The following is a 56,489-nucleotide window of genomic DNA, read 5'->3' as shown; positions in this document are numbered from 1 at the left end:
AGTCGAGGTCAAATAACAAGCGAGGCTGTATACAGGGGGTACCGGTACATAGCCTTAACTCTTAATTAACTCAATGTGTGAGGGCACCGGTTAGTCGAGGTCAAATAACAAGCGAGGCTGTATACAGGGTGTACCGGTACATAGCCTTAACTCTTAATTAACTCAATGTGCGAGGGCACCGGTTAGTCGAGGTCAAATAACAAGCGAGGCTGTATACAGGGGGTACCGGTACATAGCCTTAACTCTTAATTAACTCAATGTGTGAGGGCACCGGTTAGTCGAGGTAATTGAGGTAATATGTACATGTAGGTAGAGTTAAAGTGACCATGCATAGATTATAAAAAGAGAGTGGCAGCAGCGTAAACGAAGGGGTCTGGGTAGCCATTTGATTAGCTGTTCAGTCTTATGGCTTGGGGTAGAAGCTGTTAAGACACTTTTTGGACCTAGATTTGGCGCTCCGGTACCGCTTGCCGTGCGGTAGCAGAGAGAACAGTCTATGACTATGGTGGCTGGAGTCTTTGACAATGTCTAGGGCCTTCCTCTGACACCGCCTGGTGTAGAGGTCCTGGATGGCAGGAAGCTTGGCCCCAGTGATGCACTGGGCCGTACGCACTACACTCTGTAGTGCCTTGCGGTTGGATGCAGAGCAGTTGCCATACCAGATGCTCTCGATGGTGCAGCTGTAGAATCTTTTGAGGATCTCAGGACCCATGCCAAATCTTTTCAGTCTCCTGGGGGGGATAGGCTCTGTCATGCCCTCATCATGACTGTCTTAGTGTGTGTGAACCATGATAGTTTGTTGGTGATGTGGACACCAAGGAACTTGAAGCTCTCAACCTGTTAAACTACAACCCCATCGATGAGAATGAGGGCGTGCTCGGGCATCCTTTTCCTGTAGTCCACAATCATCTCCTTTGTCTTGATCACGTTGAGGGAGAGGTTGTTGTCCTGGCACCACATGGCCAGGTCTCTGACCTCCCCCTATAGGCTGTCTCATCGTTGTCGGTGATCAGGCCTACCACCGTTGTGTCATCAGCTGATTTGATGATGGTGCTGGAGTCGTGCCTGGCCACGCGGTCATGAGTGAACAGGGAGTACAGGAGGGGACTGAGCACGCACCCCTGAGGGGCCCCCATGTTGAGGATCAGCGTGGCGAATGTGTTGTTCCCTACCCTTACCACCTGGGGGTGGCCTGTCAGGAAGTCCAGGATCCAGTTATAGAGGTGTTTAGTGGTGAAACATAAGATATTACAGTTTTTAATGCCCCGTTGGTAGGATATATGTGCTCGTAGTTCGTCTATTTTTTATTATTGATTGATTGTATATTGGCTAAAAGGACTGATGGTAAAGGTAGATTGCCCTCTCGGCGACAGATCCTTACAAGGCACCCGGATCGGCGTCCACGATAACTCTGTCTTTTCCTCCTGCGAATGACGGGGATGAGGGCCTTGACGGGTGTCTGGTGTAAATCCTTCTCGTCCGACTCATTGAAGAGGGGTGTGCTTTTGATGGAGTTTGATGCGCCATGAGTTTGTGCTCATGGCGCATCAGAACATAAAAAGATTGTGGTTATTTATACATATAGAACATAATTAATGAGAGACTGGGTTAGCGAATCGTACTTGCAACCACAAATCTCAATGTAAGACCATGAAATTCTAAGTACAATCTCAGGTAGTTCTGTCATCATTATAATCCCAATTAAAGTTGTGCTGTTGCAACTGCTTGTACACACACAGTCCAGTTCAAAGTGAATGATAGCAGGCCCTTGTGGCAAATACAGTACAGAGTGTGTTCTTAGTGCCAGCATCATTTTGTGTTGGTAAATGGAAAGCTACGAGAAATATAGATAAACTCTCTTGGTAAATAGTACTGTCTACAGCCCTCAAACTCAACTCTAGATTTTCGAAGCCAGTTCCACTGAATGTAATTGTTCCCCTATAGTCAGGGACAGATTTAGACCTGGGACACCAGGTGTGTGCAATTATTTATCAGGTAGAACAGAAAACCAGCAGGCTCCGGACCTCGTAGGGTAAGATTTGAGTACAGCTGGTCTACAGTTGATCATAGGGTATTCTAACTCAGGCGAGCAGAACCTCAAATCTTCCATAAGATCGCGCAGTAGCTGCTGTTAACAGAGACAACCCCCCCGAGTTTAACCAACGCTCCCTTTCTGTCCTGCCGATTGTATAGAAGAACCAGCTCGGTTGATGTTTTCCACGTCCTTGTTCATCCATGTCTCGGAGAAACATAGGATATTATAGTTCTTCAAATCACATTGATAGGATAGTCTTGAACGGAGGTCGTCCAGTTTATTCTCCACATTCGCCAATAGAGGAGGGTGGAGGCGGTTTATCCACTCGCCGACGTAGTCTCGTCAGGTATCCCGCACGCCGGCCTCTATAATGCCGCCTCTTCATTTTTGAGTGTTTTGGGTCTGAGCAGAATGTCCTTCGCCGCCGACTCACTGAAGTAGAAAGTCTCGTAGAAAAGATTGCGGAAATGTGTGGACAAAAGTTAAGATCTCTCATGCAACTGTTTGGACTAATGATTGCACCCCTTGACAGACAGCTAGGTCAGTGTATAGCCTTGGTCAGCATTGGCCAGTGCACTGTCAAGAAATATACAAATATAATGCACTTGAGTGTAGGGTACCTTTTCCAATATATATATTTTCTTATGGCCTGAGAATTAGTATCTTTCATTGATTGTTTTGCCAGTTGGATCGTTTGTGGGAGGGGGCAGCTCTGACAGTCAATAACGTAGCCTAGGGATTGACAAGTAGAACGTAATAAATACTAAAGTTAAGCTATCTGCCATTCATCTTTCAACTAGGAATAAAGGAAACGATCATTGAGGATTGCAAGAAGTCAGAAATATGGAAGGTAATGGGACTGGACCTGTTTATTGTGACACAACACTCACTATTGCGTTCTTGAATGCATTGACTTGCATTCCTTCATCGTTTCATCACTTAGACCATCACTCAGACCATCACTTAGACCATCACTTAGACCATCACTCAGACCATCACTTAGACCATCACTCAGACCATCACTCAGACCATCACTTAGACCATCACTCAGACCATCACTTAGACCATCACTCAGACCATCACTTAGACCATCACTTAGATCATCACTCAGACCATCACTTAGACCATCACCCAGACCATGTTAATTGGGTTACGTGCTGTATTCCCGACTGCACACTACCCAGTCATTGTTTTGCATTCCTTCATCGTTTCATCACTCAGACCATCACTTAGACCACATATGTCAGAGTCAAGGCCCGCGGGCCACATCCGGCCCGCAAGAAGGTTTTTTACGGCCCCTGGGATGATCTTGATTTATTATTAGAACCGGCCCGCAGCAAGCCGGCAGCCCGCAGATCTTTTACACGCACCAATACTACATTTCCCACAATGCAAAGGTGACGCACCGAGCAGTAGGCTGCTTCATTTCAATATTTATTGGCACAGCAGTCGTCAGCATCACAGTAAAATTAACTTTCAGATACCCATCAAAAATGGCAAAACGGAAGGTGGATACTGAGAACCGGGGGTTTCAAACAAGGTGGGAGTCGGAGTATATGTTCACGAAGGTAGCTGGAAAACCTGTGTGTCTTCTGTGTGGAGAAAGTGTGGCGGTACTGAAAGAGTATAATCTGAGACGACATTATGAAACGAAACACGCGGACAAAAACAAGAATATGGACATGGAACAAAGGCTACAAAAGGCAGAGGAATTAAAACGAGGCCTCAAATCTCGACAGGCTCTGTTCAAAAAAGCCAAATCACAAGGCCAGGCTGCTGTCAAGGCCAGTTTTATTTTGGCAGAAGAGATCGCTAAATCAGCCCGGCCATTTACGGAGGGGGATTTCATCAAAAACTGCATGATTAAAGTTTGTGACGAAGTTTGCCCAGAAAAAGGCAACTCTTTTTAAATGTGAGTCTGAGCAGAAACACCATTGCCGAGAGAGTAGACCAGTTGTCCATCAATCTAAAAGAGCAGCTTGTGAAAAAGGGAAAAGATTTTATTGCATATTCCTTGGCTGTGGATGAGAGCACCGACATTTCTGACATTGCCCAGTTGTCAATTTTCATCCGCGGAGTGGACTCCAACCTAAGCGTGACAGAGGAGTTTTTGGCTTTACGTCCTATGCATGGCACAACTACGGGGCATGATTTGTATGAAGAGGTGTCAAGATGTGTAAATGAGATGGAGCTGCCTTGGGAAAAACTCGTGGGTTTGACAACCGACGGAGCACCTGCGATGTGTGGACACAGGAGCGGACTGGTGGCGAAGATACGGGAAAAGATGCAAGAGGAAAACGCGACAGGTGAGCTGACAGCTTATCATTGTATCATACACCAGGAAGCGTTGTGCGGTAAAGCCTTGAAAATGGAGCATGTAATGAGCATCATCACGCGCACAGTTAACTTTATCAGAGCCAAAGGTTTGAATCACCGCCAGTTCAAGGCATTTCTGACGGAGTTAGAAACGGAGCATGGTGATTTGCCTTATCACACAGAGGTGCGATGGCTAAGCCAGGGAAAGGTGCTTCAAAGATGTTTCGAGCTTCGTGAGGAGATTTGTCTGTTCTTGGACAGCAAAGGGAAAGACACAACACAACTCCGAGACGAAATGTTTCTGTGTGAAATGGCTTTTCTGTGTGACATTACGAGTCATCTGAATGCAATAAACTTGCAGCTGCAGGGTCGGGATCGTGTCATCTCTGATATGTACAGTACAGTGAAGGCATTTAAAACCAAACTGACTCTGTGGGAGACGCAGATGCGGAAAGAAAATTTGAGCCACTTTCCCAGCTGCCAGACCATGAAAGAGAAGCTCTCTACCAGTGCGTTCCCGAGCACACAGTTGGCTGATAAAATAGGTATGCTTGCCGCTGACTTTCGACGCCGATTTGCTGACTTTGAAGCACAAAAAGCAGGTTGGAACTGCTCGGTAACCCATTTGCTGTTGACGTGGAAAGCTCACCACCAAACCTCCAAATGGAGTTGATTGACCTCCAATGCAATGATGCACTGAGGGCAAAATATGCGGCAGTGGGTGCTGCGGAGTTCGCCCGTTTCCTCCCGGCACAATGCCCCAGCTGCGCATCCAGGCTGCTCAAACGTTGTCTATGTTTGGCAGCACATACCTGTGTGAACAACTGTTTTCTTTGATGAACCTGAACAAAACATCACACAGAAGTCGACTTACTGCTGAACACCTCCACTCAATTCTGAGGATTTCTTCAGCTCAGAGCCTTACCCCGAACATTGATGAACTTGTGGAAAAGATGGGACACCACCAAGTATCACCCTCAACCTCAAACAAGTGAACATTACTGTGCAATCACATATTTAGAGTTTTTACTCAGTTCAAGTTTAAAAGTTAAAATTTAATATTTGTTTTCACTGCATGTTACTTCTCCTTAAACAAAGTGTTGTTTTTGATTAATAGATTTTTGCACTTTATTTTTTTGTATTTCAATCCAATTATATTTTAAAAATATTTCAGTTGAGTGGATGATAGAAAATTGCTATTATTGTTTTTTCTTTGAAGTAAATTTAGCCCACTTTTGCTAAAATAGAAAATATAGTCTACTGATGGTGCCTTGAATACCGGTTTCTTTCATTTAATGTTCATGTTATGGGGATATTTATATAAAGGAAATTTGTCTTTTGTGTCTGTTGAAAATTAAAGATTACTGACAGAGCCATAAGAAAATATTGCTTTATTTATCTGATCATATTGTAATATATTTGTTAGGTTTTCAGTAGGTTCAATTAGGTTCACTAGACTATATGCGTCATTTAAAAATTTTTCAATGAACATTCGAACAGTCCGGCCCTCGTCTTGTAGCTGATTTTTTTATTTGGCCCTCCGTCCATTTGACTTTGACACCCCTGACTTAGACCATCACTCAGACCATGTTAATTGGGTTACGTGCTGTATTCCCGACTGCACACTACCCAGTCATTATTTTGATACACTGCTGTGTGGGAATGCATTGTATGCTGTCTAATGTGAAACATTCAACACAGTGTCTTAATCATAAGGTACCATATCAAGGTCATAACATACATATTTTCTTTCTCAGATATTGATCCACTTCAGCACCAAGCTTCTGTCGACATGCTGCAAAACGTCTGACCTGATGCAGGAGGGAATCACCAGTATGTTACACTAATGGGAATGATAATTTTCATAGATGTCTACCGTTTGGCCTTACTTCCGACCGTTGCGGATTGTAACCATGATTTCAGGACAACAATATGACAGCAATTGTGGTGGTGCACAATCTGTGGTTGACTTCGTTTGTAATTGGAGAATTACATTGCAAGTGGACGTTTTCACACCTCAAAGTGACGCTTCCGTTTCATGTAGAAGGGATGTGAAAATATTAGATCCCTGTAAGGCTGTCTGTTTTGTTACATGCAAGATGGATATAAGAATGTGTCCCCACAACAGCATAAGCAAGACTGACATATCATTAGCATAGAACTTCTTAGGTACTCAATTAGTACAAATAACCAAAGGCTACTTAGAATATGTTTAAAACAGTTGAAAGTGGTGTTATTGATTTCCGCACCATGAACTGAAATTAAACTGTATTTTCTCTTAGTTGTGGAAGACCTCTACAAAAGCAGAGAGCCTGTACTGGAAATGAAGGCCATCTACTTCATGTCCCCGACAGCAAAGGTTCAACATCATTAAATGTCTCTACACCTCAATATGAAAACGTCTATATTGATCATCATTCCAAACAAAATAGTACAACTTGTTCTCCACGTGTTCTAGGTTTGACAGGGCTGTGAATGTGTATTTGTAGTGAAATATTTCCATTCAGTGTTGACAGTGTGTGGATGCCTTCATTGGTGACTTCAAGCTGAAACCTAAATACAAAGCAGCATATGTTTATTTCACTGACTGTAAGTATATACTGAGGGAAGAAATATTCTGTCTTTTTTTATTATAAACCCCTTTATTGATGGTCAATTATTCTGGAACTCTCCCCACATCAGATTGTTCTGATGAGTTGTTCAGCAAGATGAAACAGTACTGTGCAAAATACATACGGGTCTGCAAGGAAATAGATATTTCCTTCTTGCCCCAGGAGTCCCAAGTAAGTTTTTTTAAATTTTCCATTCACATAAGAAACTGTTACTCTCCCTTACAAAATAACTTGCACCATGTCAGTTACGTAGGTTATTCATTTTTGTTGGTCTCTTGGTGCTGGATGTCTGTAGGGCAAAAAGGTACACAAAATCCTGGAAAGGCGTTGCTTTAAAATCTTAATATGATGTTATAAAATGTGGCAATCTGTCAACGCTAGGATTCTGTAACGGAATATCTGGATACAGTAACACTTGTAGATTTATTCAAAAGACCTGTTGTCAGGAGAAAATGCTTGAGGGGTGTGACTTGGATTATATGATCTGTGTTTTATCCCTCTAAAAAAATTGCTTTTAAGAATGCAGAAGCATGGGAAGATTATCAGTTACCGTGTGTTGATGGCACCTAGTATTTGAGAGTGAAGCTGAACACGATGAATTCAGTCAAAATTATTGACTTTTGTAAATGGCATAAACACTTTTCTGGATGTTACTCTCATCCATGTACAGTGGGGAGAACAAGTATTTGATACCCTGCCAATTTTGCAGGTTTTCCTACTTACAAAGCATGTAGAGGTCTGTAATTTTTTTTATCATAGGTACACTTCAACTGTGAGAGACGGAATCTAAAACAAAAATCCAGAAAATCACATTGTATGATTTTTAAGTAATGCATTTGCACTTTATTGCATGATATAAGTATTTGATACATCAGAAAAGCAGAACTTTGGCCCACTCCTCCATACAGACCTTCTCCAGATCCTTCAGGTTTTGGGGCTGTCGCTGGATAATATGGACTTTCAGCTCCCTCCAAAGATGTTCTATTGGGTTCAGATCTGGAGACTGGCTAGGCCAAGCACATGGTATGATTTTTTTTGTTGTTGTTTTGTTTTCTCCCGTGGTATCGTTTAGTAGCTACTATCTTGTCTCATCGCTACAACTCCCGTACGGGCTCAGGAGAGACGAAGGTTGAAAGTCATGCGTTCTCCGATACACAACCCAACCAAGCCGCACTGCTTCTTAACACAGAACACATCCAACCCGGAAGCCAGCCGCACCAATGTGTCAGAGGAAATACCGTGCACCTGGCAACCTTGGTTAGCGCGCACTGCGCCCGGCCCGCCACAGGAGTCGCTGGTGCGAGATGAGACAAGTATATCCCTACCGGCCAAAGCCTCCCTAACCTGGACGACGCTAGGCCAATTGTGCGTCGTCCCACGGACCACCCGGTCGCGGCCGGTTACGACAGAGCCTGGGCGCGAACCCAGAGTCTCTGGTACCACAGCTGGCGCTGCAGTACAGCGCCCTTAACCACTGCGCCACCCGGGAGGCACATTGTATGATTTTTATGTAATTAATTTGCATTTTATTGCATGACATAAGTATTTGATCACCTACCAACTAGTAAGAATTCCGGCTCTCACAGACCTGTTAGTTTTTCTTTAAGAATCCATCCTGTTCTCCACTCGTTACCTGTATTAACTGCACCTGTTTGAACTCGTTACCTGTATAAAAGACACCTTGTCCACACACTCAATCAAACAGACTCCAACCTCTCCACAATGGCCAAGACCAGAGAGCTGTGTAAGGACATCAGGGATAAAATTGTAGACCTGCACAAGGCTGGTATGGGCTACAGGACAATAGGCAAGCAGCTTGGTGAGAAGGCAACAACTGTTGGCGCAATTATTAGAAAATGGAAGAAGTTCAAGATGATGGTCAATCACCCTCGTTCTGGGGCTCCATGCAAGATCTCACCTCGTGGGGCATCAATGATCATGAGGAAGGTGAGGGATCAGCCCAGAACTACACGGCAGGACCTGGTCAATGACCCGAAGAGAGCTGGGACCAGAGTCTCAAAGAAAACCATTAGTAACACATTACGCCGTCATGGATTAAAATCCTGCAGCGCACGCAAGGTCCCCCTGCTCAAGCCAGCGCATGTCCAGGTCCGTCTGAAGTTTGCCAATGACCATCTGGAAGATCTAGATGAGGAATGGGAGAAGGTCATGTGGTCTGATGAGATAAAAATATAGCTTTTTGGTCTAAAGTCCACTCGCCGTGTTTGGAGGAAGAAGAAGGATGAGTACCCCAACCCCAAGAACACCATCCCAACCGTGAAGCATGGAGGTGGAAACATCATTCTTTGGGGATGCTTTTCTGCAAAGGGGACAGGACACACAGCCAGTGGCTCCGTAAGAAGCATCTCAAGGTCCTGGAGTGGCCTAGCCAGTCTCCAGACGTGAACCCAATAGAACATTTTTTGAGGGAGCTGAAAATCCGCATTGCCCAGCGACAGCCCCGAAACCTGAAGGATCTGGAGAAGGTCTGTATGGATGAGTGGGCCAAAATCCCTGCTGCAGTGTGTGCAAACCTGGTCAAGAACTACAGGAAACGTATGATCTCTGTAATTGCAAACAAATGTTTCTGTACCAAATATTAAGTTCTGCTTTTCTGAGGGGCTTTGACCCTGTGACCCCCATCCTTTTAGCTTGCCATGTGCCTTAAGCATGTTCTTGAACAGAAATACAGTGCCTTCAGAAAATATTCATCCTTTGTGTCACTGGGCTACACACAATACCCCGTAATGTCAAAGTGTAATTATGTTTTTAGACATTTTTACAAATTCATAAAATATGAAAGGCTGGAATGTCTTGAGTCATTAAGTATTCAACCCCATTGTTATGGCAATCCTAAATAAGATAATTGGGAAAAATCTGCTTAACAAGTCACGTAATAATTTGCATTGACTCGTACTGTGTGCAATATGAATGACTACCTCCTCTGTACCCCACAATACAGTGAATTATCTGTCCCTCAGTCAAGCAGTGAATTTCAAACACAGATTCAACCACAAAGACCAGGGAGGTTTTCCAATACCTAACAAAGGGCACATATTTGTAGATTCCCCAAAAATAACAGACATTAAATATCCCTTTGACCATGATGAAATTATAAATGACACACAGTCACTACAAAGATACAGGAATCCTTCCTAACTCAGTTGCCGGAGAGGAAGGAAACCGCTCCGAGATTTCAACATGAGGCTATTGGTGACTTTAAAACAGTTAGAGTTTAATGGCCGTGATAGGAAATAATTGAGGCTGGATCAACATTGTAGTTACTCTAAAATGCTAACCTGAATGAGAAGGAAGCCTGTACAGAACATAGTTAAAGTCGGAAGTTTACATACACTTAGGTTGGAGTCATTAACTCGTTTTTCAACCACTCCACGAATTTCTTGTTAACAAACTATAGTTTTGGCAAGTCGGTCAGGACATCTACTTTGTGCATGACACAAGTAGTTTTTCCAACATTTGTTTACAGACAGATTATTTCACTTATAATTCACTGATTCACAATTCCAGTGGGTCAGAAGTTTACATACACTAAGTTGACTGTGCCTTTAAACAGCTTGGAAAATTCCAGAAAATGATGTCATGGCGTTAGAAGCTTTTGATAGGCTAATTGACTTAATTTGAGTCAATTGGAGGTGTACCTGTGGATGTATTTCAAGGCCTACCTTCAAACTCAGTACCTCTTTGCTTGACATCATGGGAAAATCAAAGCAATCAGAGCAATTTCCAAACGCCTGAAGGTACCACATTCATCTGTACAAACAATAGTATGCATGTATAAACACCATGGGACCACCAGCCGTCATACCCCTCGGGAAGGAGACGCGCTCTGTCTCCTAGAGATGAACGTACTTTGGTGCGAAAAGTGCAAATCAATCCCAGAACAACCGCAAAGGACCTTGTGAAGATGCTGAAGGAAACAGGTACAAAAGTATATATATCCAGAGTAAAACGAGTCCTATATCGATATAACCTGAAAGGCCGCTCCAAAACCGCCATAAAAAAAGACAGATTACGGTTTGCAACTGCACATGGGGACGAAGATCGTATTTTTTGGAGAAATGTCCTCTGGTCGGATGAAACAAAAACAGAACTGTTTGGCCATAATGACCATCGTTATGTTTGGGGTAAAAAGGGGGAGTCTTGCAAGCCGAAGAACACCATCCCAACCATGAAGAATGGGGGTGGCAGCATCATGTTGTGGGGGTGCTTTGCTGCAGTGGGGACTGGTGCACCTCACAAAATAGATGGCATCATGAGGAAAGAAAATTATGTGGATATATTGAAGCAATATCTCAAGACATCAGTCAGGAAGTTAAAGCTTGGTCGCAAATGGGTCTTCCAAATGGACAATGACCCCAAGCATACTTCCAAAGTTGTGGCAAAATGGCTTAAGGACAACAAAGTCAAGGCATTGGAGTGGCCATCACAAAGCCCTGACCTCAATCCTATAGAACATTTGTGGGCAGAACTGAAAAAGTGTGTGCGAGTAAGGATGCCTACAAACCTGACTCAGTTACACCAGCCTTGTCAGGAGGAATGGGGCAAAATTCACCCAACTTATTGTGTGAAGCTTGTGGAAGGCTACCCGACATGTTTGACCCAAGTTAAACAATTTCAAAGCATTGCTACCAAATACTAATTGAGTGTATGTAAACTTCTGACCCACTGGGAAGATATGTTTTTTGTTACGTTTGTGGCTGGGGGCTGCGGTGGTAATTGCGTAACTGTGTTACTGACGGTTATTGATGAAGACTGTCAATAAAATAACTGTTAATTTTTTTAAACTGGCCTATATTAATTTTAGGATTTTTTTAATGAACCGAATCTACTCGCATTAACATCTGCTAACCATGTGTATGCGACCAATAAAATGTGATTTAAATTTGATTTGAGTGTTTACTAATGATTATAAGCAATAACAACTAAATGTATTCAACAGCAGTCGTTGTTCTGGCTCTGAGGCCTATATGCACTAATGTTGTCAAATGGACAATGTGCCAATCCTGACATGGTATAATTTGATATGGAATCCTTTCTTAATTTATAGACTAATCAACATTGATCAGGCCCTGTCCTGGCCGATATACTGCCCTAGGTGAAACCAAAAAAAAGTAGAATAGTAGCCTTGGCTATACAATATCGGCCCACAATGCACTTTTATGAATGCCCATGTGGTAGCCTAAGATTGTCAAACGGACAGTTTTCCATTAATGTAACCAAAATGACAGGGATTAATTTATTTTTATGCATGTATTAATTACAGCCATTCTCGTGTTTGCAGAGTAAAAAACCTGCTACACTTCTTTGTAAGGCACTTACGTGCTCCATGTGAGCAATGAGCATGTCTGGTTTCTCTGTCCTGTAAATGTTGAAGGAGCGTGCTCGCGCCTGAGCAGGCATTAGGACCGTCCCAGACTAAAAATAATAATAATTATAATCATGGTCGACCGAGAGTCGTCCTGTTCTTTTCGACCAATTACTTGGTCGAAATGTTAAAAAATATTTTTCCATATGTAGACAGACACCCTATGTGTTTCAACTTCATATGCACTGGGCTTGTCTGATGTTTTAATCATACTGATTGATTAAATAATTAAGATACAAATGACTGGTCACCCTGTGTTAAAAAAAATGACAGCGAGTGCCTGTGTGACTTGCGCACGTTGTCTCGCTCTCCCCCCTACTGCAGTGAAAAGGCACCACATCAAGTGTTTGTTGCGCTGTCCATGCTGAAGCTGCAACATCATTTCAGCCATTTTAGTTTTACTTGTTTCTGACTGAAAAGTTCTGTTACCGAAATCCCTCATTTGTTTAGGAAAACATTCCCTTTTCCCTCAACCGAGGCTCCCGAGTGGTGCAGTGGTCTAAGGCACTGCATCTCAGTGCTTGAGGCGTCACTACAGACACCCTGGTTCGAATCCAGGCTCTATCACAACCGGCTGTGATTGGGAGTCCCATAGGGTGGCGCACAATTGGCCCAGCATCGTCCGGGTTTGGTCGGTGTAGGACGGCATTGTAAATTAGAAGTTGTTCTTAACTGACTTGCCTAGTTAAATAAAAAAATACTTGCTCTCTTTACGTGAAACCTGTAAGCATTTTATGCATGGGACCACTAGGATCTGACCTACAGCCTATCATAATCACATCAATAAATTGGATATAACAAACTCCAAACACAGTAAAATGGATGCAGAGGACGTGACAAATAAACTCGAAATGGGCAAATGTTTACTGGTTGCTCAGGAGGGAAAGGGGAAGTTAGATCTGTGGAAGACATTTGACTTAAAGTCGTTGAGGAAACTACTGGAGATCAAGAAAAGGGAGGGTATAGGAGCAAGCACTGCGTGAGAATTATTTGTGCCAAACAGTTGCTGTTAGATCACAATATTATTTTCTAACCATTTGGAACAGTGTAAACAACACTAAATAAGTGTTAATGTGAGACTTTTCTAACAAAGATTTAAAATATATATATAAAGCCTTTATTACAGCAGACTGAAAACAAACAGTTGCATTTGTGAATTGAGGTTTATTTATTGTTTAGGCACCGCCAGCATTTTTTAAATTTAATTTTAAAACTAAAATGCTTGATTGCATTTTCAAAATATGAATGTCTCATCTGATGGCATGAACGAATGAATGATACAGTAGCCAATACATTTGAAATATAGGCATAAATAAATTATGGTATTAAGACTAAACAGGACGCGCTCTTAGGCCTACAGCTCGATGGTGGTTATACAAGCCTACTAATGATAATGATCACAATAATTGTAATAATAAAAAATAAGGAGATTTATATTTTTAAAGAACGGTATAGGAGCGAGAGCTGCGTGCATATTATGTGTGACAAACAGGTACTGTTAGATTACAATATTATTTTTCTGCCTGTTTGGAACGGTGTAAACAACACTAGATAAATTATAATACCAGTCTGTTAAAAAACAAAAATGAAATGTAAAGCCTTTTTATAGCATAGCAAAGATAAAAACAGCCGAGTCTGTGAAATTGTTTTATCCGACATTTTGCCATTGTATGAGGGTTGATGCTCACAGAATCAGTAGGCTATTAATCAAACAGGCAACAGAATCAGGATCTGATTTATTTCTGTAGATATATATGGATCATTTATAAAGCCAGGCACATTTAACAGTTAGGCTATTGATTATAGTTAAGTTGGGGTTTATTCTCTCTCCTCACTTTTCTTAGACAATTAGGCTAAAGCAAAGGCTGTTTCCTCATCGCTGCTGCCTGCGCCACCTTGTTCTCAATCCCAATATGCTGGTTAACTTTGCTATTATGCACATAGTAACATAGCGAAAGGCTGCAATTCTACGCTGCACTGAAGACTGTTTCAGAACCGCGGACAGCGACCGTATCCAACGTGGGAGAAAGCACATTTGTTATAAAATATTATTCTATTTATTAGTGTTGCACCATTATTTTTACATAATATAACCATATACAATTTCAGTGTCACATGCCTTAGAGTGATGGACTCTGCAATCCCTGTGGCCTCCACAATGGATTAGTCCATTGAGACAGGTGTCTTGTGCACCATGAACAAAAAACAAAAAAACAAAATTGTGACTGCTCGACTGAAGAAATCTCGGTCAACCAACAGCCTATTGAGCAAACAATCGACCAGTTGACTAAATGGGGTCAGCCCTAGCATGCGTTGAAGTACCTGGCCTGCTTCTCAGGAAAGTGCCCAGCTGGGCTTCTGTCATTGTTTTCTTTACAGTAAGTCAATGAAGTATTTTTGTTTTTACATAATTAATTAAAATTATAATAGTTCCCCACAGTATGTTTCCAGGAAAAATCTTTCAAACACTCTCCCTCTTGATAATCAGTGTTGTTGATAAATAGGCTATAGACATGTTGCATGTATATATTTATATTTTAATGATTGTGCATTTCATCTCAGCATAGCATAGCTGTCCCATTTATACTTTCATTATCAATTCATTGTTGCTTTCAGGAAAGCCTAAGATATGATTTTTAAAATATGTTTTAAGGGTTTCCTCCTGTGTCTGACATACGCTGGTGGCTTTGATTTATGGGTGTGTGAGTTTGCTGGAGGTGTGTATTGTACAGAAGTGTGTTTTGGGTCATTGTTTTGTTGAAAAACAAATGATAGTCCCACTAAGCTCAAACCAGATGGGATGGCATATCGCTACAGAATGCTGTAGTAGCCATGCTGGTTAAGTGTGCCTTGAATTCTAAATATATCACTGACAGTGTCACCAGCAAAGCACCCCCACACCATCACACCACCTCCTCCATGCTTTACGGTGGGAACCACACATGCGGAGATCATCCTTTCACCTACTCTGCGATTCACAAAGACACGGCGGAACCAAACATCTCAAATTTGACTCATCAGACCAAAGGACAGATTTCAACCAGTCTCTAATGTCCATTGCTTGTGTTTCTTGGCCCAAGCAAGTCTCCTCTTCTTAATGGTCCTTTTAATAGTGGTTTCTTTGCAGCAATTCGACCATGAAGGCCTGGTTCACGCAGTCTCCTCTGAACAGTTTATGTTGAGATGTGACAGATACTTGAACTCTGAAGGCTGCAATTTGAGGTGCAGTTAACTCTAATGAACATCCTCTGCAGCAGAGGTAACTCTGGGTCTTCCTTTCCTGTGGCAGTTCCCATGAGAGCCAGTTTCATCATAATTCTTGATGGTTTTTGCGACTGCACTTGAAGAAACGTTCAAAGTTATTGAAGTTTTCCGCATTGACTGACCTTCATGTCTTAAAGAAACTGTCATTTCTCTTTGCTTTTTTGAGCTGCTCTTGACATAATATGGACTTGGTCTTTTACCAAATAGGGCTATCTTCTGTATACTACCCCTACCTTATCACAACACAACTGATTGGCTCAAACACATTAAACAGGAAAGAAATTCCACAAACTAACTTTTAACAAGGTACACCTGTTAATTGAAATGCATTCCAGGTGACTTCCTCAAGAAGCTGGTTGAGAGAATGCCAAGAGTATGCAAAGCTGTAATCAAGGCAAAGGGTGGCAACATTGAAAAATCTCAATTATAAAATGTGAACTCTGCAAAAAATGAAACAACCCTTTTTCAGAACCCTGTCTTTCAAAGATAATTCGTAAAAATCCAAATAACTTCAAGGATAGGGTTTAAACACTGTTTCCCATGTTTGTTCAATGATCCACAAACAATTAATGAACATGCACCTGTGGAATTGTCGTTAAGACTAACAGCTTACAGACGGTAGACAATTAAGGTCACAGTTATGAAAACTTAGGACACTAAAGAGGCCTTTCTACTGACTCTGAAGAACACCAAAAGAAAGATGCCCAGGGTCCCTGGGTCCCTGCTCATCTGCGTGAACGTGCCATAGGCATACTGTAATGAGGCATGAGGACTGTAGATGTGGCCAGGGCAATAAATTGCAATGTCCGTACTGTGAGATGTCTAAGACAGCGCTACAGGGAGACAGGACGGACAGCTGATTGTCCTCACAGTGGCAGACCACGTGTAACAACACCTGCACAGGATCGGTACATCAGAACATCACATCTGCGGGACAGGTAGAGGATGGCAACAACTGCCCGAGTTACACCAGGAACGCACAATCCCTCCATCAGTGCTCAGACTGTCCGCAATAGGCTGAGAGAGGCTGGACTGAGGGCTTGTAGGCCTGTTGTAAAGGCAGGTCCTCACCAGACATCACCGGCAACAACGTCGCCTATGAGCAAAAACGTCGCCCATGGGCAAAAACCCACCGTCGCTGGACCAGACAGGACTGCCAAATAGTGCTCTTCACTGACGAGTTGTGGTTTTGTCTCACCAGGGGTGATGGTCGGATTCACGTTTATCGTCGAAGGAATGAGCGTTACTCCGAGGCCTGTACTCTGGAGCGGGATCGATTTGGAGGTGGAGGGTCCGTCATGGTCTGGGGCGGTGTGTCACAGCATCATCGGACTGAGCTTGTTGTCATTGCAGGCAATCTCAACGCTGTGCGTTACAGGGAAGACATCCTCCTCATGTGGTACCCTTCCTGCAGGCTCATCCTGACATGACCCTCCAGCATGACAATGCCACCAGCCATACTGCTCGTTCTGTGCATGATTTCCTACAAGACAGGAATGTCAGTGTTCTGCCATGGCCAGAGAAGAGCCGGATCTCAATCCCATTGAGCACGTCTGGGACCTGTTGGATCGGAGGGTGAGGGCTAGGGCCATTCCCCTCCAGAAATGTCTGGTAACTTGCAGGTGCCTTGGTGGAAGAGTGGGGTAACGTCTAACAGCAAGAACTGGCAAATCTGGTGCAGTCCATGAGGAGGAGATGCACTGCAGTACTTAGTATCTGGTGTGGACACCAGCTGCATTGACTGTTACTTTTGATTTTGACCCCCCTTTGTTCAGGGACAGATTATTCCATTTCTGTTAGTCACATAGTCACACGTCTGTGGAACTTGTTCAGTTTATGTCTCAGTTGTTGAATATTGTTATGTTCATACGAATATATACACATGTTAAGTTTCCTGAAAATAAACGCAGTTGACAGTGAGAGGACGTTTCTGTTTTGAGTTCATTTTTTTGGTTACTACATGTATTATTTCATAGTTTTGATGTTTTGTTGTCTTCACTATTATTCTACAATAAAGACAAACCCTTGAATGAGTATGTGTCCAAACTTTTGACCGGTACTGTACGTTTTGGGGTATGTTTTGTTTTAACCTACGTACGGTTTATAAATGAGGCCCCAGGACCTGGTGTCCCTGGAGGTGTTAAAAGGACAAATGGATGAACAGGTTGTTGGGACATCTAGTTGTCACCTGATGACCCTAGTTTACGTGGCCTTTTGTAAGGAAGCATGTTTTACTTTACACACACCACACATATGCCTACACACACATCCACTCACTGTTTGTTTGCTGTTGTGTTTGTGCTGTTGGCAGTGTCTTCAGTCTTTGTCTGTTTTGTCTTAAATTTATTTTTTTGTTAGTTTTTATCCCAGCCCCCGTCACCACAGGAGGCCTTTGGTCTCTAACCAAGCCGTCATTGTAAATAAGAATTTGTTCTTAATTGACTTGCCTGGTTAAATAAAATAAAGTAAAATCATTGTTTTTTTATCATTATTTTCTGTTTTCTAGATCACAATAAGTGGCTTATCCCAGCTTATGAAAAAGATGCCCCACTCCCGCAAGCAGGTGGCTCAGGTATGTAGCACCATGTAACCTGGTCCGTTTTGGTTGTCATCCTGAGATGGTCTGCTCTGTTTGGGTGTGATGCCTCTGAGGCCCAGTATATTGTGGTGTTTCTTTTCCACCTGCTCTCTATGGTAATGATACTGTGGAAAAACAGGTCAGTCCTCTATTATGTGACTGGGTTTGTATGGAAATTAAAGCTGTTCACTTATACTGCCATGTGGGAAAATGTATTGATATTAGAATAAAATATTAGACTGTTTTCCTCAGCCATGTTTCTATGTCAACCACATAAAAATGTCCATCTGAATTTGACTGAAGACTGTATGAACCACTTCCAGAAGAATGTGCAGGAACTCTGCAAAGCTGAGCAGGTATGCTTTACAGTGTCTCCTATTTTTGGACAACATGTCACTGTTGTAATGTACATGTCCCTTATGTATGACCTTGTGGTTTCTGACTGATGCTGTGTGCTCACTGTTGTGTAGGACCTGGCAGTAGGCTCTGATGTGAAGGGTCAGAAGGCGAAGGACCCGATGAGGACACTGCTTCCTGTTGTTCAGGACTGCTTCCTGTGCTGTTGCACCCCCACGACATCTACGGCAAAATCAGAGCTGTTCTCCTCTACTTCTTCAGCCTCAACGGCAAGTCTGCTGCTCCGACTCACCCTGTGCCCTCACAGTTTTAAAGAGGATCTTTAAATGTACATGTAAACATTTAGACACTTTTATATGGCATCTATTCAATTGAAAATTTTAAGTTTTAAAATGGAAGATCATGAATTCCTTATGTGCCCCTTGACAAAGGTACCATTGGAGCTTCAGCTATAGGAATATTCCTTCAATAGAATCTCTTTTCGTTTGGCCTGAGGTACCATTGGAGCTTCAGCTATAGGAATATTCCTTCAATAGAATCTCTTTTCGTTTGGCCTGAGGTAACTTTAGTCAATGACCATTTTTTAAAACCTTTTTTTCTTTCTGGTTCTGAACAGGAACCACAGAGGAGAACCTGAACAAACTCATCCAACACGTTAAGATTGACGAGGACAGAGAGTTTATTCTCAACTGGAGAGAACTGGGAGTCCCCATCACGTCTTCGGTTAGTGGGATTTTAGTAGTTTGCTAGATCTTAGCATAGTCATAGCCCAGGTGGATTATACAGTACCATCAGTGTATTGTATTATAGAGTGGAACTTCACTAGTTTTATGTTTTTTCTTGCTTTTCTTATTTTGTATCTTAAACTTTACTTTTATTTATGGTTTCGTTTCTATGTCTCTCTTTCTCCCTCCAAGCTTGTTCCCACTTCCCAGGTCGTCTCGAAGGGAGCGATTTCAGGAAGAGACCTGATGGACACCTGTCATAAAAGACCTGATGGAGGTCAGCGTAATGCAGACGGTGATAACGTTGATAAACCGTTTCTTTGTCTCACAGAACAGAACTGTGTCACTTAGCTTTTTTCAGGCACAGGGGAGGGAGGGAGTTACAAGGGGCAGGGTGGAGCAGGAAGTGATGGGCCCAAACAGAGCCTGTATTCACAAAGTAGGAGTGCTATTCTAGGATCAGTTTACCCTTTTTAGATCTCGGTTCCATGGACAGTTTGGACCTGATGCACTTCTTCTCTGAGACACTTTGTAGAGTTCGAGGTGTCAAAAATTTTCTGAATGTGAAGTTTTATTACAGTTTTCATGAGTGCACCCCATAAAAGACGCACCGGTAGTCTACACACCCGTTTCACACGTCGTTCGTTGTTATGATCTGTCAAAACGGCACTACAATCAGAGGTGTAGCAACTGAAGTGGGAGATGAATCATCAATGCCGAATGGAAGGAGTAGGGCTACAATGATCAACCAACAGGTAGGCTGAGATTTAATGTGAATAGAGTGTTGATGCAGTCAAGACCGACACTACCAGATGGTATGATAGATGGCAGCAACAACTTTGTCAAACTAATTAATGCCAGTCAGTTTGGCCACTTTGTTCTCTCCATTTCTCTCCCTCCTTGCCACACACACCTGCCCCTCGAGTCTCCATTGAAGTTTCCCAACCCAAAAAAAGTTGTTCTTTAAAAACGCATGTATTTCGATATCCGAAAAGAAGTTATGATATTATTCAAGTAGTGAAGTCATTTCAAATGCCCATCCCTAAATTGAACAAAGGCTCTGGTTACTCTGCTAGGGATGGGCATTTGATGTGATTGCACTATTCACATGTTCAGATAGTCGAAATACATGTTAAAAATTCAATGGAGACCTGCTCACGCTACGAACTTGTTGCTGCCATAGGTTATCATACCATCTGGAGGTAGTGCCTGTCTTGACTGCATCAAATCGTTGTAAAGAAGCTAGCTAGCTACAGTAGTCCGCTAAGTTAGCCAGCTAGCACAAGTAGCAAGTGTAATTTAGGCTATTTTGCTACGCCCCCCGTACTGGTCTACAACAACTCCTTTCATATGAAACAGCAGCCTACCTTTTGGTTGATCATTGTAGCCTCCTCCTCAATTAGCCAACTTCATTGTCATTTTTTAAATTACCTGTAGCGCCTCTGATTGACCGACAATAAGCTACACGTGTGTAGGCTACCAGTGCGTACTCAAAAAAACTGTTATGAATTTTATGAATAAATGACTAAACAATATCCCCATTTTAAATAGAACTGTAACTAAGTAAACTATACCCTGTTTTACAATATCTGATTTATAATGTTAGTTCATAAAGAAGGGATTATGTGGCATGAACAAGGAGTAATTAAACATAATGAACACCATTCCAACTAGTCTGGGGAGGAACGGGTTGTGGGTTAAGTAAGCTGATAGGTTAACGACCCTATGGTTGAACCGACGAAACTTAGCTCTGGGGTGTTTTAGATAAGGCCGTGAGTGCATTCCTAGGTTTTCTGTTAACTAGAACTGTCAGCTAAGTGGTGATCGATAATGGTGAGGGATCAAGAGTTAATTCAGTTGTGTTGTGTGTCCGCATTAGTGAGTCGGAATGAACCTTTAAACTTGCTTTGTCTCGGTCGAGAGGAGGAGATTCAGTCACCAATGACGTCATATTTTGTATATAAACTGTTGTTCGTGCTAACATGTTGTAACGGTTTTCTTCTGTGGACGAAGGATCGGACCAAAGCGCAGCGTGGTTAGAGTTTAACATGTTTAATAAAGACCATAAACGTGAACACTACAAATTACCAAAACAACTGTGGCAAAACCAAAACAGTCCTATCTGGTGCAAAGACAGAAGACAACCACCCACAAAACCCAACACAAAACAGGCTACCTAAACATGGTTCCCAATCAGAGACAATGACTTACACCTGCCTCTGATTGAGAACCATATCAGGCCAAACATAGAAATGGGAAAACTAGACACACAACATAGAATGCCCACTCAGCTCACGTCCTGACCAACACTAAACCAAAGAAAACACAAAAGAACTATGGTCAGAACGTGACACAGAATAGAATAATAGAATAAATACTATTATCTAGTATTGATAAGACTGGTCTCCGTCTATTTTATGCAAACAAGAATCTTACAAATTCTCATAAAATAGATTAAGTGAATTCAATTAATGAAAACATATTGGAATAATGAAAATAATGAATAATGAAATTACGTTAACAATGTCATAGAACAATTTTATTAACATTTTGAATGTAGTGGCCTTTCCTTGTAGGCTATGTTTATTTAATTAACTAGGCAGGTCAGTTAAGAACACATTCTTGTTTGCAATGACAATGTTTACAATGACAATGTGATGCAGTGCCTTAGACCGCTGCTCCACTCGGTCCCCTTATGAAGCAAGGTCACATTGATAATTTAGTTTAATTTTAGACTCTTCATTGTTAAAATAGGCCTACAGAGAGGATGGGGTCCATCCAGATCAGGTGCCTGGACCCTGTCCTCACATTTCAAGGCTGTGCTGAGACATTTACTTATTAACACTCCAAGTCCCCCTCAGGTAATCCCAACCGTAAATTGTCAGCATTGTCTTTATACTGCAGGCCTGCACCAGGTAACCTTCATTGACTCTTGTTTAAACCCACGTCCTCGCTCGAGGCATAGGCCCAATGGTTCAGTTCTATACAATCCTGTACCTATTCCAATTGAAACCAATCCCATGGTATTTTCAAATAATGGGACTCCATAACTCCATCTGACCTGAAATCCCGCAGCTGCGGTCTTGGAATTTGTTCATATAAATGCCAGAAGTTTGATTTCAAAGATGGATTTGATTTGAAATTCTAGCTTCTCAATCCAACGTGAACATTCTGATCATTTCGGGTTACGTGGTTGAATAATTCTGTGCTGGACTCTGATGTATCTCTGTCTGCTTATAATATTTACGGATTGGACAATTTGCAGAGGTGGTGGTGGTGTAGACATATTTATAAAGGACCATTTAAATGTTACAGTTTCTCTCGCTGCCTCTCTCCCTAAGCAGTTTGATTGTCTCGTTCTTAATGTGGGCCTTGGTCACCTTAATGGTCATTAATGACCAGCTGACACTAGTAGGAGTGTATCGCCCTCTCTCGGCTCCCTCATGTTCTCTTAGATCAAATCAAATCAAATCAAAAGCGGCTGGGGATGCAATTCTTAGCAATTCAGATAAATTTATGTTATCTAAGTATGGTAAATCTGAACCCTTCATTTTAGGCGATTGCAATATTGATTGTGAGACGCCAGTGTCAGATACATTGAAAGATATTTGCTATGAGCTAGACCTGTCTCAGCCTATAACTGAGCCTACATGGCCACATCCTAAAGATTCATCAATCTACCCTGATTGATATTATTTTGACGGATACTCCAGATAAATATGTTGCTAGTGGGGTTTTCCCACTGGATTTGAGTGACCGTTGTCTATGTCAGAGATGTGAGACTGCATCAATCTAAGCCTCGTGTCGTCACTAAGAGGAACTTTAAAAACGTGTGGACCAGCTTTTTTACATTATTTTAGTGACCTTGATTGTATCCCAGCTATCCCTGCCTGGACCTGATTTTGCTTTAATCTTTTTTGCAAATGTATTCAATACTATTGTAGATAATCATGCATCCTTTAAAACTAAGAGTTAAAGGTAGATCGAATGCCTGGTTCACTCCTGAATTATCCGAAGTCATTCATAAGACATGTTGCGAGGGTCAAGGCCAGGAACACAGGTTTAGGCTCAGATTGGAAATATTTTAGGCTTCTGAAGAATCAATGTGTAAGACAGAAAGGCTAATCAGAAAGGCTAATCAGAAAGGCTAATCAGAAAGGCTAATCAGAAAGGCTAATCAGAAAGGCTAATCAGAAAGGCTAATCAGAAAGGCTAATCAGAAAGGCTAATCAGAAAGGCTAATCAGAAAGGCTAATCAGAAAGGCTAATCAGAAATGCTAATCAGAAAGGCTAAATCTGATTTATTCTGTAACCACTGCTTCTGATTCATGAAAAATTCAGGAGTGGTAGGGAGCATTGACACTCAAATCAAACTCAGAGGCTTCTCCCATCCCTGGTGTTATGCCAGTTTGTGACAATGAGTGGTTCAAGTTATACAAGCTGAACTCTATAGCAGAAATTATCAACTAGATTCAGCAATTTATTTATAGAGCAGCTGATCGGGGGGGACGGAACATAATTACTAATAATTTGTAGACTGCAAATTGACCACAATAATCCCAGATATAGTATTTAACTAAAACACCATTTCAAATCTTGCTCACATTTGTATATGATCTCTCTATAATGCTTGGGAATACTTGGGACCAGACTTCCAAAATGAAAATCCCTTGGAGACAATTTCTGATATTGTTAGTCTTATGTCCAAGAATGAAAATCCCCCGTTTTATTTTGTGGATTTGTTTAGGGCTCAGAGAACTTTTGTGGGGTGGGGGGGGGGGTCAGGCAAATAAAAAAAAACATGTGCCAAATTCGGGTCTGTGGGCCGACAGGTCGGGAACCCTGCTTTATAGTCTAGGTCTCGCATATGGTAGAGATGCAGATGATTATTTTTTAATGAATAAAATCATATATGATAATGTAACTTATTAATATGTTCCAATCTCACACACACCCTCTCCATATCTTAATCCCTCTCTCCTCTCCTAGTGCCCGTCAGAAACACAAGGCCAGTTCTCAGGATGAGCGGAGGAGTGGCTCCAGGCTCATCATCTTCGTCATCGGAAGGATCCGCTACTCAGAGATTCGCTGTGCCTACCAGGTCACACTGTCCATCAAGTCCTGTGAGGTCCTCATAGGTAGGTACCAACAGCAGTGGGTGAATCTCAAAAGTATTCACGGTTAGTTGCGTCCTCTCTCGTCGCTTCCAAGGTGAGTTGAGACTTTTGAGATTCACCCAACCATTGCTCTTGTCCCAAACTACAGCCCAGTCAGTACCTGTTCTAGTGCTTGACACCCCCTGCTGTAAATACACGGTAGTACAAGAGGTAATGAATGGAAAATGATGATTCACAGGACAACGGTATGGTTCTGTCATGGTCTTGAATGTCAGGCAAAGCAACACTACAGAATGTTCTTCATCTGTGATTTTTACGACATTATTTTGCTAGTAAACAAACATGTCATTTTCATTATATCTCCAGGATCATCCCACATTGTGACCCCGATCAAGCTCCTAGACGATATTCAGGCCCTGAGCAAACCAACCTCCACCAAGGAGTCCTTTACAATAGTGAAGGAGTGACCCACCCTGTACCCCTTCCCCCTATGTAACACCAACCACACTCCCCTTTTCCCTGTACCCCTTCCTATGTAACACCAACCACACTCCCCTTTTCCCTGTACCCCTTTCCCCTATGTAACACCAACCACACTCCCCTTTTCCCTGTACCCCTTCCCCCTATGTAACACCAACCACACTCCCCTTTTCCCTGTACCGCTTCCCCCTATGTGAACCCAACCACACTCCCCTTTTCCTTGTACCCCTTCCCCCTATGTAACACCAACCACACTCCCCTTTTCCCTGTACCCCTTCCTATGTAACACCAACCACACTCCCCTTTTCCCTGTACCCCTTTCCCCTATGTAACACCAACCACACTCCCCTTTTCCCTGTACCCCTTCCCCTATGTAACACCAACCACACTCCCCTTTTCCCTGTACCGCTTCCCCCTATGTGAACCCAACCACACTCCCCTTTTCCCTGTACCCCTTCCCCTATGTAACACCAACCACACTCCCCTTTTCCCTGTACCCCTTACTCAAATGTAACCCCCCATGACTTGCACAGTTAAATACAAATAACAAATCCCTGAGCACAAAGTGCTCGACTTCCTCAGTGGATGACGGAAGGGAATTCATATTCTAGATACTAGTCATTAGCTATGTCTATTATTAATACTTCACTTTTAAACCTTTTGCACATTTGTAACATAATTGTTGTGCCCTACCCTAAAGTACAGTTATTACCTTTTTTAAAATCAAATCTACCTGTGTGGGTGTGTCCCAAATGGGGTCTTATAATAGGGCTCTGGTCAAATCTACCTGTGTGGGTGTGTCCCAAATGGGGCCTTATAATAGGGCTCTGGTCAAATCTACCTGTGTGGTTGTGTCCCAAATGGGGTCTTATAATAGGGCTCTGGTCAAATCTACCTGTGTGGGTGTGTCTCAAATGGGGCCTAATAATATGGCTCTGGTCAAATCTACCTGTGTGGGTGTGTCTTAAATGGGGCCTAATAATATGGCTCTGGTCAAATCTACCTGTGTGGGTGTGTCTCAAATGGGGCCTAATAATATGGCTCTGGTCAAATCTACCTGTGTGGGTGTGTCTCAAATGGGGCCTTATAATAGGGCTCTGGTCAAATCTACCTGTGTGGGTGTGTCTCAAATGGGGCCTAATAATATGGCTCTGGTCAAATCTACCTGTGTGGGTGTGTCTCAAATGGGGTCTTATAATAGGGCTCTGGTCAAAGCTACCTGTGTGGGTGTGTCTCAAATGGGGCCTAATAATATGGCTCTGGTCAAATCTACCTGTGTGGGTGTGTCTCAAATGGGGTCTTATAATAGGGCTCTGGTCAAATCTACCTGTGTGGGTGTGTCCCAAATGGGGTCTTATAATAGGGCTCTGGTCAAATCTACCTGTGTGGGTGTGTCTCAAATGGGGCCTAATAATATGGCTCTGGTCAAATCTACCTGTGTGGGTGTGTCTCAAATGGGGTCTTATAATAGGGCTCTGGTCAAATCTACCTGTGTGGGTGTGTCCCAAATGGGGCCTTATAATAGGGCTCTGGTCAAATGTTGTACTGCTGGGGAATAGGGTGCTGTTTGGTTTTGGTCTCCCCTTAAAACACTCATAATGTTCCACGTTGTAAAGCCTGTGTTTGGTTTTGGTCTCCCCTTAAAACACTCATAATGTTCCACGTTGTAAAGCCTGTGAGAAATGCTTAGAGATGTAATATGGATGAAATAAGACGTCGAAGAGCTGAGCTAATGTTGTGCATATGATGTAAGCCATGTCTGCTGCTTGCTAAACTCTCAACCTGCTCTCACTGTTTATATTTTCTCACCTGTATAATGATTATCAACAGTGTTTTTAACAGATTATTTATCTTGTGTTGAACAACTGATAAACAACTGGATGTGGTTCAATGGTGCCTTATTCTTTGGAGTGATTCCTCACTTTGTTAAAATTCTGCTATGAAAAACAACTATACTTTAGTGCTAAAGCCATTTACTGAAACACTCATATTGATCAAGGTTTTTTATAGAACATGTATGGGTCATCACCACACAATATAATGTTGATTTTGTATTTTTTTTTTGAGGGGAGGTGTCAAACATCTCTTATCTGAAAAATGAAGGAAATACATTTATCAGAAAGCCTCATCAGAACAACAGTACTGTGATCTTTGCAACACTTATACCAAAAGCCAGTCCTCTCCAGTGGGCTACTACAGACAGGAAGCAGAGGCAAAGATTTCAATGGAGAAGACAATAAGAGCAGCAGGGTTTTTGACTGGTATCCGGCAGAGCTGGGACATGGGTATCGGGTGGACCAAGTGTCCTCATAACTGAGGGAGACAATGGGTCTCCCCCTCTCTGACAATATGAGGCTTCTGTAATGTAATATATCGAATCTGACACCCGTTTTGCCCGGCTCCCTGAAGAATACAGGATCACAGCCATGTTTTACATTGTGTCAATTGATTGTTGGTGGTGAATCATCGCATTGGAGTGTGTAGGCTACATATATTACTAGTGCCCCATATTGACCCTGTATTAGCAACTTGAATTGAATTGACTGAATTTTTCAGACACATTTTTGGGGATAAGTGCACCCTGCAGAACATATATATCATTAAATATATTAACAAAATATCTCCACGTCTTTGGTTTTCAGATCAGTGTGTAAGAGGAAGCTGCTGTAGAGTATTGAGACTGATCCATCCCTAGTCTGAGAGACAGAGCAGATCACAAATCAGTTTTTGAACACAGTATATAAATAGACAACAGGAGATGGAACAACATTGATACTACAGAGGACAAGACTTCCTCAAATTGTTGTTGCTAAATTAATTGAGCAATAAAGCATTATTAGTGATAATTAGGTGGACATGCATGTAATGTCTTCCATTTGCCTCATAACAGAGTCTTGTGAATCAGATTGCATTGCTTATTCAAATATTAGACTCGTTTATAGACCAAGTCCATTGACAGTAGTAGTCTAATGTTGCCCTTGTTTCCAAATTGACCTTGAAAAGAGTAACAGAAGAGTAAAAATTACAATGTATCTCGACTATAGGTATGTCGAAATGTAATTGGTCAAGGATACCAGTGTTACTATAAGGCGTGGTTTGCTTCAAGTTGTGTTCAGCGCCATTGGCCAATGTGGTATTTTGTTGGGGGTGGGCACTGGCGAAAGTAGTGAGGCAAACATTTTTCACCTCAATGAAACGGTCTATTTGCTAAAAATTGACATTACCGCGAAATTGAAAATATGTATAGGATATGCTGTTAGGTTTCTGAAGTCTAAGCCACATTGAATAATGGGCGAATCCGAATACACACTTATAAGGTAAGTTTGTTCAGGCTACTAATGCGAACGTGCCAGACGACTCCACGCATGAAAACAGTTTCTTATTAACTTTGGGGCTCATATGGAAATGTGCATGGAATTGAAGTCTAAATGCATGAATATGTACGCTACACTAACTATGTTTTATTGTATCGTACTTGAGAAGCCTCTTGCGTGCTTTGTACTGATCTGGTATACACTAACAGCAAAAATGGCATACTACCAAGTGGACCAACCAACAAAATGCAAATAAGGGAGTAAAATGCTTGATTGGTCCTAAGATTATGATAAGGGTATAACAGTTTTAATATATAAGGCAGGTCATATATTTCGAAATCAACTGGTATATTTCATTAGGTTTAATTACTGTCTGAATAGGACAGGATATTGGGCAATGGGTGTTGTGTCAGATCTGACTTTGTTCCTGACTCCAGCATGGTGGGCATGTTCATGATGTTTTCATGTTATTTTTTTTTTTAACCTTTATTTAACTAGGCAAGTCAGTTAAGAATAAGAACAAATTCTTATTTACAATGATGGCCTACACCAACCAAACCCGGGCAAATTGTGTGCCGCCCTATTGGACTCCCAATCATGGCCGGTTGTGATACAGCCTGGATTCGAACCAGGTTGTCTGTAGTGATGCTTCATCACTGGTTCACGTGGTTGCCCATCCCTGCTCTACAGGATTCTGACCCTAATCCTTCCAGTGCGAGGCCTGGTCTTACTGTATGTTGTTACTGAGAGAGCACATTGAAACCGGAATGCTTTTCTCTATTAAGCCACCATAACATTGGAGTTTGTGTGCTTTACAAACGAGCCGTTTTGCCTATAGGTGAAGCTGGCTTGATATTTGAAACTCTCTGACCTTGACGTACACAGTTCTGTTCAAGCCCCCAACCCTTTACACACTGAATGTGTGTATTCCTTCGTTGAATGTCTTGCCCGACCACTCTATAGTCTGGTCCAAAAAAACTCCAGGTGTTGTGGAGTTTAACTGACAGACTGCTCAGCTGCTTCTGCTTTGTCCAGCTGATTCTGCTTTGTCCAGCTGATTCTGCTTTGTCCAGCTGATTCTGCTTTGTCCAGCTGATTCTGCTTTGTCCAGCTGATTCTGCTTGCTGCTACTGTACCTGTGTCACTGAGTCGGTGTTGTTGTTGTGCTGCACATGGAGAATAAGGCCTTTTTTTTCTCACCCAGAATCTCCAGTTTCCCTCTAATGACACAGAGTGGGGGAGAGAGGGTAATCGAGAGATGGGGAGGGGGGGTTTACTTGTGAGGTCTTTGCTGTTGTTTTTCCCCCTGTGCAACGTTTGTGTGGTGTGTTTATTTCCACTGTCTCGCTTACCCTTTGGCACTCACACAGCAGTGGCTGCCTGACTTCCTTTTGAAATGGTTTGCATCTGGTTTAGTTTTTATTTGAGCTACTACATTTTATTTCTTCCAAAGTGTATGGTTGGCCGTGATTCCTCCACCATGCTCTCTTTTTCTCCGCCTGGTTTTTAATTTGGATCATAATGACTTCTGTACTTGTTATGCACCCAAACTGGACAGCATTTGTTTCTCTGCTTAGCGCGCATTCCCGCCACATATATAAAGTATGTGTGTTCTCTCCTCTTATTTTGGGGCATGTAACTATGCCACCCTTTTGGAATGTAATTTGATGTATTGGTTAGTTCAATCTGTGTTCCCTGTGGTGGCAGTGACCGGAGGTAGGCCATTCTCTCCTTCAGTCTCAGTACACAGGCCATTCTCTCCTTCAGTCTCAGTACACAGGCCATTCTCTCCTTCAGTCTCAGTACACCGACATCCCAGTTGGAGGCCAGTGATACGGAGTTGAAGGCCCGAGGTTGTAAGCAGTCAATATTTAATAGTAGAATGAAACAATACTGAGAACCCTCAAGTGAATGCCTTGCTTTGTAATGTCTTTATAGTTTGGCTTCCGTCCTCCATTTTGTAGCGTGTCTCTGAACTGAAGCACATTTCAAAACATGTCCAACTGTCATTCCGCAGACCGGTTTGCCTGGAAATGGAGCAAACCGGTCTGGTGTAGATTACATAGCAATGTCTCTCTTGCTTGTAAAAAAAAATAACCCGCCCCATTTTACTGGGAGTAAAGATCCTGGTCAATAGACAAATAATCTGTCATTGCCATGTGCATGACTGAAACCTTAATTCAATATAATTTAGACCGGAGGTGTGATTTAACCAGTGCTTTGATGCTACCTGCCCTTGTGAAAGCTAATAGGTAAACATAGTGGTTCACCGTAGCATACACCCAAGCCGAGGGCACCTTGGGCCAGGACAGTCATTACGGTCGTTCCATGTCATTTCACCAGGCCATGACTGCCACCAACCTCAGATTGTTCTGAAATTATTTCTGTATTTAGAAACGGATAAGATTCACATTCCTGTAGCATAATATATTGACAAAATAATGTTATTTTAAAAATTCAGCTAATTGATTGCACCCAAATTGGCCATTTTAATTGATAGGATTCATGTAATTTTTTAATAAATACAGTACCAAAATTTGTTTTTAGACAGTGAGTTAGAGATATTCCTTTCAGACATAGAGCTGATACTATATACTTGTTGTTGAGGTGGGATTGGCGTTGGGAATGGAGGGTCCCTGGGTGGTTTTAACCATTTCATTGGATTCCTCATGTCTAACTTGGTTAGAAACATGTTTGGGAAAAATCAGATGTTAGGGACTATATTTATTGAATATTATATTAATCCTATAAATTAAAATGGCCGATTTGTATTATGTATTTTTTTGGAATTTATATATATTGTAACAATGTTGCAGGAATTATAATCTTATCTGTTTCTAACAGAAACAATTTCAGAACAATCAGCGATGGTGGGTGTCAATCCAATTGTTTATTTTTGTGCTTTTTGAGGTGGAACAACCCATTTTTAATGAGTTAATGCACTAAATACAGACGAGTGGATTTCTTCAGATTGGCCTTATTTACCCAACTGGAGGATAGGTAGTGGGCCACCACAGTGCCTTGTGGGAAATTGAGTTCTTACCCTGTTCCTGTTGTGCTGCTGTAGTTGTGCAGCAGATACTATCTCCATCATGGACATTTGACTTTGTTATATCCGTCAGTTGAACCTTTCTCCAAAGTTCATATCAGGGGTGACTGAAACTCGTGTAGGGGTTCCCTGAATCATTCCAAAATCATGGGCATTAATATGGAATTGGTCCCCCTTTGCTGCTATAACAGCCTCCACTTATCTGGGAAGGCTTTTTCACTAGATGTTGAAACATTGCTTTGGGGACTTGCTTCCATTCAGCCACAAGGGAATTCGTGAGGCCCAACACTGATGTTGGGCAATTTGGCCTGGCTGGCAGTCTGCATTCCAATTCATCCCAAAGGTGTTCGATAGGGTTGAGGTCAGGGCTCTGTGCAGGCCGTCAAGTTCTTCCACACCGGTCTCGCAAACACCATTTCTGTATGGATCTCGCTTTGTGCACGGGGGCCATTGTCATGCTGGAACAGGAAAGGGCCTTCCCCAAACTGTTGCCACAAAGTTGGAAGAACAGAATTGTCTAGAATGTCATTGTATGCTGTAGCGCTACGATTTCCCTTCACTGGAACTGAGGCCTAGCCCGAACCATGAAAAAAGGCTGCATACCATTATTCCTCCTCCACCAAGCATTACAGTTGGCATTATACATTCTGGCAGGTAGCATTCTCCTGGCATCAGCCAATCCTAAATTAGTCCATTGGACTGCCAGATGGTAAAGCTTGATTCATCACTCCACCACTTCAGCCAACGCATGGCATTGCATGGTGATCTTACCCTTGTGTGCAGCTTCTCGGCCATGGAAACCCATTTCATGAAGCTCCAGACGAACAGTTATTGTGCTGACATTGCTACCACAGGCAGTTTGGAACTCGGTAGTGAGTGTTGCCACTGAGGACAGGCGATTTTATATGCGCTACACGCTTCAGCACTGCGGTCCTGTTCTGTGAGCTTGTGTGGCCTACCACCTACCGCTGAGCCAGTGTTGCACCTCGACGTTTCCACTTCACAATAACTTGCAGTTGACCTGGGCAGCTCCAGCAAGGCAGAAATTTGACAAACTGACTTGTTGGAAAGATGTCATCCTTATGGCGGTGCCACGTTGAAAGTCACTGAGGCCAATGTTTGTCTATGGAGAATGCATGGTTGTATGCTCCATTTTTATACACCTTTCAGCAACAGGTGTGGCTGAAATGACCAAAGCCACTCATTTGGCCATGTAGTGCATCTGTCATAAGTGTCCAGTATTAGGCCTATGACTAACTTCTTTATTGTGACACCAGTCTTGCCACCTCAAAAAGCACAAGAAAGAGGAAAAAGATGGGTGGGGTTTAGGCTGAAGAGGGTGTGACCGATGCTGAATAGGTTTAGACAGAGGAGCTCTCCAGTAGGTGTACCAAAACATCCAAGAGCCATTTCTTCCAAAGTGGGGTTACAAGTTTATCAACTTTCAAAGCAGAATTACTTTCCCATTGTTCCCCAACTGCAGTGTAGGATATACCATTTTCTATAGCTCTGAGCTATATACCATTTTGTATATATACAATTTTGTAGCTCTGAGTAAAAACACACAAAAAAAACACTTTCAAATTTTACTACATAAGATCAAGGCAGTCGGTCACTACTACAAATTGTGCAGATGGTCTCTGTTTCAAAATAACTTTTTCCTAGAATATCCATGGATCTGTGCGTGTTGCTCAAAGGCTACTGGTGACAATCAGCTATAGACATTTCAGAAAAATATTGGATTTTCTTGTGTTATATTCTTACTGTTAAATGTGTATTGACAAGTTGATTTCATTGGCATGCCACAGCCATAGAAGAGCATGGCACAGCCATACTAAGCACAGATAAATAAAACTCAACATGCTATTCTGTTCTTTTGTATCATGATTTTCATGACCTTCCTCAAATAAATATTGATTGATTTCTTTGTGATTGTGTATATTAACAGTGAGATTAGTACCGAGCAGCCTCTAGTAGAGATGAGATCAAGCGTATTGTCTTGTGAGTTGGACCGAGCAGCCTCTAGTAGAGATGAGGTCAAGCGTATTGTCTTGTGAGTTGGACCGAGCAGCCTCTAGTAGAGATGTGGTCAAGCGTATTGTCTTGTGAGTTGGACCGAGCAGCCTCTAGTAGAGATGAGGTCAAGCGTATTGTCTTGTGAGTTGGACCGAGCAGCCTCTAGTAGAGATGAGGTCAAGTGTATTGTCTTGTGAGTTGGACCGAGCCTCTAGTAGAGATGAGGTCAAGTGTATTGTCTTGTGAGTTGGAGGGGATTTGGGGAAGGGTGAGGTCAAACGAGACAAGAAGGAAGAGGGAGATGGAAAGAAATGAATTGAAGGCAGACGTCTGGAAGTTGGAAGTCGTCCAGTATGAAGAGCGGTGAGCCATCGTCAGGAAATGAGCTTATCAAGGTGTCAAGCACATTGAGGAACTCTCCAATGGCACCTGGACTCTTTCGATGATGATCAAATAGCACCGCAAATGCCAGACAGAAGGCTGGTTATAGACATGAGCAACTCACTGAATGATTTTGATGAAACCAATTTCACGGACCCGTTTCCGTATATACAAAGAAAATGCAGCTAACATTCGTTTGCTTGAGTCATAACTTTCATCAGACTCTCTTCTGGGAAGGTCCATCCCTCCTTCACTTCACTGGGATTTTTGGCAGGGTGTCACATCTGCTGCAGGCGCAGTTGATGAGTTTTTCTCAAGTCGGTTGTTCGACTGGAGCTAGCTAGTGTGTTCATGTTATCAAATGCCATTGAAATGGCAGCAGCGGTATGACGGCTAGCATATTCATGAGCCCGACATATGACTTCAGTACAAAATCCTTGACAACCCACTGCGCTGTCAGACTCTGCAATGCTCATGGGGCTGATATCGCTGGTCCAAATGTCAGTCGTGAAGCTAATGGCAGTAACGCTATTACTGTGTAACTCCGGTAGGGCAACATTTGAAAAATAGCGTGTGAACCGGTGATCGACCAGTAGGCGAAGAGCCAACATCACCCACGACAGAGAACAGTTGATTGTCAAGGGCAATGATTTCCATTATCTTGGTGTTAATGGATTTCGCCTTTTGATTTGTCTCTGAAATATTTTTAGTCTTTCAAATGACTGCTGGACTTGTTGACTGCTCGATCCACACAGCAGACATTGTGGGCTAGGTTAGGAATGCTGTGTAGCGCTACATTTTACGTGGCGTCCTGTTATATAGGTATGCACGTCAGCTTTGACATGAGTTTTGCACATCGGCGTTAAACTAGACATCGGGTCGACGGTAGCATTTTTAGCTAATCTCATCTGATTCCAATATATCGTGCATCCCTATAACACATTGTCATTGTTAGAATCTTAATATGACAAAGATGTAATGGTTATAACCAGTTTGGACATAATAAAAAAAAATGTTTTCCCCATTGCCCCTCCTGACATTAGGGCCTGCTCCACTCCTTTTTCCTAGAGTTGAAGGTGCCGTGCCCAGTTGATATAATCACCCCCATAATTGCTTCGAAACTGAATCAAAACTAATTTCACAGATATAACAATAGATTAAATAAAGTACAGTAGGATGGGGGAGAATGGGTGTTGATGAGTGAGGGGAAGCGAACGATGCATAATTATGGAATCACCAATTGTGAATGAAGAACAGGGTGGGTCATTGTATTGCAATCATCTTTTCTAATTATAATCTCAAAATGGTGTACCCACTATCAGTCCACCAAACACCAGCAGTTTTATTAAGTTGTCAGCATGCTTCAGTTCGTCTAGTAGGTGACCTGAACGATTGTGCTTGCATACTCCCTTAAAATACCTTTTTTGAGGTCCTACCGAGTGGCGCAGCAGTCTAAGGCATCTCTACAGACCCGGGTTTGATCCCGGGCTGTATCGCAGCCGGCCGAAACCGGGAGACCGATGGGGCGGCGCATCATTGTCCCAGCATCCTCCAGGTTAGGGGTTTGGCTGGCCGTGATGTCCTTGTTCCATCGAGCTCTAGCGACTCTGTGGCGGGCCGGGTGCATGCATACGGATGCAGTCGCCAGCTGGACGGTGTTTCCTCCGACACATTGGTGCAGCTGGCTGCCGGGTTAAGCGAGCAGTTTGTCAAGAAGCAGTGCAGCTTGGCAGGGTGGTGTTTCGGAGGACGCCTGGCTCTCGACCTTCACCTTTCCCTGAGTCCGTACGGGAGTTGTAGCGATGGAACAAGACTGTAACTGCCACTTGGATATCATGAAATGGGGAGAAAAAAGTGGGATGTAAATAAATAAATGCATGTTTTAAAGACCTTTACTTGAACAATATAGTACCGTTTTGTCAATTTTGAGACGCCGTAACCAGTATACAGTCACTCAAAATAGTAGGATTTATGAAATCTATCATTCATTTTGACGTTTTTTACAGAGATTCTAGTTGTGGAATTTTACATCCAAGCTGTTTGGTGCAGTGTTTCTCATTGAAAAATATTTAGCATCTGATGCTGTTTTGAATCATATGATACAAAATGCATCATACGGGGATTATTTCCTTATTTTGAAACTAAAATATCTTAACTTGATTGCTGACAAGCAAAACATTTGGGAACTATGTCAACAATGGCATAATGAAGCAAATACCAAAAGAGTTTTGGGGTGGAATTTTCAGTGAGAGCATGTGTAATTTACAATGGCAAGACCTAGACAAATGGATGCACATGCTGCGTTAGCTTTGCTACAAGATCTAAATGAAAACGTCACGATCCATTTCTGGATCATCGGAGACATTTCTGATTCATGCTGAACGGCTTTCCATATCTGGGAAAGGATCAATATCAGGCAGCAGGCGAGTGAGTGTTGGATAATGTTTCGGATCAGATGGCATGGCTGTACTTGGTGAAAGGAGGAACTTGCTGCTGACCTGTTGCTGTGTTCTACAACTTGACTTGGCTGCTATCAACGCACAGGTGTTGTTCACGAGTCTGACGCACGGGGCTACGACACGAGTCTGACGCACGGGGCTACGACACGAGTCTGACGCACGGGGCTACGACACGAGTCTGACGCACGGGGCTACGACACGAGTCTGACGCACGGGGCTACGACACGAGTCTGACGCACGGGGCTACGACACGAGTCTGACACGCACGGGGCTACGACACGAGTCTGACGCGCACGGGGCTACGACACGAGTCTGACGCGCACGGGGCTACGACACGAGTCTGACGCGCACGGGGCTACGACACGAGTCTGACGCGCGCACGGGGCTACGGACACGAGTCTGACGCGCGCACGGGGCTACGGACACGAGTCTGACGCGCGCACGGGGCTACGGACACGAGTCTGACGCGCGCACGGGGCTACGGACACGAGTCTGACGCGCGCACGGGGCTACGGACACGAGTCTGACGCGCGCACGGGGCTACGGACACGAGTCTGACGCGCGCACGGGGCTACGGACACGAGTCTGACGCGCGCACGGGGCTACGGACACGAGTCTGACGCGCGCACGGGGCTACGACATGAGGGCCAAAGCAGCAGCAACGAGTCCATGTGAAAACTGCCAGGTGGGCAGATGCACTTGAACAGAACCAATCACCATGGTCAATTTTGGTGTAATCAATTAGCGTAATTTCTCAAAGATCAAATTATATTAACAAAATACATTTGCAGGAATGCTAAAACAGTGCGCTGAACGATCAGCAGACGAACACTCAATCCACATTCGTTGAGGTGTCATAAGGAGTGGGTATGCCAGCCTCAGTCAGAGTTCACAGGTATTTTGTAACAAAAAGCATTAGTCAATCCCGGAGCCACTTAGCTATCCCCTGTAATTACCTCTGAACATACTGGCTAATGAGATGTGACACGCACCAGCAGGTGGCCAAGAGGAGGGAGGAGACGATATGCTGCCGTCGGCTAAGCCCTGCTTACTGTAGTCACTACCACAACCCCTGAACCCATTCCTGTATGTGAAACCTACTTTTACTTCGACTGTCAACAGAAGATTTGATGCTCTGGGCGTCTAACTGGGAGGGGTTAGGAGTCCAGGACAGAAGGCAGTTATAGCCCGAAGTTGTGCTGTTACTGCAGGTCAGAGAGACTGTTTTAGAGACTTTGTCGACATTGGAGAGTTCTTCCTGGGGATATATATATTTATTTTTAGTTGTTGTTGCTGTATCTGGGCTAGCTAACGGTTCAGCGCCGTTGGTATGTGTATGCACGCCAAAGGACAGCAACTGAGTTGTCTCTCGCCGAAGGAGCCGGTCTCGATCAAAGCCAGTGACCGAGTGATCAAGAAGCTTGCGATGTCTGTCCTATCAAGGGTCCGGGAGTGGGTTAGGATGAAGAGAGGCAGCAGGTACTGTATGTTAGCTATAGGTGCAGCACTGAAGTCTCTGGATGACTGGCCCATATGTCAGGCCCCAAAGACAGATTAGCTGTGCATGGGTGTCGGGCATTATATTCTAATCGAACTCTCATCACAGTAATGATTTGTCTTGGACATTGGTTGTGGTTGTTCATCAATGCACTATTTTCCTATCAGCTAATGTTCATTGACGTTTGAATCGGATGCTGGAAAATGCTTGATTGGTAGTGCGGAGAGCAGGGGTTTACCATATTGTAGGTGTTGGATTGAGTTGACAATGTTTTTGCCACTTCAGGCTGTGTGCCTACAGCATGTGTTATATGCTGTGCTGTATGGAGGTGGGGAGTCGTGCTACTTATGGTTAACTATGGGGTGACGTAATAATAATCCTATAGTTTACTCTTCCCTCAGCAGTATACTCTCCGGGTAGGTACTGTAACCTCGTCCCCAGGCTAACCCAGGAAGAGTCTGGTGAAAGGCACTACTCTTCTGGTGAGACCATTTTTTTTTTTTAGAAATGTCTGTTTTGCTGCCTCTATGGTGGTATCAGTGGAAGCCTGAAGCTGTACTTTTTAAGAAAGCAACAGAACTTCCCTGAGGAGTAACCGACCACAGCTGTTTTTAAGCTGGCGGTGGCAGGGTGTGGACTGTGTACTTCTACAGTATAGATGCAGATCCTAACCACATGCACGGATGGGTGTGCTGTGGAGCCAAACTGTCTTCGTGGAATGATGTTCAGTATACCAACATGACAAATGTATTTCAGCAGTCCATGTCATTGGTCTGGTGTACCCGGAGTGCCCGTCTGTGCTATCATGCAAACTATTGTCATGCCATGTTTGGCATGAGCACAAACAGATCTGGGACCAGGCTAGGTCTGGTATGCTCTGATTGGGACAGCGCTTTGACCGTAACTGTTATGTTTGCTATTTGCGATCTTGTGTGTTTGTTCTGGTGGTGGTGGTCGTTGTCGGCCTTTAACACTAGAACCGCCATAGGCCAACAGCCACTGATGTTTGATTTTGTAGCTATGACCTGCTCCTTCCATGACTTTTCCTAAATGTTTGTATTTTACACTACTCATTTGTCTGAATTTTTAAATCCTGAACAGAAAAGTATTTGGGGTCTTTTTCCCCCACACTTATTCCTAACATAATCCGCCAAGACGATGTGCTGTGGGACGTTGGTACCCAGCTACGCGCTAATGTGTCGCTCTCTCCTCACTTGAATGAATCAATAATAATTGTGCATCTTACTTGACAGTTGAATTTAAGTTAGGCCTAACTGAATGAGGTTGATTTTTCATTTAGAAAAACAATAATATAATGTTGAGTTTGTTATGCCTTTATCAACACCAAATCATTTGACCATGCCTTTGGGGTTAATAACATTCTCTTTGACATTTTACTTTGTAAAAATAAGCTGTTATTTGACTTTTATTTACTATAACTTTATTACTGAGCGACTGTATTGTAGGAGAAATGATAACACACTACATGTTGGAGTTATTAGAGCCATTAGAATAATGAAAAACATATCCTTGACTCTGTCCAGTGAAACAATTGATGCCAGCCCACTGAATGAATGACAAATGCATGGAATAGGTTATAATCGTGCAAGTTGCTAAACATCACATTTTTAAAGTAGGCTGAATGAGGAGGTTGAAGATGTTGATTTATTTTAGAACCACAATGGTGTAATGAGGAGTGTATGCCTGTTTATTAATTTGACAGCACGCCTTGAGGGTTGATACCGTTTCTCTTGTGTTTTAACTGTTACAGGACTATGTTGTTTACTTTAACTCTGTTACTAATCTAATTTATTGTAAGGGAAACAGGAACAGGCTATGTGTTGCTTTATGCCTTCAGAATGACGCAAACCATATCCTTGACTCTATCCAACTTGATGAGAGGAAAACAAAACGATGCCATCGGCCTGCAACTCATTTTGTACATGATGAGTTAGCCTGTAGACTAGATTCAATTGACAATCTGATGAGCATATTCTGCAGTTTCGTCAAATACAGTGCGTTTGTTATTTTGTAACTTTTATTATTTTTTACTTTAGTTTATTCTGTAAATATTTTGCACTGTTGGTAAATCTGCACTGTTGGTAAATCTGCACTGTTGGTAAATCTGCACTGTTGGTAAATCTGCACTGTTGGTAAATCTGCACTGTTTACATTAAGGTCTACACTTGTTGTATTCGGCGCATGTGACAAATTAAGTTTGATTAGGAAGTATTCAAACCCCTTGACTTTTTCCACATTTTATGTTACAGCCTTATTCTAAAACGTATTCAATAGTTTGCCCCCCCCCCTCATCAATTTACACACAATACCCCATAATGACAAAGTGAAAACTTTTTTTGTTTGTGCTAATTTATAAAAATTAAATAATGATACCTTATGTAAATAAGTATTCAGACCCTTTGCTGTGAGACTCTAGATTGAGCTCAGGTGCATCCAGTTTCCATTGATCATCCTTCATGTTTCTACAAATTGATTGGAGTCCACCTGTGGTAAATTCAACTTGATTGGACATGATTTGGAGAGGTACACACCTGTCTAAATAAGCTCCTACAGTGGCAGAGCAAAAATAAAGCCATGAGGTTGAAGGAATTGTCCGTAGAGCTCCGAGACAGGAATGTGTTGAGACACAGATCTGGGGAAGGGTACTTAACAATTTCTGCAGCATTGAAGGTCCCCAAGAACACCGCAATCATTCTTAAATGGAAGAAGTTTTGAACCACCAAGACTCTTCCTGGAGTTGGCCAAACTGAGAAATCGGGTGTGAAGGGCCTTGGCCAAGAACCTGATGGTCACTCTGATAGAGCTCCAGAGTTCCTCTGGAGATGGGATAACTTTCCAGAAGGACAACCATCTCTGCAGAACTCCACCAATCAGGCCTTTATGGTAGAGTGGCCAGACGGAATCCACTCCTCAGTAAAAGGCACGGCAGCCCTCTTGGAGTTTGCCAAAATGCACTTAAAGACTCTGACCATGGTCTGATGATAACAAGATTGAACTCTTTGGCCTAAATGCCAAGTGTCACTTCTGGAGGAATCCTGGCACAATCCCGACGGTGAATTATGGCGGTGGCGACATCATGCTGTGGGGATGTTTTTCAGCGGCAGGGACTGGGAGACTAGTCAGGCTCAAGGCAAAGATGAGTGGAGCAAAGTACAGAGATCCTAGATGAAAATCTGCTCCAGAGTGCTCAGGACCTCAGACTGGGGTGAATGTTCACCTTCCAACAGGACAACCACCCTAAGGACACAGCCAAGACAACGCAGGAGTGACTTTGGGACAAGTCTCTAAATGTCCTTGAGTGGCCCAGCCACAGCCTGGACTTGAACCCGATCGAACTTCTCTGGAAAGACCTGAAAATAGCTGTGCAGCTACACTCCCCATCCAACCTGACAGAGCTTCAGAGGATCTGCATAGAAGAATGGGAGAAACTCCTCAAATACAGTTGTGCCAAGCTTGTAGCATCAGACTCTAGGCTGTAATCACTGCCAAAGGTGCTTCAGCCAAACACTGATTAAAGGGTCTGAATACTTATGTAAATGTAATGTTACTGTTTTTTGCTTTGTCATTATGGGGAATTTTGTGTAGATTGGGTGGGGGGGGGGGTCTGTCAAGCGGTGGGAATACTTTCCGACTGCATTGTATGCTAAAGGGGACGCCCGGGCAATGTTTTCTAGCGGGTACTTGTATGCTAAAGGGGACGCCCGGGCAATGTTTTCTAGCGGGTACTGCTGAAAGGGCATGAGGTTCTAGTGTTAATACTGTTTTACCCTGGCTACCACACAATGTCCAGGTGCAATAAAAATTCCTTTCATAAAGATGTTGGGTACGGTTAAATTTCACGTGCCTATAGGCAGAACTTGGCATCTTCTGAGGTTAAGAGTTTCTAGCTGTTAAATCCGCTATAGTAGTCTTAGAATGATCTATTATGTGTAATACATGGTCTACTTTTAACCAGATGGATTATAGGCTAGATTTATGTTATGTTAAAGTTTTCCTTCTAGGATGGAGATGTCCTGTCTGGAGCTGGCCCTGAAGGGGGAGAGGCAGTGTAAGGTGGGGGATTACCATGCTGGGGTCTCCTTCTTTGAGTCGGCCATCCAGGTGGGCACAGAGGACCTCCAGATCCTCAGCGCAATCTACAGCCAGCTGGGCAATGCCTACTTTCACCTGCAGGAGTACAGCAAGGCTCTGGAATACCACTGCCATGACCTCACCCTCACCAGGTACACACACTTAGCACGACCTCTCGCTGACCAGGTACACACACTTAGCACGACCTCTCACTGACCAGGTACACAGCACCGCCATGACATCGGAACACCGCTACAATCTCACTCTGACCTAACCTAATGTAGCAGGTGTAAAATAAACACGTGAAACTAAATGCCATACATTCTGGTCTTGACGAGAAGGGGGGGACTTTTGGGAGGTTCTCTTCTACACTGCTCAACCAATCCAGTAAATGTGGAGGAGGAGTTAAGATGGAGTTGTTGGACTCTACAGAGGCTACTTGGGTGCACACTATTGCCATGACCTCTCTGACCAGGAGCACACTACCACCATGACCTTAGGTTCCTAAGTTCCACAGACGCTGTCTTTGGCCAAGTGAAGACGTCGTTAGAGTAATGTGAGACTCTGCTGCCTTTATAAAACTGGTCCAATGAGAGGTTTTGTTTGAGTCTTAAATTTACATTCAAGTCATTTAGCAGACGTTCTTATCCAGAGTGACTTACAGTAGTGAGTGTATACATGTTCATACTGGTCCCCCTTGGGAATCAAACCCACAACCCTAGCGTTGCAAGTGCCATTCTCTACGAACTGAGCCACACGGGACCATGTGAACTGTGACTGTCTAGAGAAATGAGAGCTGGGGGACTGGCGAAGAGACCAAGTGATCAGTTTGTTGGTTTGGGCAGAAAGTAAGCAAAGCACCCAGGTCACAGTATCCCATGGGGATGAAACATTTATCACCTCAAATGGGAGCCTTACTCGAGTAGGGAGACATGCTGATTTGTGAAGCAAATTCTAATTTCTCTTTTCTCGGTCAAGAATGTCTCATGGTACAGTATACCGTTGACGTTTCTCATTCTGTGTTTGGGTGTGATTTCTCTCCAGAACCATTGGGGATGAACTTGGAGAAGCAAAAGCCAGTGGTAACCTTGGAAACACCCTGAAGGTTCTGGGACGGTTTGATGAAGCAGTGGTCTGTTGCCAAAGACACTATGACATTACCAGAGGGATGTACGATAAGGTGAGACATTCAAACATAAGTGTTAGGTTCTAAACAGAGTAAAAACTCAAATGGAATACTAGGAAAAGCTCAGTTTATTCACCCACTAGGTCAAACAGCTGCTAAGACAAATACCTGTTTACACAAGCACATCTGTTGCTAGTCAGGAACTTAATTGGTTCCTCTCGCTGGTGTAGTCATGGCCCCTCCTCCTGCTAGAACCTTGTGTGTGTGTGTGTGTGTGTGTGTGTGTGTGTGTGTGTGTGTGTGTGTGTAACAGGACTGTTCCTTGTCACTTCACCTGACCTGACGCCGAAATCCTCACTCCTCTCTAATCCACGGCTGTCCTACCTTATCAGTTACTGAAACAAAACTATTGCCCTTTGCCTCCCTCCTTAGGAGCCATGAGATTTGTCTCTTACCCCCTTTATCTCTCCAATTTTCATCTCATCGCTGCAACTCCCCACCGCCAAACCGCTCTATTTAACAACCACCAGCTGCACCAATGTGTCAGAGGAAACACCATTCAACTGAACGGTCAGCCTGCAGGTGCCCGGCCTGCCACAAGGAGTCGCTAGAACGTCATAAGCCAAGTAAAGCTTCCCCAGCCAAACCCTCCCGTAACCCAGATGACGCTGGGCCAATTGTGCGCCGCCCTATGGGACTCCTGATTACGGCCGGTTGTGGTACAGCCTGGGATCGAACCCGGGTCTGTGGTGACGGCTAGAATAAGTGATTAATAATTACAATTTGAAGTCTAAGTTTACATACACCTTAGCCAAATACATTTAACTCAGTTTTTCACAATTCCTGACATTTATTCGCAGTAAAAATTCCCTGTGCCTTAGACCGCTGCACCACTCGGGAGGCCCAACAACACCGTGTTTTGACAGAATGTCAACTTTATTCACTCCCCCTTCCTCACTCAGTAACTTTCCATACACCTAGTTCTCATCCACCCTCCATTGACCTCAACATAAACCACCCTCACATGTAACGTAATCAATAAGTTCTAGTATGGTAACATGAATAAGTATATTTCAAGCTAGAATCCAACACAAGTAAATAATATTATTGTATTGTAATTAGTAGTACTCGGCAACCCTGGTCCTGGAGAGAAACATGCTGTTCTAATCTTGGTTCCTGCCCAACACACACACTCTTACTCAAACGTTCAATCATAACATCAAGACCTTGTTTAATGAAGATTTAGTGCTAGACTGGAACGAAAGACCACTGATTGTGGCCATAATGTATTTAGCCAAATACATTTAAACTCAGATTTTCACAATTCCTGACATTTAGTCCTAGTAAAAATTCCCTGTCTTAGGTCAGTTCGGATCACCACTTATTTTAAGGATGTGAAATGTCAAAATAATAGTAGAGCGAATGATTCGCTTCATCACATTCCCAGTGGGTCAGATGTTTACATACACTCAATTAGTATTTGTTAGCATTGTCTTTAAATTGTTTATCTTGGGTCAAACATTTTGCGTAGCCTTTCACAACCTTCCCACAATAAGTTGGGTGAATTTTAGCCCATTCCTCCTGACAGAGCTGGTGTAACTGAGTGAAGTTTGTAGGCCTCCTTGCTTGCACATGCTTTTTCAGTTCTGCTCACAATATTTTCTATAGGATTGAGGTCAGGGCTTTGTGATGGCCACTCCTATACTTTGTTGTCATTAAGCCATTTTGCCACAACTTTGGAAGTGCTTGGGGTCATTGTCCATTTGGAAGACCCATTTGCGACCAAGCTTTAACTTCCTGACTGATGTCTTGAGATGTTGCTTCAATATATCCACATCATTTTCCTCCTCGTGTTGCCATCTATTTTGTGAAGTGCACCAGTCCATCCTGCAGCAAAGCACCCCCACAACATGATGCTGCCACCCCCGTGCTTCACGGTTGGGATGGTGTTCTTTGGCTTGCAAGCTTCCCCCTTTTTCCTCCAAACATAACAATGGTCATTATGACCAAACAGTTCTATTTTTGTTTCATCAGACCAGAGGACATTTCTCCAAAAAGTACGATCTTTGTCCCCATATGGAGTTGCAAACCGTAGTCTGGCTATTTATGGTGGTTTTGGAGCAGTGGCTTCTTCCTTGCTGAGTGGCCTTTCAGGTTATGTCTATCGGACTTGTTTTTACTGTGGATATAGATACTTTTGTACCTGTTTCCTCCAGCATCTTCACAAGGTCCTTTGCTGCTGTTCTGGGATTTATTTGCACTTTTCGCAAAGTACGTTCATCTCTAGGAGACAGGACGCATCTCCTTCCTGAGCGGTATGACGGCTGCGTGGTCCCATGGTGTTTATACTTGCATACTATTGTTTGTACAGATGAACGTGGTATCTTCAGGCGTTTGGAAATTGCTCCCAAGGATGAATCAGACTTGTGGAGGTGTACAATTTTTTTCTGAGGTCTTGGCTGATATCTTTGATTTTCCTATGATGTCAAGCAAAGAGGCACAGAGTTTGAAGGCAGGCCTTGAAATATAAACAGGCACACCTCCAATTGACTCAAATGATCTCAATTAGCCTATCAGAAGCTTCTAAAGCCATGACATCATTTTCTGGAATTTTCCAAGTTGTTTAAAGGCACAGTCAACTTAGTGTGTTTAAACTTCTGACCCACCGGAATTGTGATACAGTGAAATGTAAACAATTGTTGGAAAAATTACTTGTGTCATGCGCAAAGTAGATGTCCTAACCGACTTGCCAAAACTATAGTTAACAAGATATTTGTGGAGTGGTTGAAAAAACAGGTTTTAATGACTCCGACCTTATGTATGTAAACTTCCGACTTCAACTGTATGTGTTGATGTCTAGACTAGTTTGACGCCCAATCCTCTTTGTGTGCTGGGGAAGTATTTACAATGTTAGTTGTGTTGGCCTGTTCCTCTGTGTGTGTGTAGGTTGGGCAGGCCCGAGCGCTGTATAATTTTGGCAACGTTTACTACTCCAAAGGGAAGAGTATCTGCTGGACTGGAGCAGAGCCAGGAGAAATCCCAGAGGAGGCCAAGTTTGCGCTAGTCAAAGCCACAGAGTATTACGAGTGAGTTAATCAGTGGGTTTCTATAATGGAGTCTGCCTATGATGTAAAGAAGAGTGTAATGGTGAATAAGTATGACTTTTGTGAATGTCTGTGACCTTTTTTAATACTTTATATGATGGCTGATAAATGACAGTGTACGAATAAATTACTTTTGGTGAATGTTACCCTTAATACTTTTGTCTGTTTTATTGTATAGATTAAACCTGTCCATTGTGAAGGACTTGGAGGATCGGGCAGCACAGGGACGGACCTACGGTAACCTAGGTAACGCATACTATCTGCTCGGAAACTTCCAGAAAACTGTGGGGGCCCATGAACAGGTACATACCCTAAATTAGTGACATCACAAGTCTTAGTTATTATTTATATATATTTTTTGTGTGAATATTGTTGTATGATATTATGTTCTCGTTACTTTATTTAGTAGAAAAGAGAACGTATCACTCGGACCACTCAAATTCTTCCATTATTTGTTTTGAAGCGTCTCCTCATCGCTAAAGAGTTTGGCGACAGGGCGGCTGAGAGGAGGGCCTACTGTAACCTAGGGAACGCCTACATCTTCCTGGGCCAGTTTGGAGTGGCAGCTGAACATTACAAGTGAGTGGACTTACTTCCTTAGACCAATTGACCATCAAAGGCCCAGGGATTTCTCAGACACTACTGCCAAGTTAGTACATGTTTGTTTGGACGTGGGAAAGAATAAAAACAAAAAAGGAAGGAGAAGTGGGAGGGGAATTATAAGTGAATACGTTTCTGGAAATCTCTTACCAAAGCCCCACAGTTAGGGGCAAGCAAGATTAGTTTCTGGTGACCTCTTCCTTATCATCCCTTGACCTCTGCCCCCCCAGGAGGACTCTGCAGCTGGCCAGGCTGCTGAAGGACAAGGCTGTGGAGGCTCAGGCCTGTTACAGCCTGGGGAACACCTACACACTGCTGCGTGACTACGAGAGAGCCATCGACTACCACCTCAAACACCTCATCATCGCACGGGAGCTCAACGACAGGTACACACACTTACAATACTTGGTTGCTTATTGTTGTCGAAACGTGTATGACCATGACCATCTTTGATTATGAGTCCTCTGATCATGACCATCTTCTTCTTTGCCTAAGACATGCATTGTTCAAAAGGCTTATGCAAAGTGTTCACAGTAGGGAAGTGTACTTTCTGAGTTGGCAATTACTCAATCTCCCTTCTGTCTGTCCTTCTGCGTTTGTTCAGAGTTGGGGAGGGAAGAGCGTGCTGGAGTTTAGGAAATGCCCACACGGCCCTGGGGAATCATCAGGATGCTGTTCACTTTGCTGAGAAACATCTGGAGATCTCCAAAGAGGTGCCTGGTCAATGTTTACTCCACCTCCCTATCTAATGCATGTTATCAGTACCGGTCATCTAGTCACAGATCTTTCTACATGGAATGAACCTCGTTCTTGTCCGATAAGTCGCAACTCTAGGAATTCCGTATGAATAAAATGAACGAGGCAATCTCTTCCGGTACTGAGGGGAGGGGTGAGGACAACACCTCGACTCTCCAAATGGCCGGATTATTCCTCAGCTGTGTTCTTAATGCAGTTATGTTTTTTTTCTCTAATACACTTCTCATCCTGTATTTGGTCCAGACTGGAGACAAAAGTAGCGAGGCAACAGCCAGGATGAACTTGTCAGACCTGAAGTTATTGCTGGTTCTGGGACAGAACCCAAGCTCAAGCCTCAACACCAACAGCAGCTCCAACTTGAACAGCAACAGCTCTGTTCGGACTGAGAACCTCAGGAAGCAGAATACCTTACCAGGTCCTTACCGTCCTACCAGTAACAATGCTACAGTATTATTATTATGATGTGTGAGTGTATGTATATATTGATTGATTTTAGTGTAAATCGATATGGTCCTGTGTGGCTCAGTTGGTAGAGCACGGCGCTTGCAACATTGATTGTGGGTTTGATTCCCACTGGGGTCACCCGTGCGAAAATGTACGCACACGGCTTACTGTAAGTCACTTTGAATAAAAGCGTCTGCTAAATGGCATATAATAATATTATTATAAATTATTCCATTTGAACTCATTATGCTGAACCTTACACACATCTGTAGTTCAAAGTCAGTCCAGGTGCAAGCCTGGCAAAGTGACACATGCAAATGGTTACATATGGCACACACACACCGACTCCTGATTTTGTTCCGTTCAGGCGTTAAGTCAGAAGGAAGGAGTAACAGTATGGAGAACTTAGAGGTGGCAGGACTGAGTCCTGAAAAAACTGTGGAGGTACAGTACACATGCATATTAAGATATTTACATGTTCTTCGGAGCAGGAATACCCCCGCTCTCTCCGTCATGTTACTATTGTATTGATTTACACTACCGTTCAGAAGTTTGGGGTCACTTTGGAAATGTCCTTTTTGCAAAGAAAAAGCCATATCTCAGACTGGCCAATAAAAAGAAAAGCTTAAGATGTGCACTGGGGCCTCCCATTCCACTTTCTATTCTGGTTGGAGCTGTGCTAACATACTTGCAAAATTATTTTATAATGATCAATTAGCCTTTTAAATGATCAACTTGGATTAGCTAACACACCGTGCCATGAGAACACAGGAGTGATGGTTGCTGATAATGGGCCGCCGTACGCCTATGTAGATATTCCATTAAAAATTCAGCGGTTTCCAGCTACAATAGTAATTTACAACGTTAACAATGTCTTCACTATTTCTGATCAATGTGATGTCATTTTAATGGATAGAAAAATTGCTTTTCTTTCAAAAACAAGGAAACGTCTAAGTGACCCCAAACTTTGAACGTTAGTGTATGTAAATTTCGTTTTTATTGATTGGTTATATAGCGATGGTGACGTCTCGACTAAACTGCCTACACACACCACCTATCACGCCCCTATCCTCCATGTTTCTTTTCATGTACCGGTACGCTTGTCTTCATGTACTGCCCTTACAACAGAACTGGGACGAAGGTGTGTTCAGGCCTCCTAATCCTAAATCCAGCATGGCCAAGGCCTCCTCCAAGCTGTTCTTTATCAACCGGCTCAGAGGGAAGAAACACAAGAAGCACAGCTCTCCTACCAGAGACGGAGTTCTCCAGGACACCAGGAACAAACCCACAGCCCCTGAGATGGACACACAGAAGTCAGAAGCCACGGTAGCTTCAACCGTAGAGATAGTTCTACATAGTAGCGTAATCATATAAGTGGTCTATTGCTATTATTTTGAATGCATTCCTACGGGTTCAACAGCCTACTTTGGTTTAGCTACAGTAGATGACATGGAGGCTGGGCATGTTGTGCATTCTTGTCTTATAATGACAACCATAAAAAGGATATCATTACTATCTGAGACTTTTCTGGTTGTTTTAGTGGGTGTTTTGTGCCTCTTTTCTTCTGCAGATTGGAGGTTCTGACACTCTGGGTGATGAAGGCTTCTTTGACCTCCTAAGTCGTTTCCAGGGCAGCAGAATGGAAGACCAAAGATGCTCCTTATTGGACGACCAGAGCAGTCTCATCGACCCATTCTCTCTCTGTACCACCCCACCCGTAGCCATGAGGAAATGTAAGTTAGTCTCGCCCCCCTCTGCATGCCATGTGTCTACCAATGTGCCTGGTTGGCACTTTGTGACTTACGCATCGTCCAATGCCTTTCCTGTACGTGCCTTCCTTATCCTATTCACTGGTGGTAGGAGCTCATCTACTTGTGATTTTTCCTCCTTGAATTTTGTGTTCATAATAAAAATATTGCTTTGGCAAAGGAGATGTAGCTTTCAGGCAAAAGTGAAACTACTTCTTCCTTTCCCTCTTTCTATCATCACCCCTTCTTCACCTCTCTGTCCTCTGCTACCTCAAGTAACTACTTCCGCGTGCGAGGCCAACCTGGAGCCTGGGCATTTCCTGGACCTGCTGGCCACCTCCCAGGGCCGTCGGCTGGACGAGCAGAGAGCCAGCGTGGGCAGCAGCTTCCCCGGTCTACGTCTCTGCAGCTCCAATCATTCCCTCAGCCCCCCCACCACGCGCAGTCCCCTGATGACCAGTACTGACCAGCCTCAGGCTGATGACGTTTTCTTCGACATGCTAGTCAAGTGCCAGGTAATCAAGACCTAGCCTACAGTAGGCAATTTTAGGTGGTTCACTGAAAATGACTTTACTATTCAGAAGTTAGTAAAAGCCTCATTTGCTTCCACCTTAGTACTGATTGTAAAGATGATGAATTGTAACTCATGGACCAGATTTATTGAAAAATGCTACATTTCAGAAATGTTGACTGACACTGTTGATTTGAGATCAAAATCTGGTCTGTTCCAATGTGCCTGTGTAGGGTTCTAGACTGAATGACCAGCGGTGTACAGTCCCCACTAAGGGTTCTACTGTCCCAGACGAGGACTTCTTAAGCCTCATCCTGCGATCCCAGGCCAACAGGATGGACGAGCAGCGGGTCCCACTACCTCCCAGCTCTGACGCTGTCCCTAGCCAGCCCTGCCCAGATGGCCCAGACTGATGCCCTATATGTCTGCCTACCTATCCTCTAACTTCAGCTCATTCCTGAACTCCTCACAGCCTGTTCCAGACTGACTAGCCTACTAGAAGCTTCTTTTACCTGCCCAGACACCTTTTACCTGCCCAGACACGAGCTCCTCAAGATTGATACAATCATCACAGGGTTTCCTCTACCACAGCTGAAACATGTATCTACCCTGTGAACCCAAATAACCCCTGCCAGACATTCACGACATTATTCCCCTTTACACTCTGGATTCACACAGCCGGGCTCAGACAGTCAATTACATGGGTCTCCAACTCCACACAACTTTCAATGGATTAGTGGACCGTCTACTCTGCAGGGAAACATGATCTGAGCCCCCACACTACTGTAGAATCACCAGGTTTGAGTTGGAAGAAGCGACATGAACTTGACTCCTGCTGAAATGTTTGAATTGTGTTTTTATTTCTATACAGTGTTTTGAGTTGACACTTTCTATTATTGTACAGAAATGTTATTCTGCCAGAGATTTTCATTTTTTCTATGGTGACGGATCCTTTCAGCTGTTCTCAGTATGTGATGAACCAGACATTGCAATGAACTTTGACACCAATTTACCAGACATGTCATAAACACCTTTTTAATGGAATGTAGACACACACACAAGCTTATGTTGATAGAGTAAAACAATGTATTGTACAGGCCAGCAATGTTTTTTTACCTCCAGTTTATGCTGACCATGGGGAAATAAATCATTTTAACACTTTGTGCTTTTACCACATTTTCTCCCAAATTTCGTGATATCCAACTGGTAGTTAGTCTTGTCCCATCTCTGCAACTCCTCTACGGACTCGGCAGAGGTGGATGTGGAGAGCCATGCGTCCTCCGAAACACGACCCTGCCAAGCTGCACTGCTTCTTGACACTGCTCGCTTAACCCGGAAGCCAGCTGCACCAATGTGTCGGAGGAAACACCGTCCAGCTGGCCACCGACGTTAGCTTGCAGGCGCCCGCTACAAGGAGTCACTAGAGCGCGATGGGACAAGGAAATCCCGGATGACGCTGGGCCACTTGTGTGCCGCCTCATGGGTCTCCCAGTCGTGTTCGGCTGTGACACAGCCTGGGAGCGAACCCGGGTCTGTAGTGACGCATCAAGCTGTTTCCAGTATCCTAATCCACTCTGATTCAATGCTCGCTCATAACTAGAAGCAAAATGTCCTTTGGAACTCCAGCTAAAAAGCTACAATCTACTGGGCTAAGGAAAAATATGTTTAGGGAAATGCAACTTCTGGCAACATTAATCAAATGTACGGTGGAAAGTCTTTAAATAGTGAATCGTTCAATGTTTACATTACATTCAAATAATCATCTCGCATATAAAGATGGTGCCTATCTTCATGTGGTCATAAAATGTAAAGAAGTTGATCAGGCATTTTACACTGTGACTATTCATAACAGGTCCTACCTCATCCCCAGACTCCATGCTACTGCTTAGAGTTGGCTGGTAGATTTAAAATGGGTCTAGAAGTACAGGACAATAACATCGATTTGCATATAGTAATGCTTTTCATGGTTATGTACAAGGTTTCTTAATAATCTCTAACTCCAGGGGACAGAAAGGTCTTACTATGGCTGTCTATTGATTCAGGTTTGTTTTTCTCGTGAGTCGGGGGGGAACTTTTTAGAGGTTAGTTAAGTTACATTGGTTGATTTTTGAATTAACATCAAACCCCTGTGATGTCACTCAGGTTGATCTCACTTGGGGAAGCAGCAGTTTATGGAGGAGCAGGTCCTGGAGCCCGACTCCCCTCGACCTGGTAGCATGCTGAGGTTGGCAGGTCTTTGCACTCTGACATGAACACAGGCAGGGCCGACACTGGGATGCTGCAAGACAAACAACAGGAGGATTGTTCTGATGATGAATATTTTGAATAGAAAGAATTATAAAAAGGGGAGAAAAAAAACTCAGGGGAAATGTAATAACAGAAGGGTATATTCGAACAGCAGATCCAAATATTAGGCTTAGAAATCAGTCGACGTTAGGGAAAGGGTTCATGTCTGCTGGCTGTATACACTGTCTATAATGTATACTGGCTGTATACACTGCCTATAATGTATACTGGCTGTATACACTGCCTATAATGTATACTGGCTGTATACACTGCCTATAATGTATACTGGCTGTATACACTGCCTATAATGTATACACTGTCTATAATGTATACTGGCTGTATACACTGCCTATAATGTATACTGGCTGTATACACTGCCTATAATGTATGCTGGCTGTATACACTGCCTATAATGTATACACTGTCTATAATGTATACTGGCTGTATACACTGTCTATAATGTATACTGGCTGTATACACTGCCTATAATGTATACTGGCTGTATACACTGCCTATAATGTATGCTGGCTGTATACACTGCCTATAATGTATGCTGGCTGTATACACTGCCTATAATGTATGCTGGCTGTATACACTGCCTATAATGTATACTGGCTGTATACACTGCCTATAATGTATACTGGCTGTATACACTGTCTATAATGTATACTGGCTGTATACACTGCCTATAATGTGTCGTAGGTATCGGTGATTTAAGAAGGAGATGAATGTGTAGAGGTAGACTCTGCTGAACAGCCACACCAAATAACTAATCTGCTGTAGGTCCTTGGAAAATAGGATACGTGTCATCTCTGTTGGTCAAGGAGAACAGGCACTCTGATACTGTGTTCCAAAAACTCACAGCTAAACAAAATGGTTAATGTAATAAAATAAGTTTTCCCAGTTAGGTCTCCTTTGTTATCACTCAACCGTGCAGGTGTTAACACTCTAAACACAAAGATCAATTCCAGTTTGATCTTGTGGCAGGGCCCGAGCACGATCCAGACACAGAAAACGGTACCCCAGGTAGGAGATTCTGGTACTGAAACGCTGCTCTCAGGGTCAGAGTGGGAATCTAGGAATACCCCAGCACAATACACACATCAATGGAATTCTGGTGGAATTGATCAAATATTCCACTTAACTAAATAATAGGGCTTGTGCGAAGCATCAAGTGTTGAATTCAACATGAGTGTCTTACCTCTTGAAGTAGCCCATGTAGTGTATGACTCCCATCAAAATGAGAACTGTGCCTGTCCCAAGAAAGATGCTACAGACATTGCATCAAGTGTTGAATTCAACATGAGTATCTTACATTGTACCTCTTGAAGTAGTGTATGACTCCCATCAAAATGAGAACTGTGCCTGTCCCAAGAAAGATGCTGCAGACATTGTAATGGGTCAGAATCTAATGGGGGAAAGAACCAACGCTGTCACCACAAATGAAACATATGAAGGCACAGACACACAGTACAAAACTTTACCTTTGTCTGGATGTTGAGAATGGAGCCGATGAGGATATATACCAGCCTTTCAGAAACTCCAGTCTATCTGACCATGGAACCTCAACACTGGCAGACTATACAGAAGTCTATGAGCTCCTGTCAAATCACACACACAGGTTTACACAGACAGACATTTCTTTGTAAACTCAGCATAAAAAGAAACGTCCTCACTGTCAACTGTGTTCATTTTCCGCAAACAATGTAAATATTTGTATGAATATAAGATTCAACAACTGAGACATAAACTGAACAAGTTCCACAGACGTGACTAACAGAAATGGAATAATGTGTCCCTGAATGAAGGGGAGGGGGTCAAAATCAAAAGTAACAGTCAGTATCTGGTGTGGCCACCAGCTGCATTAAGTACAGCAGTGCATCTCCTCCTCATGGACTGCACCAGATTTGACAGTTCTTGCTGTGAGATGGTACCCCACTCGTCCACCAAGGCACCTGCAAGTTCCTGGACATTTCTGGCAGGAATGGCCCTAGCCCTCACCCTCTGATCCAACAGGTTCCAGATGTGCTCAATGGGATTGAGATCCGGGCTCCTCGCTGGCCATGGCAGAACACTGACATTCCTGTCTTGCAGGAAATCATGCACAGAACGAGCAGTATGGCTGGTGGCATTGTTATGCTGGAGGGTCATGTCAGGATGAGCCTGCAGGAAGGGTACCACATGAGGGAGGAGGATTTCTTCCCTGTAACGCACAGCATTGAGATTGCCGCAACTCGTCAGTGAAGAGCACCTTTTGCCTGTCCTGTCTGGTCCAGCGACGGTGGGTTTGTGCCCATGGGCAATGTTGTCGGTGATGTCTGCCTTACAACAGGCCATACAAGCCCTCAGTCCAGCCTCTCTCAGCCTATTGTGGACAGTCTGAGCACTGATGGAGGGATTGTGCGTTCCTGGTGTAACTCAGGCAGTTGTTGTTGCCATCCCCCACCTTTCCCTCAGGTGTGATGTTCGAATGTACCGATCCTGTGCAGGTGTTGTTACACGTGGCCTGTCATTGCGAGGACGATCAGCTGTCCGTCCTGTCTCCTTGTAGCGCTGTCTTAGGCGTCTCACAGTACGGACATGGCAATTTACTGCCCTGGCCACATCTGCAGTCCTCATGCCTCCTTGCGGCATGCCGAAGACACATTCACGCAGATGAGCAGAGACCCTGGGCATCTTTCTTTTGGTGTTTTTCAGAGTCTGTAGAAAGGCCTCTTTAGTGTCCTAAGTTTTCACAACTGACCTTAATTGCCTACCATCTTTAAGCTGTTAGTGTCTTAACGACCGTTCCACAGGTGCATGTTCATTAATTGTTTATGGTTCATTGAACAAGCATGGGAAACAGATCTTTGAAGTTATTTGGATTTTTACGAATTATCTTTGAAAAGATAGGGTCCTGAAAAAGGGACATTTCTTTTTTTGCTGAGTTTATATATCAATGAAAAAAATGCGGATCCGTGACTGACTGGCTGAGAAAAGACGTCCGTCTTGTCCTGATGTTAATTCTCAATTGGAGATCGAATTTCAATATTGAAACAATGTTGTAAATGTCGAGAGACAGACAGCAATGATTGTACAACCGCCTGTTGTTGCAAACCAAATGTTAGGCTAGAAGCAAGGGGAAATAATATCTAGATGCTTTTTACATTGGAGATCAAGTTAATTAATTGGCTGGTAGGACATTGGATGTGCAGGAACTTCTCAGATGGAACAGAAAACAACATTTTTGCATCGTAGGCTAAACAGGTTTTTCGCTTGGAACGCGTCTCAACCAATGAGTCAGGTTTGTAGGCCTTTTTCAGTTCTGCCCACAAATGTTCTATAGGATCGAGGTCAGGGCTTTGTGATGGCCACTCCAATACCTTGACTTTGTTGTCCTTACGCCATTTTGCCACAACTTTGAAAGTATGCTTGGGGTCATTGTCCATTTGGAAGACCCATTTGCGACCAAGCTTTAACTTCCTGACAGATGTCTTGAGATATTGCTTCAATATATCCACATAATTTTCTTTCCTCATGATGCCATCTATTCTGTGAAGTGCACCAGTCCCTCCTGCAGTAAAGCAACAAAAAAACACAACATGATGATGCCACCTCCTGTGCTTCACGGTTGGGATGGTGTTCTTCAGCTTGCAAGCCTTGCCCTTTTTCTTCCAAACATAACTATGGTCATTTTGGCCAAACAGTTCTATTTTTGTTCCATCAGACCAGAGGCCATTTCTCCAAAAAGTACGATCTTTGTCCCCATGTGCAGTTGCAAACCGTAGTCTGGCTTTTTTTTATGGCAGTTTTGGAGCGGTGGCTTCTTCCTTGCTGAGTGACCTTTCAGGTTATGTCGATATAGGACTCGTTTTTACTGTGGATATAGATATTTTTGTACCTGTTTCCTCAAGCATCTTAACAAGGTCCTTTGCTGTCGTTCTGGGATTGATTTGCACTTTTCGCACCAAAGTACGTTAATCTCTAGGAGACAGAATGCGTCTCCTTCCTGAGCGGTATGACTGCTGCGTGGCCCCATGGTGTTTATACTCGCGTACTATTGTTTGTACAGATGAACGTGGTACCTTCAGTCGTTTGGAAATTGCTCCCAAGGATGAACCAGACTTGTGGAGGTCTACAATTTTTTTCTGAGGTCTTGCCTGATTTCTTTTGATTTTCCCATGATGTCAAGCTGAGTTTGAAGGTAGGCCTTGAAATACAACCACCACAGGTACACCACCAATTGACTCAAATGA

At 43.2% G+C, this 56,489-nt stretch overlaps 1 protein-coding gene and 1 pseudogene across 3 annotated transcripts; both read left to right on the top strand.

Annotated features, from left to right (window-relative positions):
• The first annotated feature begins 2,547 nt into the window (after positions 1-2,547).
• On the top strand, positions 2,548-24,916 carry LOC115145413 (syntaxin-binding protein 3-like; annotated as a pseudogene).
• A 3,085-nt stretch (positions 24,917-28,001) lies between these two features.
• On the top strand, positions 28,002-51,129 carry LOC115145360 (G-protein-signaling modulator 2-like). Of its 3 annotated transcripts, none has more exons than XM_029686860.2 (14): positions 28,002-28,187; positions 41,610-41,831; positions 42,724-42,859; positions 45,752-45,891; positions 46,088-46,211; positions 46,373-46,488; positions 46,740-46,895; positions 47,114-47,222; positions 47,509-47,680; positions 48,077-48,153; positions 48,838-49,035; positions 49,280-49,442; positions 49,734-49,972; positions 50,202-51,129. In XM_029686860.2, the coding sequence occupies exons 1-14, from the start codon at positions 28,159-28,161 to the stop codon at positions 50,379-50,381; spliced, it is 2,061 nt and encodes a 686-aa protein (XP_029542720.1). In that variant the 5' UTR covers positions 28,002-28,158; the 3' UTR covers positions 50,382-51,129. The 3 variants fall into 3 exon arrangements, with proteins under 3 accessions (XP_029542720.1, XP_029542719.1, XP_029542718.1); XM_029686859.2 differs by having other exon boundaries at positions 41,598-41,831; XM_029686858.2 differs by lacking the exon at positions 28,002-28,187 and adding an exon at positions 37,298-37,568.
• The last annotated feature ends 5,360 nt before the right edge of the window (positions 51,130-56,489 follow it).

Source organism: Oncorhynchus nerka, linkage group LG17 (genome assembly GCF_034236695.1).
Source record: "Oncorhynchus nerka isolate Pitt River linkage group LG17, Oner_Uvic_2.0, whole genome shotgun sequence".
Taxonomy (NCBI): Eukaryota; Metazoa; Chordata; class Actinopteri; order Salmoniformes; family Salmonidae; genus Oncorhynchus; species Oncorhynchus nerka.
This window is presented reverse-complemented; position numbering and strand designations above follow the sequence as displayed.

Coding starts and splice junctions, on each gene's coding strand:
- LOC115145360 (XM_029686858.2), top strand. CDS start 37,420: ATGTGTATGCACGCCAAAGGACAGCAACTGAGTTGTCTCTCGCCGAAG. Junction 37,569..41,609: donor AGGATGAAGAGAGGCAGCAG/GTACTGTATGTT, acceptor TTTTCCTTCTAG/GATGGAGATGTCCTGTCTGG. Junction 49,443..49,733: donor ACCCGTAGCCATGAGGAAAT/GTAAGTTAGTCT, acceptor TGCTACCTCAAG/TAACTACTTCCGCGTGCGAG.